Here is a 71268-nt window from a genome sequence, read left to right on the forward strand (position 1 = left end):
TCAGCCTCCTGAGTAGCTGGGATTACAGGTACCCGCCATCATGCCTGGCTAATTTTTATATTTTTAGTAGAGACAGGTTTTCACCAAGTTGGCCAGGCTAGTCTCATACTCCAAACCTTAGGTGATCCACTGGCCTTGGTCTCCCAAAGTGCTGGGATTACAGGCATGAACTACTGTACTCGGCCTATATTATATTTATATGTAATATGTATTTATATATATTTTTAGGTAGAGACAGATCTTATATATATTTAGACCCATATATATATATATATATATATTTTTTTTTTTTTTTTTTTGAGACAGAGTCTCACTCTGTCACCCAGGCTGGAGTGCAGTGGCATAATCTCGGCTCACTGCAACCACCACCTCCCAAGTTCAAGTGGTTCTCCTGGCTCAGCCTCCTGAGTAGCTGGGACTACAGGCACGCACCACCATACCTGGCTAATTTTTGTATTTTTCAGCAGAGACGGGGTTTCAGCATATTGGCCAAGCTAGTCTGGAACCACAGACCTTGTGATTCGCCTGCTTCGGCCTCCCAAAGTGCTGAGATTACAGGCGTGAGATTACGTCCTTTGAGGTTGGAGGATCACCTGAGGTCGGGAGTTCCAGACCAGCCTGACCAACATAGAGAAATCCTGTCTCTACTAAAAATACAAAATTAGGCTGGGTGTGGTGGCTCACGCCTATAATCCTAGCACTTTGGGAGGCCAAGACAGGCTGAGCACAAGGTCAGGAGTTCGAGACCAGCCTGACCGACATGGCGAAACCCAGTTTCTACTAAAAATACAAAAATTAGCTGGGCGTGGTGGCACGTGCCTGTAAACCCAGCTACTCAGAAGGCTGAGGCAGGAGAATTCCTTGAACCTGGGAGGCAGAGGTTGTGGTGAGCTGAGATCGCGCCATTGCATTCCAGCCTGGGCAACAAGAGTGAAACTCTGTCTCAAAAAAAAAAAAGAAAAGAAAAGAAAAAACCAGGAGATCCAACCGGCTTTAATAACACCCATCCTATAGGCCGAGTGTGGTGGCTCACACTTTAATCTCAGCACTTTGGGAGGCCGAAGTGGGTGGATCACCTGAGGTCAGGTGTTTGAGGCCAGCCTGGCCAACATGGTGAAACCCCGTCTCTACTAAAAATACAAAACTTAGCCGGGCATGGTGGCACATGCCTGTAATCCCAGCTACTCTGGAGATTGAGGCAGGAGAATTGCTTGAATCAGGGAGGCAGAGCTTGTAGTAAGCCGAGAATGCGCCATCGCACTCCAGCCTGGGCAACAAGAGTGAGACTCCATCTCAAATAATAATAATCATAATAATTAGCTGGGCATGGTGGTGTGCGCCTGTAATCCCATCTTTTCAAGAGGCTGAGGCACGACAAGAATCACTTGAACCTGGGAGGCAGAGGTTGCAGTGAGCCTAAAGAGTGCCACTGCACTCCAACCTGGGCAATAGATGAGACTCAGTCTCAAAAAAAAAAAAAAAAAAAAAAAAATGCACCCTGTAACAGAAAAAGAAAGAACAAAGAACAAGCAAAGGAGGAAAACAATCACGAAAATATTGAAAGGAAATTTCCCAGACCCGAATGACAACAGTTAACAAATGGAAAGTCCGACCCAGTGACTGAAATGGTCCCAACCTAGAGTACATCATTGAGAAACTTGAGAACAATGGCAACAGATAAGATCCTATAAGCTTCCAGAGAGAAAACACATGGCTTAAGGAAACAGGAAATAGAATGGTTTGGGGTTTCCCAGCAGTTACAAGGGTGGGGCAATGCCTTCAGAAAAATTCTAAAGGAAAAAAGTTTTCACACAAGAATTCTGCTCATAGTCAAACTATTGATCAAGTAGGCGGATAAAATAAGAACATTTTCAGGCAAGTTCTCAAAAAAGTTTTGCCTCCCACACACCACATCCCAGAAAGCTGCTGGAACATATGTTGCTTCAGTAGAAGGAAATAAACCAAAAGAAAGAAGCTACAAGAGGCAGAAATGGGAGATACCACAAAGCCGAAGACAGAAGGGGCCTCCCAGGTCATGCGGACCATTGTATGACCAGCCCGTATCGGAGTAGGGAGACTGTGTGGCCATAAACCCGCACAGGGTCTATAACTGAGTCAATTTCCACTAGTGTGAACAGCCAGGAATAGTTACAAGACAAACCACTTTTGTTAACTGGCTCCCCTGTGATGACAATGCCTGGAGGTGATAATGACGAGAAGTGTATTCTTGGTGCCTATACCTCTCCTTTGTCTTGATTTTGTTTCTGTTTTGAGACAGAATCTTGCTCTGTTGCCCAGACTAGAGTACTGTGGTGCAATCTCTGCTCAGTGCAACCCCTGCCTCCTGGGCTTATACGATTCTCCTGCCTCAGCCTCCCAAGCAGCTGGGATTACAGGCACCTGCCACCACATCCAGCTAATTTTTGTAATTTTAGTAGAGGTGGGGTTTCACCATGTTGGCCAGGCTGGTCTTGAACTCCTGACCTAATGATCCGCCTACCTGAGCCTCCTAAAGTGCTTGGATTACAGGCGTGAGCCACCGTACCTGGCCAATTTTTGTGTTTTTAGTAGAGACTGGGTTTACGCCACATTTGCCAGGCTGGTCTCAAACTCTTGACCTCAGGTGATCTGCCCACCTTAGCCTCCCAAACTGCTGGGAATACAGGTGTGAGCCACCGCGCCTGGCCCTAGCATTTTATTATACAATTTTTTTTTTTTTTGAGATGGAGTCTCCTTGTTGCTCAGGCTGAGGTGCAGTGGAGAGATCACTGCTCACTGCAACCTCCGCCTCCTGGGGTCAAGCAATTCTCCTGCCTCAGCCTCCTGAGTAACTGGGATTACAGGTGTGCACCACTACACCCAGCTAATTTTCTTTTCTTTTCTTTTCTTTTCTTTTCGTTTTTTTTTTTTTTTGTTTTTTTTTTTTCTGAGACGGAGTCTTGCTCTGCCGCCCAGGCTGGAGTGCAGTGGCCGGATCTCAGCTCACTGCAAGCTCCGCCTCCCGGGTTTTACGCCATTCTCCTGCCTCAGCCTCCCGAGTAGCTGGGACTACAGGCGCCCGCCTCGACGCCCGGCTAGTTTTTTGTATTTTTTTTAGTAGAGACGGGGTTTCACCGTATTAGCCAGGATGGTCTCGATCTCCTGACCTCATGATCCGCCCGTCTCGGCCTCCCAAAGTGCTGGGATTACAGGCTTGAGCCACCGCGCCCGGCCTCTTTTCTTTTCTTTTTTTTTTTGAGACAGAGTTTCTCTCTGTTGCCCAGGCTGGAGGGCAGTGGCGCAGTCTCGGCTCACTGCAAGCTCTGCCTCCCAAGTTGCTGCCATTCTCCTGCCTCAGCTTCCCGAGTAGCTGGGACTACAGGCGCCTGCCACCAAGCCCTGCTAATTTTTTTTTTTTTTTTTTTGTATTTTTTAGTAGAGTCGGGGTTTCACCGTGTTAGCCAGGATGGTCTCCATCTCCTGACCTCATGATCCACACGCCTTGTCCTCCCAAAGTGCTGGAATTACAGGCGTGAGGCACCGCGCCTGGCCTTTTCTTTCTTTCTTTTTTTTTTTTTAGAGATGGAGTCTTGCTCTGTCGCCCAGGCTGGAGTGCAGTGGTGCGATATCAGCTCACTGCAACCTCTGCCTCCCGGGTTCAAGCCTCAGTCTCTTGGGTAGCTGGGATTACAGGCACAGGTCACAATGCCTGGCTAATTTTTGTATTTTTAGTAGCAACGGGATTTCACCATGTCAGCCAGGCTGCTCTCGAACTTCTGATCTCAAGTGATCCACCCGCCTCGCCCTTTCAAAGTGCTGGGTTTACAAGCATGAGTCACTGTATCCGGCCTACAAATTTTCAAATACACAGAAAAGTTGAAAGAAATATACAGTGAACAGCCGTATGTCAACCTAAATTCTGCAAAGAACATTTTATTACACTTGTTTTACCACGTATCTATCCGTTTATCCATTCAACAATTCACCTCATTTTAAAATTCAATTCAAAAGAAGTTACAGAGCTGGGCGCGGTGACTCACGCCTGTAATCCCAGCACTTTGGGAGGCCGAGGCAGGTGGATCACGAGGTCAGGAAAGACCACGGTGAAACCCCGTCTCTACTAAAAATACAGAAACTTAGCCGGGCGCGGTGATGGGCGCTTGTAGTCCCAGCTACTCAGGAGGCTGAGGCAGGAGAATGGTGTGAACCCGGGAGGTGGAGCTTGCAGTGAACCAAGATCGCGCCACGGCCCTCCAGTCTGGGCGACAGAGCGAGACTCCGTCTCAAAACAAAAAAACAAAATCAAAAATAAACAAAAAATAAACGATGTTACAGAAATGAGTGCATTTTACCCTTCAACACTTCAGAGCTGAGATCGCACCATGGCACTCCAGCCTGGGCGACAGAGCGAGACTCCGTCTCAAAACGAAACAAAACAAAACCAAAAAAAAAACAACAAAAAACTAAAGAAGTTACAGAAATCAGTGCATTTTACCCTTCAACACTCAGACTGCATTTTGTTTTTCAGAAACTGATGTTTATTTTACGTCAATCTTTTTTTTTTTTTTTTTTTGAGACAGAGTCTCGCTCTGTCACCCAGGCTGGAGTGCAGTGGCATGATCTCGGCTCACTGCAAGCTCCGCCTCCCAGGTTCACGCCATTCTCCTGGCTCAGCCTCCCGAGTAGCTGGGACTACAGGCGTCCGCCACCAAGCCCGGCTAATTTTTTGTATTTTTACTAGAGACAGGGTTTCACCATGTTAGCCAGGATGGTCTCGATCTCCTGACCTTGTGATCCGCCCACCTTGGCCTCCCAAAGTGCTGGATTATAGGCGTGAGCCACCGCGCCCGGCCTATTTTACGTCAATCTTATTTCCACCTTGCTTAAGAGCCCATGCAAGATCAACTTAAGGCCATTCAGTGGTTGCTGCTACCCATTCAGTGGCCTGAGCAGTGGGAGCTGCAGACCAGTCTTCCGTGGCAGGCTGACTGCTCCAGTCTTCAGTAGGGAACTGCGGATAGGCACAGAGGGCACCTGCACACCATCAGACCAGTTGCAACCTCAGGCTGAGTAGCAGTGAATTTAGGAGCTAGAGCAGTCCATTCACCCTGAAATTCCTCTTTGGTCACAGCCTTTTCAGCAGCAGACAACTTTTTATTTTTTTTTTTTAATTTTTATTTTTTTGAGATAGAGTCTCGCTCTGTCGCCCAGGCTGGAGTGCAGTGGCGCGATCTCAGCTCACTGCAACCTCCGCTTCCTGGGTTCAAGAGATCCTCCTGCCTCAGCCTTCCATGTAGCTGGGAGTACAGACATGCACCACCATACTTGGCTAATTTTATTTTGTATTTTTAATAGAGACGGGTTTTTACCATGTTGGCCAGGCTGGTCTCAAACTCCTGAGCTCATGATCCACCCACCTTGGTCTCCCAAAGTGCTGAGATCACAGGCGTGAGCCACGGCTCCTGGCCCAATCTGTTCTTTTTCAACCTCTTCAGGATCTCTATAGAAATAGAGATCACTGGCCGGGCGCGGTGGCTCAAGCCTGTAATCCCAGCACTTTGGGAGGCCGAGACGGGTGGATCACGAGGTCAGGAGATCGAGACCATCCTGGCTAACACGGTGAAACCCCGTCTCTACTAAAAAATACAAAAAAATACAAAAAAAAAAAAAAAACTAGCCAGGCATGGTGGCGGGCGCCTGTAGTCCCAGCTACTCGGGAGGCTGAGGCAGGAGAATGGCGTGAACCCGGGAGGCGGAGCTTGCAGTGAGCTGAAGTGAGCTGAGATCCGGCCACTGCACTCCAGCCCGGGCGGCAGAGCGAGACTCCATCTCAAAAAAAAAAAAAAAAAAAAAAGAAAGAAATAGAGATCACTGGCTGGGCACGGTGGCTCATGCCTGTAATCCCAGCACTTTGGGAGGCCGAGGCGGGCAGATCACGAGGTCAGGAGATCGAGAGCATCCTGGCTAACACGGTGAAACCCCGTCTCTACTAAAAAATACAAAAAACTAGCCGGGCGAGGTGGCGGGCGCCTGTAGTCTATCCCCTCTGTGGGGAGCATGGAAAGGCCAGAATGCATATTATTAATTAACTTTCCATTTTATTTTATTTTTTACTTTTTTTAGATGGTGTCTCGCTCTGTCGCCCAGGCTGGAGTGCAGTGGTGCGATCTTGGCTCACTGCAAGCTCTGCCTCCCGGGTTCACGCCATTCTACTGCCTCAGCCTCCCGAGTAACTGGGACCGCAGGCGCCCGCCACCATGCCTGACTACTTTCTTGTATTTTTGGTAGAGACGGGGTTTTATCATGTTAGCCAGGATGGTCTGGATCTCCTGACCTCGTGATCCGCCTGCCTTGGCATCCCGAAGTGCTGGGATTACAGGCATGAACCACCGCACCCAGCCAATTAAGGTTCAATATTTGTTGATAGTTCCTTCTCTTCTTTTATTTATTTATTTAGAGACAAGGTCTCACTCTATCACCCAGGCTGGAATGCAGTGGCAAGATCTTGGATCACTGCAGTTAACCTCCGGGCTCAAGTGATGGAGTCCCAAATAGCTGGGACTACAGGTGCGTGCCACCACCCTGGCTAATTATTGTAGTATGTTGATATAATTTATCATCTTTCTTTTTATCTTCTTTTTTTTTTTTTTTTTGGAGTCTCACTCTGTCACCCAGGCTGGATTGCAGTGGTGGAATGATCATAGCTCACTGTAGCCTCAACCTCCAGGGCTCAACAGATCCTCCTGCCTCAGCCTCCTGTGTAGCTGGGAACACAGGCATATGCCGTCACACCCAGCTACCTTTTTTGTAGAGACAGGGCCTTGCTATGTTGCCCAGGGTGGTCTCGAACTCTTGGACTCAAGCGATCCTCTGGCCTTGGCCTTCCAAAAAGTACTGGGATTACAGGTGTGAGCCACTGTGCCCACCCTAATTTGCCATCTTAATGAGAAGAATAAAAACCCCAAGGAAGGTTCTGGATCCCTTCAAATACAAGTGTCTGATGGCCCAAAGAAAAGGACTGTTTTCTCTTAATTATGTAAACCTTGCTGACATTTTGCATTGGAAGCGTGGTATAGTGGAAGGCACACTGGGATAGAAGCCCGAGAACTGCCGACTACTGCTGCCAACCTGGCCCCAGCTTAGTCACCAATGGGCTCTGTGACGTTGCTAAGTCATTAAGCCTTTTTTTTCTCATTACTCATCTGTACAATGAGGAGAATGAACTTTGTGTTCTCCGTTCTACCAGTCCACAGGTCCACTAAGTGCCATAAAGATGTGGAGGAACAAGACAGTACATTTTTTTTTTGAGATTGAGTCTCACTGTGTCACCAGGTGGGAATGCAGGGGTGTGATCTCGGCTCACTACAACCTCTGCCCTCGGGTTCAAGTGACTCTCCTGCCTCAGCCTCCCAAGTAGCTGGGATTACAAGCACACACCACCATGCCCAGCTAATTTTTGTATTTTTAGTAGAGATAGGGTTTCATCATGTTGGCCAGGATGGTGTTGATCTCTTGACCTCGTAATCCACCTGCCTCAGCCTCCTAAACTGCTGGGATTACAGGTGTGAGCCACTGTCCCCGGCCTGATTTTTTTTTTAATTTAATTTTTTTTTTTTTTTTTGAGACGGAGTCTCGCTCTGCCGCCCAGGCTGGAGTGCAGTGGCCGGATCTCAGCTCACTGCAAGCTCCGCCTCCTGGGTTTACGCCATTCTCCTGCCTCAGCCTCCCGAGTAGCTGGGACTACAGGCGCCCGCCACCTCGCCCGGCTAGTTTTTTGTATTTTTTAGTAGAGACGGAGTTTCACCGTGTTAGCCAGGATGGTCTCGATCTCCTGACCTCGTGATCCACCCGTCTCGGCCTCCCAAAGTGCTGGGATTACAGGCTTGAGCCACCGCGCCCAGCCATTTTTTTAAAAAATTAAAGTCATTTAACTTAAATGACCTTAAATGATTGTTTAACAATGTGCACATTGTTAAAACATCAGCTAGTACAGAAGAGCTCATACTTTAGACATTAAAATAAAACTTTATTTTTTGTTTGTTTTGTTTTGTTTTTGAGATGGAGTTTCACTCTTGTTGCCCAGGCTGGAGTACAATGGCACAGTCGTGGCTCCCTGCAACCTCTGCCTCCTGGGGTCAAGTGATTCTCCTGCCTCAGCCTCCCAAGTAACTGAGATTACAGGCATTCTGACCTCAGGTGATCCACCCACCTCATCCTCCTAAAGTGCTGGGATTACAGAAGTAAGCCACTACGCCTGGCATTTTTTTTTTTTTTTTTTTTTTTTTTTGAGATAGAGTTTCACTCTTGTCACCCAGGCTAGAGTGCAATGACCCAATCTTGGCTCCCTGCAACCTCTGCTCCCAGGTTCAAGGGATTCTCGTGTCTCAGCCTCCTGAGTAGCTGGGGTTACAGGTGCCTGTCACCATGCCTGGCTAATTTTTGTATTTTCAGTAGAGACAGGGTTTCACCGTGTTGCCCAGGCTGGTCTTGAACTCCCAACCTCAACTGATCCACCAGTCTCTGCCTCCCAAAGTGCTGGGATTATAGGCGTGAGCCCCTCACCCAGCCTGTTATTTTTTTAATTAAAAGTCATTTAATTTTTTTAATTAAAAGTCATTTAGTTTAAATGTCATTTAAACTAAATGACTTTAAACCATTGCTTTAAACAATTTGTTTAAATAATTGTTTTTTTTTTTTTTTTTTTTGAGGCGGAGTCTCGCTTTGTCGCCCGGACTGGAGTGCAGTGGCCGGATCTCAGCTCACTGCAAGCTCTGCCTCCCGGGTTTACGCCATTCTCCTGCCTCAGCTCCCAAGTAGCTGGGACTACAGGCGCCTGCCACCTCGCCCGCTAGTTTTGTATTTTTAGTAGAGACGGGGTTTCACCGTGTTAGCCAGATGGTCTCGATCTCCTGACCTCGTGATCCGCCCGTCTCGGCCTCCCAAAGTGCTGGGATTACAGGCTTGAGCCACCGTGCCCGCCTAAATAATTGTTTAACATAGTGCACATTTTTAAAACCTCAGCTAGCACAGAAGAACTCACACTAAAGACCTCAAAAAAACTTTGGTTTTTTTTTTTTTTTTTTTTTTGAGACAGAGTCTTCCTCTGTAACCCATGCTGGAGTGCAGTGGCGAAATCATAGCTCACTGCAGCCTTGAACCCCTGGGCTCAACCGATTCTCCCACCTCAGCCTCCCAAATAGCTAGAATGACAGGTGTGCACCACTATGTCTGGCTAATAGTTCTATTTCTATTTTTATTTATTTATTTATTTATTTAAATTTATTTATTTTTTTGAGATGGAGTCTTGCTCTGTTACTCAGGCTGGAGTGCAGTGGTGCGATCTCAGCTCACTGCAAGCTCCGCCTCGGCCTCCGGAGTAGCTGGGACTATAGGCACCCGCCACCACGCCTGGCTAATTTTTTGTATTTTTAGTAGAGACGGGGTTTCACCATGTTAGCCAGGATGGTGTTGATCACCTGACCTCGTGACCCACCCATCTTGGCCTCCCAAATTGCTGGGATTACAGGCGTCAGCCACTGCGTCTGGCCTATTTATTTATTTATTTAATTTATTTTTTTGAAATGAAGTCTCGCTCTGTAGCCCAGGCTGGAGTGCAGTGGCACAATCTTGGCTCACTGCAAGCTCTGCCTCCTGGATTCATGCCATTCTCCTGCCTCAGCCTCCCTAGTAGCTGGGACTACAGGCACCTGCCACCACGCCTAGCTAATTTTTTGTATTTTTAGTAGAAACGAGGTTTCACTGTGTTAGCCAGGATGGTCTCAATCTCCTGACCCTCGTGATCCACCTGCCTCCCTCCTCAAGTGCTGAGATTACAGGTGTGAGCCACCGCACCCAGCCTATTTATTTTTTTAGGTAGAGTTTTACTTTTGTTGCCCAAGCTGGAGTGGAATGGCGCTATCTCAGCTCACTGCAACCTCCGCCTCCCAGGTTCAAGCAATTCTCCTGCCTCAGCCTCCCGAGTAGCTGGGATTATAGGCACGCACCACCATGTTTTGTATTTTTAGTAGAAACGGGGTTTCACCATGTTAGCCAGGCCGGTCTTGAACTCCTGACCTCAAGTGATCCACCCGTCTCAACCTCCCAAAATGCTGGGATTACAGGTGTGAGCCACCATGCCCGGCCAATATTTTTATTTTTTGTAGATACAGGGTCTCACTATATTGCCCAGGCTGTACTCAAATTCCTGGCCTCATTGATCCTCCAGTGTTGGCCTCCCAACGTGCTGGCACTACAGGAGTGAGCCACAGAGATTTGCCAATGATTTGGTAATAAATAAAAAATTTTCCAACAGCCCAACACAGTGGCTTACGCCTGTAATCCCAGCACTTTTGGAGGCCAATTCTGGAGGATCACTTGAGGTCAGAAGTTCAAGACCAGCCTGGGCAACATAGCAGGACCTCATCTCTACCCTAAATTAAAAAATTAGCCGTCTGTAGTGGCATGTGCCTATAGTTCCAGCTACTTGGGAGGAGGAAGGATCACTTGAGCCCAGGACGTTGAGGCTGCAGTGAGCTATGATTGCACTACTGCACTCCAGCCTGGGGGACAGAGTGAGACCCTGTCTCAAAAAAAAAAAAAAAAAAAAGCAGAAAAAAAAAACCTTGCTTATATTCTTATTGCTTGATCAATTGTTTCTTTTCTTCTTCTTTTTCCTCACCCTGTCTTATCAGCTGATTGTCTGATCAATTGTACGTATTATCTCTTGTCTTTCGGCTGTGATACATGAGAATTTAGCTCACTGATACCAGCAGTCCCCCGTTGTGGTATATCTCACTGTTTTAGTTCTCCTCTTGGTTACCACTGAAACTTTAAATAACATGCGATTCCTGTCTTATTAGCCCCGTCCACTATTTCCTGGATCCTTTTATGTAAGATGAGGATAACTCCACAGGTCCAGCTGGGCCAGCAGGGTGTGGGCCTGTGCCATCAGACAGGAAGCAACGCAGAGTTCATCAAGTTTGTGCTCTTAGGCCAGGTGCAGTGGCTCATGCCTGTAATCTCAACACTTTTGGAGGCCTAGGTAGGCGGATCGCCTGAGGTCAGGAGTTCAAGGCCAGCCTAGCCAACATGGTGAAACCCCATCTCTACTAAAAATAAAAAATTAGCTGGGTGTGGTGGTGCATGCCTATAATCCTAGCTACTCAAGAGGCTGAGGCAGGAGAATTGCTTGAACTCAGGAGGCGAAAGATGCAATAAGCCAAGATCACGCCACTGCACCCCAACCTGGGCAACAGAGCAAAACTCTGTCTCAAAAAAAAAAAAAAAAAGAAGAAGAAGAAGAATACTAGGTAGCTCACAGAATCAAAGAAAAAACAAAGGAAAGGTTGAGTAACCAGAACTCAGAAAAGAGAGATATTCAGGGTCACTTGGGGACCCTCAAGGATTTTATTTTGGGTGCACTGACATCACCTTCCTCAGGACCATCTTTTAGGTCTAGGCAAAGCTGAAAGCTGTATTTCTTCTGTATTCCTGTACTTGTTAATACAATACATAATGAATATTTCAGGAAAAATACGACTTTCGTTAATAACAATCTGTTAATAATCTGGCCAGGTACAGTGGCTCATGCCTGTAATCCCAGCACTTTGGGAGGCTGAGGCGGGTGGATCACCTGAGGTTAGGAGTTCAAGAACAGCCTGACCAATATGGTGAAACGCTGTCTCTACTAAAAATACAAAAAATTACCTGGGCGTGGTGGTAGTCTCCTGTAATCCCAGCTACTCAGGAGGCCGAGGCAGAAGAATCGCTTGAACCCGGGAGGTGGAGGTTGCAGTGAGCCAAGATCATGACATTGTACTCCAACCTGGGCAACAAGAGTGAAACTCCGTCTCAAAATAATAATAATAATAATAATAATAGTAATAATAATAATAATCTGCCTAGGGGTCCCTGTGCCAGTCCACCCAGGTTTTCATTCCTGATGACTCAAGAGGAGTCTTGGGTGGTTGTATTTGGTCACCTCCCCACCTGCTGGGGAAAAGAGAAGGACCTAGTGACTCACAGTCCACCAAAACCATATGGAATAGGGTAGAGGAAGTCCCCCCAAGAGAATGGGAAGTTGTGGCTGTACAGGCAGAAACAAGAGATATCCACTGTATTTATGAGTACTAGGTTCAGTGCACTTGACAGAGACCCGCAATGGTAATAGTTTAAACAAAATTAAAGTTTGTTTTTTTCTCGCAGGTAAAAATCCAGAGGTAAGTAATCCAGGCTGGTACATAGGTCTTCTCCATGAAGCCTGGTGCCCCAACCGCTTCCTCATGGGCCAAGATGGAGCTCTAGTCAGTACTTCTAAGTCCCAAGCACAGGATGGAGAAACAGAGATAGAAGAGGACAAAGAGGCTGGGCACGGTGGCTTACGCTTATAATCCCAGCACTTTGGGAGGCCGAGGTGGGAGGATCACAAAGTCAGGAGATGGAGACCATCTTGGCCAACATGGTGAAACCCCATCTCTACTAAAAATGTAAGAAATTAGCCAGGCGTAGTGGTGCATGCCTCTAGTCCCAGCTACTTGGGAGGCTGAGGCAGGGGAATCGCTTGAACCTAGGAGACGGAGACTGCAGTCAGCCGAGATCCCGCCACCACACTCCAGCCTGGCAACAGAGTGAGACTCCATCTCAAAAAAAAAAAAGGGGGGGGGGGACAAAGAGAGAGTGCTAAGCGTTTCTTCCAGATGATTCTAGGAAGCCATTGTACTTCATCTTACATCCCATTGGCCAGACATAGTCACATGACCATTCCAAGCTGCAGTGCAGGCTGGGAAACAGAAGCTCTGCTAAAAATTCTACTACCACTAAAGAAGAGAAGAGTGGGTCTTAGAGGACAATGGTCAGGTCCTGCCATATCCACCATGTACATCTGGTGGATCTTTGTCTTACATCCCATTGGCCAGACATAGTCACATGACCATTCCAAGCTGCAGTGCAGGCTGGGAAACAGAAGCTCTGCTAAAAATTCTACTACCAATAAAGAAGAGTGGGTCTTAGAGGACAATGGTCAGTCCTGCCATATCCACCATGTACATCTGGTGGATCTCACGACTCACATGCATATATCTTCCAATTTATTTTTTTTTTTTTTTTTTTTTTTTTTTTTGAGACGGAGTGCTCTGCCGCCCAGGCTGGAGTGCAGTGGCCGGATCTCAGCTCACTGCAAGCTCGCCTCCCGGTTTACGCCATTCTCCTGCCTCAGCCTCCCGAGTAGCTGGACTACAGGCGACTGCCACCTCGCCCGGCTAATTTTTTTTTTGTATTTTTAGTAGTAGAGACGGGGTTTCACCGTGTTAGCCAGGATGGTCTCGATCCCTGCCTCGTGATCCGCCCGTCTCGGCCTCCCAAAGTGCTGGGATTACAGGCTTGAGCCACCGCGCCCGGCCCAATTAATATTTTTAAATGCTCCTACCCACCATAATTCAATCCTTCTAATGTCACACAAAACCAATAACAAACTCCTCCTCAAAAGAGACAACTAGAGTCACACACAGGGACTGTAATAGCCCCAAGTCCAGGATCTCTAGGAAACATCCTTTTTCTCCAATATTTTGCAATCTGTGGACTAAACAGAAGTCTTTTTTTTTTTTTTTTTTTTTTTTTTAATACAGAGTCTTGCTCTGTCACCCAGGCTGGAGTGCAGTGGCTCAATCTCTGCTCACTGCAACCTCTGCCTCCCAGGTTCAAGCAAGTCTCCTTCCTCAGCCTCCTGAGTAGTTGGGATTACGGGCGTGTGCCACCACACTCAGCTAATTGTTTGTATTTTTAGTAGGTTTTACCATGCTGGCCAGGCTTGTCTTGAGCTTCTGACTGCAGGTAATCCACCCACCCCGACCTCCCAAAGTTCTGGAATTACAGTCTTGAGCCATCACTCCTGGCCCCAAATAGAAGTTTAATCAGCACCTGCTCACCCTGTATATGATAATGAGAAAAGAGACAGAAAATCTTCCTACATTTATCTTTAATTTTCATAATTTTTATTACAGATGGGGTCTTGTCATGTTGCCCAGGCCGGTCTCAAACTCCTGATCTCAAGTACCCCTTCCACCTCAGCCTCCCAAAGTACTGGGACTACAGGTATAAGTGACTGCACCCAGTTTAGAAACATTTTTAAATAATAGTATGACCCGGGCCAGGCATGGTGGCTCACGCCTGTAATCCCAGCACTTTGGGAGGCCGAGGCAGGCGGATCACGAGGTTAGGAGATCAAGACCATCCTGGCTAACATGGTGAAACCCTGTCTCTACTAAAAATACAAAAAAATTGGCCAGGCATGGTGGTGGGTGCCTGTAGTTCCAGCTACTCGGGAGACTGAGGCAGGAGAATGGCATGAACCCAGGAGGTGGAGTTTGCAGTAAGCTGAGATTGCATGACTGCACTCCAGCCTGGGTGACAGGGTGAGACTCTGTTTTCAAATGTATACAAAAATGGACAGAATAGTAGTGAATCTCCATGTGTATGTCATCTGATTTAACAATTATCAGTTTATGGGTAATCTTGGGTCATCTATACCCACTCTCCTACATTGTCATTATTTGGAAGTAAGTTCCACATATCATACAGAACATCTGTAAATATTTCAATATGTATTTCTTTTTTGAGATGGAGTCTCGCTTTGTCGCCAGGCTGGAGTGCAGTGGCGCTATCTCTGCTCACTGCAACCTCCGCCTCCCAGGTTCAGGCGATTCTCCTGCCTCAGCCTCCCGAGTAGCTGGGACTACAGGCACGTGCCACCACATCCAGCTAATTTTTGTATTTTTAGTAGAGACAGGGTTTCACCACGTTGGCCAGGATGGTCTCGATCTCCTGACCTCATGATTTGCCAGCCTTGGCCTCCTAAAGTGCGGGGATTACAGGCATGAGCTACCGCACGTGACTTCAGTATGTATTTCTAAAAGAGAAGCTCTTTTTACAAACTTAACTGTAATTCCATTATTGCACCTAAAAAAAAAAAAATTCCAGGCCAAGCGTGAGCGTGGTGGCTCATGCCTGTAATCCCAGCACTCTGGGAGGCCGAGGTGGGCAGATCACGAGGTCAAGAGATTGAGACCATCCTGGACAAATGGTGAAACCCCGTTTCTATTAAAAATACAAAAATCAGCTGGACGTGGTGGTGGGTGCCTGTAATCCCAGCTACTCGGGAGGCTGAGGCAGGAGAACTGCTTGAACCCAGGAGGCAGAGGTTGCAGTGAGCCAAAATCGTGCCACTGCCCTCCAGCCTGGCAACAGAGCAAGACTTCATTTCAAAAAAAATTAGGCTGGGCACGGTGGCTCAAGCCTGTAATCCCAGCACTTGGGGAGGCCGAGACGGGCAGATCACGAGGTCAGGAGATCGAGACCATCCTGGCTAACACGGTGAAACCCCGTCTCTACTAAAAAATACAAAAAAAAAAAAAACAAAAAAAAAAAACTAGCCGGGCGAGGTGGCAGACGCCTGTAGTCCCAGCTACTTGGGATGCTGAGGCAGGAGAATGGCGTGAACCCGGGAGGCGGAGCTTGCCGTGAGCTGAGATCCGGCCACTGCACTCCAGCTGGGCGACACAGCAAGACTCCGTCTCAAAAAAAAAAAAAAAAAAAAAAATTCCATAAAATCATCAAATTCCGGCCGGGCGCGGTGGCTCAAGCCTGTAATCCCAGCACTTTGGGAGGCCGAGACGGGCGGATCACAGGGTCAGGAGATCGAGACCATCCTGGCTAATACGGTGAAACCCCGTCTCTACTAAAAATACAAAAAACTATCCGGGCGAGGTGGCGGCACCTGTAGTCCCAGCTACTCGGGAGGCTGAGGCAGGAGAATGGCGTGAACCCGGGAGGCGGAGCTTGCAGTGAGTTGAGATCTGGCCACTGCACTCAGCCTGGGTGACAGAGCGAGACTCTGTCTCAAAAAAAAAAAAAAAAAATCCAATTCCAATTTTTGCCAATTCCCGCTCTGTTTTTATTCATAATTGACTTTCTTTTGTTTTGTTTTGAGACAGGATCTTGCTCTGTCACCCAGGCTGGAACGCAAACGCACGATCTCAGCTCACTGCAACCTCTGCCTCCGGGGTTCAAGTGATTCTCCTGCCTTAGCCTCTTGAGTAGATAGGATTACAGGTGCCCCCCACCATGCCCAGCTAATTTTTGTATTTTTAGTAGAGACAGGGTTTCACCATGTTGGCCAGGCTTGTCTCAAACTCCTGACCTCAGGTGACCCACCTACCTTGGCCTCCCAAATTGCTAGGATTACAGGCATGAGCCATCGAGCCCAGCCTAATTTTTTTTTCTTTTTGGTAGAGACGGGGTTTTGCCAGGTAGTCTAGGCTGATCTCAAACTCCTGGGGTCAGTTGATCCTCCCACTTCAGCCTCCCAAAGTGCTGGGATTATAGTTGTGAGCCACTACACCCAGTCTACAGTTAACTTTTTTGAAATAAAATCCATATGATGGACCTGGCAGATACATTTCTCAAGCCTTCCTCTCTTTTTCAAATTACATCTCAAGTCTTTTTCAATTCATGGGTTCCCTTCCACTCTTCCTCTTCCTTTTTTTTTTTTTTTTTGAGACAGTCTCACTCTGTCGCCCAGGCTGGAGTGCAGTGGCGCCATCTCGGCTCACTGCAAGCTCCGCCTCCCGGGTTCACACCATTCTCCTGCCTCAGCCTCCAGAGTAGCTGGGATTACAGGCACCTGGCACCATGCCCAGCTAATTTTTGTATTTTTAGTAGAGACGGGGTTTCACCATGTTGGCCAGGCTGGTCTCGAACTGCTGACCTCGTGATCTGCCCACCTCGGCCTCCTAAAGTGCTGGGATTACAGGCGTGAACCACCGTGCCCAACCAGTCCCAGTATTTTGGTTTTTTTTTTTGTTTTTGAGACGGAGTCTCACTCTGTCGCCCAGGCTGGAGTGCAGTGGCCGGATCTCAGCTCACTGCAAGCTCTGCCTCCTGAGTTTACGCCATTCTCCTGCCTCAGCCTCCCGAGTAGCTGGGACTACAGGCACCTGCCACCTCGCCTGGCTAGTTTTTTGTATTTTTTTTTTAGTAGAGATGGGGTTTCACCATGTTAGCCAGGATGGTCTCGATCTCCTGACCTCGTGATCTGCCCTTCTTGGCCTCCCAAATTGCTGGGATTACAGGCTTGAGCCACCGCGCCCGGCCCAGTCCCAGTATTTTGAAAGGCCGAGGTGGAAGGATTACTTGAGCCCAGGAGTTCAGCAACATAGCAAGACCCTAACGTTTGGAGGAACGGAGGCAAGATGGCGCAGTTCCGGGTTCTTCACCGTCAGCTTTCCCGCGCCCGGGAAAGACAGAGGTCGACTGCGCAGGCGCAACCCGACCTCCCACGGAGAAAAACCGGAACCGCCTAGCCAGGCCTACCGCCCGGCCCCAACCCGCCTATGTCCTGCCCACTGCCCGCCCACTCCCAGGCCCAGGACATAAAAGCTGCTCCCAGCAGGCGGGCTGCGTGAACTTCTTCAGCCCCCCACTCCTGTCGGGACTGCTTTAGGAACCTGGCCCAGGAGCCCCAGCCCACCGGCTGACTCCCCCGGCCTCCCCTGCCGGATACTGAGGGACCTCACCCCTCCCCCCACAAAGCTGGCTGACCAAAAAATAAATTTGCAGTTTTGCTCCTAGCCTTGCCTACTCGCTGGTCCTTTAATACTCGCCCTGGTGAGCCTAGAAAACAAATCACCTTCCTGGAAAGCAAATCAGCTTCCTAGAAAGCAAATCACCTAAGTCTTCCAAAATATTTTAAACATTAACCAGGCGTGGTGGTGCGCATCTGTGGTCCCAACTGCTTGGGAGGCTGAGAGGGGAGGATCGCTTGAGCCCAGGAAGTGGAAGTTGCAGTGAGCTGTGATTGTCACTGCACTTCAGCCTGGCTGAAAGAGTGCTACCCTTTCTCAAAAAAAGAAAGAGGGAGGGAGGGAGGAAGGAGAAAGAAAAATGTATTCTTTTTTTTTTTTGAGATGGAGTCTCGCTCTATCTCCCAGGCTGGAGTGCAGTGGCGCTATCTTAGCTCACTGCAAGCTCTGCCTCCTGGGTTCACGCCATTCTGCCTCAGCCTCTGGAATAGCTGGGACTACAGGTGCCCGCCACCACACCTGGCTAATTTTTTTTGTATTTTTAGTAGAGACAGGGTTTCACCATGTTAGTCAGGATGGTCTCGATCTCCTGCTCTTGTGATCTGCCCATCTTGGCCTCCCAAAGTGCTAGGATTACAGGCGTGAGCCACCACACCTGGTGGCTAATTTTTTTTTCTTTTTTTTTTTTTTAGTAGAAACAGAGTTTCATCTTGTTAGCCAGGATGTTCTCGATTTCCTGACCTTGCAATCCGCCTGCCTTGGCCTCCCAAAGTGCTGGGATTACAGGCATGAGCCACCACGTCCAGCCAGAAAAATATATTCTTGTTAACTACTCACTTACCTTGAAGTCCAGCTCCCAGTTCATACAGGTAGAGCAGAATATAATTGTTTCATCCTTTCCTTTTATTTACTGGTTTACAAAAATGCGTGTCTCTCCAAGCATTTTCCAAAGGTTTCCCATGAGATTGTTTTTGTTTTGTGTCATTGAGTACTGCATTGGGTTGAATAGTGTTTTCGAAAAATTCATATCCACCCAGTACCTCAGAATGTGACCTTATTTGGAAATAGAGTCTGCAGAGGTAACTGACTAGGATGAGGTCACTCTGGAGTAGGGAGAGCCCTAAATCCAAGGCTGAGTTTCACAAGAAGAGGAGAGTTGGGGTATGGCAGCTCATGCCTGTAATCTCTTTTTTTTTTTTTTTGAGACCGAGTCTGGCTCTGTCGCCCAGGCTGGAGTGCGGTGGCCGGATCTCAGCTCACTGCAAGCTCCACCTCCCAGGTTTACGCCATTCTCCTGCCTCCGCCTCCCAAGTAGCTGGGACTACAGGCGCCCGCCCCGTCGCCCAGCTAGTTTTTTGTATTCTTTAGCAGAGACGGGGTTTCACCCTATTAGCCAGGATGGTCTCGATCTCCTGACCTTGTGATCCGCCCGTCTTGGCCTCCCAAAGTGCTGGGATTACAGGCTTGAGCCACTGCGCCGGGCCTCATGCCTGTAATCTTAACATCAAGGCAGGAGAATTGCTTGAGGCCAGGAGATTGAGACCAGCCTGGGCAACATGGTGAGACCCCATCTCTACAAAAAATAAAATAAAAAGTTACCTGAGGCCCGGCACAGTGGCTCATGCCTGTAATCCCAGCACTTTGGGAGGTTGAGGCGGGTGGATCACCTGAGATCAGGAGTTCAACACCAGCCTGGCCAACATGGTGAAACCCTGTCTCTACTAATAATACAAAAATTAGCTGGGCGTGGTGGTTCACGCCTGTAATCCCAGCTACTCTGAAGGCTGAGGCAGGAGAATTGCTTGCCAAGGTTGTAGTGAGCCGAGATCACGCTACTGCACTCCAGCCTGGACAACAGAACAAGACCTTGTCTCAAAAATAAATAAATAAAAATAAAAATTAAAAAAACACAATTAGCCAGGTGTGGTAGCATGCACCTGTGGTGTGATCCCAGCCATGCAGGAGGCTGAGGTGGAAGGACTGCTTGAACCTGGGAGGTCAAGGCTGTAGTGAGCTATGATAATACCAAGGTACTCCAGCATAGGCCACAGAGTGAGACCCTGTCTCAAGGAAAAATTTAAAAATAAATAAATAAATAGGGCCGGTCACAGTGGCTCACGCCTGTAATGCCAGCACTTTGGGAGGTGGCATTACCTGAGGTGGGTGGATTACCTGAGGTCAGGAGTTCGAGATCAGTCTGGCCAACATGGTGAAACCCCATCTCTACCAAAAATACAAAATTAGCTGGGCGTGGTGGCAAGCGCCTGTAATCCCAGCTACTCGGGAGGCTGAGGCAGGAGAATCACTTGAACCTGGGAGGTGGAGGTTGCAGTGAGCCGAGATGGCGCCACTGCACTCCAGCCTAGGTGACAGAGCGAGACTCCATCTCAAAAAAAAAAAAAAAAAAAATTAGCTGGACACAGTGGCTCACACCTGTAATCCCAGCACTTTGGGAGGCCCAGGAGGCGGATTACCTGAGGTCAGAAGTTTGAGACCAGCCTAACCAATATGATGAAACCCTGTCTCTAGTAAAAATATAAACATTAGCCGGGCATGGTGGCATGGGCCTGTAATCCCAGCTACTTGGGAGGCTGTGACAGGAGAATCGCTTGAACCCAGGAGAAGGAAGTTGCAGTGAACTGAGATCAGGCCATTGCACTCTAGCTGGGGCAACAAGAGTGAAACTCTGTCTGAAAAAAAAAAAATTACAGTTTTAATGTTTCTTCAAATAGTTCCTCTTTTTGTGTGGTTATATCACTAACTAGATATACAGATTTCATTTGTTTTATTTTGCTTTCAGTTTTTATGTATTTTTTAGAAATTTAGTTTTGTTTTACAACTGTGGAAAATATTTACATGATTCCCAAGTCAAATTCTAAAAATGAAGATATATGCTGGGAAGTATAACTTTTTTTTTTTTTTTTGAGACAGAGTCTTGCTCTGTCACCCAGGCTGGAGTGCAGTGGCAATATCTCAACTCACTGCAACCTCCATCTCCCGGGTTCAAGCAATTCTCGTGCCTCAGCCTCCCAAGTAGCTGGGATTACAGGCGCGTACCACTATGCCTGCCTAATTTTTGTATTTTTAGTCGAGACAGGGTTTTGCCATGTTGGCCAGGCTGGTCTCCATCTCCTCACCCCAAGTGATCTACCCGCCTCATCCTCCCAAAGTGCTGGGATTACAGGCATAAGCCACCGTGCCCGGCCAAACCACTTTAAAATAAATTTATGGTATATCCTGTCATTTACCTTTCATTACTTTTCATTTCAAATAAAAACACATGTGCTTGTGTATATTTGCATATATGTATAGTATATAACATTTATATATGTATATGTGTTTGTGTCCATCTATATATGCATGTGAATATCCTTCAATTTCTTTTTCTTTTTTTTTTTTTTTTTGAGGTGGGGGTCTCACTCTGTCACCCAGGCTGGAGTGCAGTGGCATGATCTTGGCTCATTGCAACCTCCACCTCCTGGGCTCAAGCAATCCTCCCACGTCAGCTTCCCAAACAGCTGGGACTACAGGTGTGTGCCACCACATCTGGCTAATTTTTGTATTTTTTTGTAGAGATGGTATTTCACTGTATTGTCCAGGCTGGTCTCAAACCACCAGGCTCAAGCGATCCTACTGCCTTGGCCTCTCAAAGTGCTGAGATTACAGGTGTGAACCACCATACCTGGTTCCCTCCCTCCCTCCTCTTTCTTTCCTTTCCTTCCCTTCCCTTTCCTTTCCTTTCTTCCCTCCCTCCCTCTCTCCTTCCTCCCTTTCTTTTTTTCTTTTCTCTCTTTTTTGATGGAGTTTCACTCTTGCTGCTCAGGCTGGAGTGCAATGATGCAATCTCAGCCACCACCACCGTGCCTAGCCTAAACTTGCATTCTTTTAAGGATGCAAGGGATCTAACCATGAAAATAGCTACCATTTAGGTCAGGCGTGGTGGCTCACACTTGTAATCCCAGCACTTTGGGAGGTCAAGGCAGGAGGATCACTTGAGCCCAGAAGTTCGAGACCAGCCCAGGCAACCTAGCAAGGCCCTGTCTCTACAAAAACAAAAACAAACAAACAAATCAGCTGGGTGCACTAGTGTGCATCTATAATCTCAGCTACTTGGGAGACTGTGCTGGGAGGATCGCTTGAGCTTAAGAGGTTGAGGCTACAGTGAGTTGAGACCATGCCACTGCACTCCAGCCTAGGCAACAGAGCCAGATCCTGTCTCAAAAAGAAATGAGGCAGGAGAGGCTGGGCATGGAGGCCCACTTCTGTAATCCTAGCACTTTGGGAGGTTGAGGTGGGCAGATCACTTGAGGTCAGGTCAGGAGTTTGATACCAGCATGGCCAACATGGTGAAACCCCATCTCTACTAAAAATACAAAAATTAGCTGGGCGTGGTGGTGGGCGCCTGTAATCCCAGCTACTCAGGAGGCTAAGGCAGGGGAATTGCTTGAACCTGGGAAGCAGAGGTTGTAGTGAGCCTAGATCTCACCACAGCACTCCAGCCTGGGCAACAGAGCCACACTCTTGTCCCCCCCCACCAAAAAAAGAAGGCCGGGCGCAGTGGCTCATGCCTGTAATCCCAACACTTTGGGAGGCTGAAGTGGGCGGATCCCGAGGTCAGGAGATCGAGACCATCCTGGCTAACATGGTGAAACCCTGTTTCTACTAAAAATACAAAAAAATCAGCCGGGCGAGGTGGCGGGTGCCTGTAGTCCCAGCTACTGGGGAGGCTGAGGCAGGAGAATGGCGTGAACCTGGAAGGCGGAGCTTGCAGTGAGCCGAGATTGCGCCACTGCACTCTAGCCTGGGTGACAGAGCGAGACTCTGTCTCAAAAAAAAAAAAACAAAAAACAAAAAACAAGAAAAAGAAAAGAAAGAAAATAGCTACCACCACTTTCTGGGTATCCTCTATCTACCTGGGACTGTGCTAAATGCCGTGTATACCTGATCTCATTTACTTCTCATAAATACACTGCAGAATGCGTGTCCTTATCCTCATTTTACAGAACCAGGTCACAGGGCACCAAGAACTTGCTAAATGTGAAACCAAGAACTTGCTAAATGTGGCTTCTCTGTGCTTTCCTCACCAGATCATGCTGAAAATAAAAAAGGCTTGCCTGGGCTCAGTGGCTAATGCCTATAACCCCAGAACTTTGGGAGGCTGAGGCAGGCAGATCACTTGAGGTCAGGAGTTCGAGACCAGCCTGGCTAACCCATGGTGAAACCTTGTCTCTATTAAAAATACAAAAATTAGTGGGGTGTGGTGGTGCTTGCCTGTAATCTCAGCTACTCAAGAGGCTGAGGCAGAATTGCTTGAACCAAGGAGGCAGAGGTTGCAGTGAGCCGAGATAGCGCCATTGCACTCCAGCTATGGGTGACAGAGCGAGACTCTATCTCAAAAGAAAGAAAGAAAGAAAGAAAAAAAAACTTGACTGTTTCTCTCACCTGAGACACAGTTCTCATAGACAACAGTTCTCTGGAGTGCAATGGCGCGATCTTGGCTCACTCCAGTCTCTGCCTCCTAGGTTCCAATGATTCTCCTGCCTCAGCCTCTTGACTGTAATTACAGTCAGCTGTAATCCCAGCTACTCAGGAGGCTGAATCACTTGAACCCAGGGGTGGAGGTTGCAGTGAGCCGAGATCGTGCCACTGCACTCCAGCCTGGGTGACAGAGCGAGACTCTGTCTCAAAAAAAAAAAATTATTTTTAATAATAATAATTATTGAAGGCCTCGGTCTTTCAAAGTGTTGGGATTATAGGCATGAGCCACTGTGTTTGGCTCACACTGATTTATAATTAGTTCTGTCTGTGTTTGTTTCTCAAGCCATAATGAGGAAAATGTATTCCCAAAGAGGCTCAGTGACACTGGGCTCAGTTGAATGCTAGTTCAGGAACCTAGGCTAATTTCCCAGCCGGCACTGTAGTTTGGAACAATTAACCTGGATATACCTCAAATATTGTTAGCTTTCCCGGGTGTCTCTTTGACCTCTCGCTACATCTCATTACAACAGTCTTCTTACCTTGCCCAGTTTAGCTTTGTGGTAATTTTGCTTGCCATTGTTTACGGCAACCGAATGGCCTGTTAACATAACTCTCTGCCTAGGTAGAAGGATGGCTTGAGGCCAGGGATTCCAGACCAGCCTGGGCAACATAGTGAGAGCCTATCTCGACCAATAATAATAATAATAAATAAATAAAATAAAAATAAAAATAGGCCGGGCGCGGTGGCTCAAGCCTGTAATCCCAGCACTTTGGGAGGCCGAGACGGGTGGATCGCTAGGTCAGGAGATCGAGACCAACCTAGCTAACATGGCGAAACCCCGTCTCTACTAAAAAATACAAAAAACTAGCCGGGCGAGGTGGCGGGCGCCTGTAGTCCAAGCTACTCGGGAGGTTGAGGCAGGAGAATGGCGTAAACCCGGGAGGCGGAGCTTGCAGTGAGCTGAGATCCGGCCACTGCACTCCAGCCTGGGCGACAGAGCGAGACTCCATCTCAAAATAAATAAATTAGCCGAGTATGCGCCAGGCACGGTGGCTCACGCCTGTAAACCCAGCACGTTGGGAGGCTGAGGCGAGTGGATCACCTGAGGTTGGGAGTTCAAGACCAGCCTGACCAACATGGAGAAACACCGTCTCTACTAAAAATACAAAATTAGCCGGGCGTGGTGGCGCATGCCTGTAATCCCAGCTACTCAGCAGGCTGAGGCAGGAGAATTGCTTGAACGCAGTAGGTGGAGGTTGCGGTGAGCCAAGATCGCAACATTGCACTCCAGCCTGGGCAACAAGAATGAAACTTTGTCCCCTGAAAAAAAAAAAAAATTAGCGGAGCATGGTGGCGCATATCTGTAGTCCCAGCTATTCAGAAGGCTGTGGCAGGAGAACAGCTTGAGCCAGGGAGGTTCAGGGTGCTGTGAGCTGTGATCATGCCCCTGCACTCCAGAGTGGGCAACATAGCAAGACCCCTCATCTTGAAAAAAATTTTTTAAATGCCACAATGGCATTTAGAGACAAAAAAATGAGTAACCAGGGAGGATAATATATGCATGTGTGTATGACTCTGGGTGTGTGTGTGTGTGTCTATACGTATACGTATACCTATCTCTATATATATAATCACGTTACCTCAGCCCATCTGGTCTTTCCACATAGTTCAAATAAACAGGACTGACACATTTCCCCCAGTGAAAATCTCTACAAGCCTAAGAATAAATTTAGCTGATCTTCAAGCCTATTTACACATTACCAGATTGATTCTGTGTTTTCTGGCAAATGTTCCATCGAAGACTCTACCCTTTAAAATGTTTAAATTATTTGCCTAAATACTGCATAAAGACATTTTCATTCTACTTTTTATCAAGAGGATAGGTTGAAAAACAATAATTCTGAAGCGTGTGTGCTGCGGTGCTCAAGGATAGCATGCAATGTGCACTGAAAGGAAAAAATAGCTTTCAAAAAAATGAAGTGAGCTTTTTAATGTCAACGATAAATGTGGCAAAATATAATGCTGCTAAAATAAGGGAAACTAAAGGTTTGTGATTTTTGTTTTTGTTTTGTTTTGAGACAGGGTCTCACTCTGTTTTCCAGACTGGAGTGCAGTGGTGTGATCATACCACACTGCATCCTCGAACTCCTGGGCTCAAGCGATCCTCCCACCTCAGCCTCCCAGTAGCTAGGACCACAGGTGTGCACCACCATGCCCGGCTAGTTTTTTTCACTTTTTGTAGAAACAGGATTTTGCTATGTTGCCCAGGCTGGTCTTGAACTCCTGGGCTCAAAGGATAGACCGCCTTGGCCTTCCAGATGCTGGGATTATAGGTGTTGGGCACTGAAACCAGACTATTTTATTTGATTTATTAAAAAAATGCTAATCCCAGTACTTTGGAAGGCCGAGGTGGGCAGATCACCTGAGGTCAGGAGTTTGAGACCAGCCTGGCCAACATGGTGAAACTCCCTCTCTACTAAAAATACAAAAATTAGCCCGGCGTGGTGATGTGCACCTGTAATCCCAGCTACTCGGGAGGCTGAGGCAGGAGAATTGCTTAAACCTGGGAGGCAGAGGTTGCAGTGAGCCAAGATGGCGCCACTGCACTCCATCCTGGGCAATAAGAGCAAAACTGAGTCTTAAAAAAAAAAAATGCTCCTCAGCAGCATTTTAAATTCTGTTAAAAGCTACATAACATAAGATTTAGCACTGTAGGCCAGGCAGGGTGGCTCACGCCTATAATCCCAGCACTTTGGGAGGCAAAGGTGGATAGATCACTTGAAGTCAAGAGTTCGAGACCAGACTGGCCAACATGATGAAATCCCGTCTCTCCTAAAAATACAAAAATGAGCCAGGTGTGGTGCCGCGCACCTGTAATCCCAGCTACTCGGGAGGCTGAGCCTGGGAAATCACTTGAACCCGGAAGGTGGAGGTTGCAGTGAGCCAAGATCGTGCCATTGCACTCCAGCCCGGGCAACAAGAGCGGAACTCCAACTCAAATAAAAAGAAAAAAGATTTAGAACTGCAACCATTTTTATTTTTATTTTTATTTATTTATTTTTTTTGAGACGGAGTCTGGCTCTGTCGCCCAGCCTGGAGTGCAGTGGCCGGATCTCAGCTCACTGCAAGCTCCGGCTCCCGGGTTTACGCCGTTCTCCTGCCTCCGCCTCCCGAGTAGCTGGGACTACAGGCGCCCGCCAACGCGCCCGCCAACTCGCCCGGCTAGTTTTTTGTATTTTTTAGTAGAGACGGGGTTTCGCCGTGTTAGCCAGGATGGTCTCGATCTCCTGACCTCGCGATCCACCCGTCTCGGCCTCCCAAAGTGCTGGGATTACAGGCTTGAGCCACCGCGCCCGGCCAACCATTTTTAAATGTATAGTTCAGCGGCATTAAATACATTCACTTTGTCTGCAACCATTGCTACAGTCCATCGCCTCCCTTTGTCTTCATTTTCAAACTCACCAGTAGGGGGCGGACGGAGACAGCGCATCAGCCTCGACCCCACGCCTCCTCTCCCGCGCATGCGCATCTTGCCTGCAACAAGGTGGCGGGGGGCGTGTCCAGGGGGCGGGGCCTGTGGGCCGCGCAGGCGCGTGGCTGGCTTTGTGACGTCAGGCTGCGCGGCCGGCCTGGGAACAGGCGGCGGCTAGCGGAGGCGCTTCTCCTAGCGTGACGTGCGGTCTCCGCTCCCCTGCGGCCCGCCCGCCCGCCGGTCTAGCCGCCGCCTCCCTCACTCAGTGAACTCGCCAGGCGAGGGCCAGCGGCCGGGGCGACGCGGCGCGGAGAGGGCGGGCGGGCGGGCTGTGGGAGCGCCGGTCTCTATATGGCGGCGGCTCTGTCGGGCCTGGCTGTCCGGCTCTCACGCTCGGCCGCCGCCCGCTCCTATGGAGTCTTCTGCAAGGGGCTGACTCGCACGCTGCTCATCTTCTTCGACCTGGCGTGGCGGCTGCGCATCAACTTCCCCTACCTCTACATCGTGGCTTCCATGATGCTCAACGTCCGCCTGCAGGTGGGTGAGCCGTGCCCGCCCGAACCCCGGCCCTCCCCGAGCGCCCGTCTCGCCAGCGGGATGCAAACCCCACGGCAGCTGCCACTGCCTCGAAGCTGAGTGTATGCCAAGCACCGTGCATTTTCCCGTGCGACCCCACTTTGGGTAGACCCACTGAGATGGTCCTTATCCCCCTTCTGCAAACGCGGCAGTGGGGGTCAGGTTAAGCGACTTGCCTTGGGGAACGTCCAGCAGCTCGGGAGGTGGGGTCCGAGATTGCATGGGCTGGAAGGGTGTTGAAGAGGACCTTTACTAAATGTTGGGTAAATTTTCTAGTTCGAAACTTTGCAAACTCCCCCCCCCCTTTTTTTTTAATTGTGAAGACGGGGGTCTCGGCCGGTCGCGGTGGCTCACGCCTGTAATCCCAGCACTTTGGGAGGCTGAGGCGGGCGGATCACCTTAGGTCGGGAGATAGAGACCAGCCTGACCAACACGGAGAAACCCTGTCTCTACTAAAAATACAAAATTAGCCAGGCGTGGTGGCGCATGCCTGTAATCCCTGCTACTCGGGAGGCTGAGACGGGAGAATCGCTGGAACCCGGGAGGCGGACGTGAGTCGAGAATCGCTCCATTGCGCTCCAGCCTGGGCAGCAAGAGGGAAACTCCGTCTCAAAAAAAAAAAAGGGGGGGTTCTCACTGTGTTGTCCAGGCTGGTCTCGAACTCCTGGCCTCAAGAGATCCTCCCATCTTGGCCTTCCAGTGCTCGGATTATAAGCATGAACCACCACATCTGGCTTGCAAAGACATTTTATGTTATCCTTGAAACTAAAAATGGATTGGAAGTTAACAGTGTTTTGATAAATGTACCTTACTTATTTTGGCCAGAGGTAGAACTGAGGTGTAAGGGTGAAGACTAGGGAAAATAAAATGGGAGAGGTAGAAGCACAAAACTTTTCAGAGACCTGGAACCATTCAGCTGATCCTAGAGTATGCTCACACTGCAGCACCCTGGAGACTGCCTGTGCTATAAAAAATTGATATTTCCTTTTTTTTTTAAATTTATTTCTGAGACAGAGTCTTACTCTTGCTCAGGCTGGAGTGCGGTGGTGCAATCTCGGCTAACTGCAACCTCTGCCTCCGGAGTTCAAGTGATTCTTCTCAGCTTCCTGAGTAGCTGGGACTACAGGTGCCCACCACCACGCTGGGCTAATTTTTGTATTTTTAAATAGAGTTGGGTTTTCACCATGTTGGCCAGGCTGGTCTCAAACTCCTGACCTCAAGTGATCTGCCTGCCTCGACCTCCCAAAGTGCTGGGCTTACAGGCGTGAGCCACTGCGCCCAGCCAAGAGACTGATATTTCTACATCCCTTGAATTTCAGTTGCCTTTTTCTTTCTTTTTTCTTTCCTTTTTTGGTAGAGACAAGGTCTCACTATGTTGCCAAGACTGGTCTCAAACTTCTGGTCTCAAGCGATCCTCCTGCCTTGCCCTCCCAAAGCACTAGGATTACAGTCAGGACCCAGTGAGCCCGGCCTCAGATGACTTTTTCTTTTTTTTTTTTTTTTGAGACGGAGTCTCGCTCTGTCGCCCGGGCTGGAGTGCTGTGGCCGGATCTCAGCTCACTGCAAGCTCCGCCTCCCGGGTTTATGCCATTCTCCTGTCTCAGCCTCCCGAGTAGCTGGGACTACAGGCGCCGCCACGTCGCCTGGCTAGTTTTTTGTAGTTTTTAGTAGAGACGGGGTTTCACCGTGTTAGCCAGGATGGTCTCGATCTCCTGACCTCGTGATCCGCCTGTCTCGGCCTCCCAAAGTGCTGGGATTACAGGCTTGAGCCACCGTGCCCGGCCACTCAGATGACTTTTTCTAGTGGAAGGAAAAGCTGTTGGCCGGGCGCGGTGGCTCAAGCCTGTAATCCCAGCACTTTGGGAGCCGAGACGGGCGGATCACGAGGTCAGGAGATCGAGACCATCCTGGCTAACATGGTGAAACCCCGTCTCTACTAAAAATACAAAAAACTAGCCGGGCGAGGTGGCGGGCGCCTGTAGTCCCAGCTACTCGGGAGGCTGAGGCAGGAGAATGGCGTGAACCCGGGAGGCGGAGCTTGCAGTGAGCCGAGATTGCGCCACTGCACTCCAGTCTGGGCAACAGAGCGAGACTCTGCCTCAAAAAAAAAAAAAAAAAAAGAAAAGCTGTCAACTCGAGAATTCTTTCTCAAAGAAAGGTGGCCAAGTACTGCACCCCTCTTGCATTCCATTTGCATACCTCTGTGATGAAGGAGGGACCCTCCTTTGGGAGGTCACAGTTGGACGGTACTTGGGTTGCTCCCTGGCGTGCAGAATGAACCAGTCTGAGCGGTAGTACCACCCAGTTGTGAGACACTGCAGGTGCCTTCCCTTCCTAATGTTGGTTTGGCTATATCCAAGTATGATCGTCCCGGTAACGGGTCTTCAGGTGTCTGGTGCTTGACAGGTGATGGTAGTTAACATGAAACCTAACACTGGCTGTTGATCAAAATTGAGTGAAGGTGACCGGGCGCAGTGGCTCACTCCTGTAATCCCAACACTTTGGGAGGTCAAGGCGTGTGGGTCGCTTGAGCTCAGGAGTTTGAGACCACCCTGGGCTACATGGTAAAACCCTGTCTTTACTAAAATACAAAAAAATTAGCTGGGCCTGGTGGCCGGGCAATGGCGGCATGAGCCTGTAGTCCCAGCTACTTGGGGTGCTGAGGTGGGAGGATCGCTTGAGTCTGGGAGGCAGAGGTTCCAGTGAGCTGAGTTGTGCCACTGCCCTCCAGCCTGGGTGACAGTGAGATGCTGTCTCAAATAAATAAATAAATAAATGAGTTGAGATGAACTGGCCTCTTTATTTTGAGATCCAAATTGAGGTACTTTCGTGTGAGCAAGGGCTGGTGGCATCCTGAAATGGTACCTGATGAGAGGGGTCAGAACCTCCAGCAAGTGGCTTGAATTGAGTGAAGGGTGCTGCTGGATCAGGTCAGGGGACTGGTAAACCAGAAGGCCTGTGCCCTCCCCGGTTACCACCTTCGGAAATAGGGGCCTAGTGTTTGCTGGATCTAGTCAGCACCAAGAGAAATCAGAAATCAAGATTTTTAGATTGCCAATTCAGATTTTTGAGAAAGAAACTTTGGCTGGGCATGGTGGCTCATGCCTATAATCCCAGTATATTGGGAGGCTGAGGCAGGTGGATCACTTAAGGTCAGGAGTTCAAGACCAGCCTGGACAACACGGCAAAACCCCATCTCTACTAAAAATCCAAAAATTAGGTGAGTGTGATGGTGCACGCCTGTATTGCTAGCTACATGGGAGGCTGAGGCAGGAGAATCACTTGAACCTGGGAGGTAGAGGTTCTAGTGAGCCAAGATCGTGGCACTGCACTCCAGCCTGGGAAACACAGCAAGACTCTGTCGCAAAAAAAAAAAAAATTTTTTTTTTTTTGAGACAGAGTCTCGGTCTGTCGCCTAGACTGGAGTACAGTGGCGCGATCTCAGCTCACTTCAAGCTCCATCTCCTGGATTCATGCCATTCTCCTGCCTCAGCCTCCTGAGTAGCTGGAACTGCAGGCACCCACCACCACGCCCAGCTACTTTTTTGTATTTTTTAGTAGAGACGGGGTTTTACTGTGTCAGCCAGGATGGTCTCGATCTCCTGACCTCGTGATCCGCCCACCTTGGCCTCCCAAAGTGCTGAGATTACAGGTGTGAGGCACTGCGCCCAGCCCAAAAAACAGATTTTAAAAAAATAAACTTCAAGGGCAAAACAAAAAGTGTCTGCAGACCCAAAAAGGGCCCTGTACTCCTCTTTTTGAAACCTATTGTCTAGAGTAACATAATTTGCAGTCACTTGTAAAAATTGCAAAAACTAAGAGAAAACCTTCTACATGATGCTGTTTTGGTGAAAATTGCTTTTTACCATTGAGAAATCTGCCTTTTTCATATATCCACTTCTCTATTTATAACCACCTCTCTAGTCTACCCCAGTGTATCCATTCACCTGGACTATTGAAGTATCTGCCATCTCCACCAAGCAGAGGCAACTTCTTAAAAACGTAAATCAGACTGAGGGCTGGGTGTGGTGGCTCATGCCTATAATCCTAGCACTTTGGGAGACTGAGGTGGGAGGATCGCTTGAGCCCAGGAGTTCCAGACCAGCCTGGGCAACACAGCAAGACCCCAGTCTGTACAAAAACAAATTAGCCAGGTGTGGTGGTGTGTTCCTGTAATCCCAGCTACTCGGGAGGCAGAGGTGGGAGGATCGCTTGAGACAAGGAGGCCGAAGATGCAGTGAGCCTCGATCATGCCACTGCACACCAGCTTGGGCAACAGAGTGAGACTCTGTCTCTAAAATTAAACGACAACAAAAACACACACCCTCCCATAAATCTGATCATGTCATGTGTAAAAGAAAGCTGAACTCTGGCCGGGCGTGGTGGGATGTACGCCTGTAGGTCCCAGCACTTTGGGAGGCTGAGGCAGGCGGATCACCTGAGGTCAAGAGTTTGAGACCAGCCTGGCCAATATGGTGAAACCCCATCTCTACTAAAATACAAAAATTAGCCGGGCATGGTGACGTGTGCCTGTAATCCCAGCTACTTGGGAGGCTGAGGCAGGAGAATTACTTGAACACTGGGAGGTGGAAGTTACAGTGAGCCAAGTTTGTGCCAATGCACTCTAGTCTAGGCAACACAGCGAGACTCCCTCTCCAAAAAAAAAAAAATAGTAATAAGATTAAAAAAAAGAATTCTATGGGCCAGATGCAGTGACTCACCCCTGTAATCCCAGCACTTTGGGAGTCCGAGGTGGGAGGATCGCTTGAACTGAGGAGTTTGAGACCAGCCTGGGCAACGTGGCGAAACTCCGTCTCTACCAAAAAAAAATACAAAAATTAGGTCGGTGTGGTGGTGCAAGCCTATAGTCCCAGCTACTTGGGAGGCTGAGGTGGATCACTTGAGGCTAGAAGGTCGAGGAGGCAGTGAGCTGTAATTGTGCCACTGTCCTCTAGGCTGGGCTGAACAGAGCAAGACTTTGTCTGTAAAAAAAGAAAAAAGTGTGAAGATTGTAGGCTTGGGCTAGACCAAGTGCAGCGAGCAGCCATTTCACATCCTGGGGGTGGGGAGTGGGGTGTCTTTCTTCGTGACCGTGATATTTACCTCTGCTACTTTCAACTCCCCTGCGAGTTTTTTTTTTTTTTTTTTTTTTGAGATGGAGTCTGGCTCTGTCGCCCAGGCTGGAGTGCGGTGGCCAGATCTCAGCTCACTGCAAGCTACGCCTCCCAGGTTTACGCCATTCTCCTGCCTCCACCTCCCAAGTAGCTGGGACTACAGGCGCCCGCCTCGTTGCCCGGCTAGTTTTTTGTATTCTTTAGTAGAGACGGGGTTTCACCGTGTTAGCCAGGATGGTCTCGATCTCCTGACCTTGTGACCTGCCCGTCTCGGCCTCCCAAAGTGCTGGGATTACAGGCTTGAGCCACCGCGCACGGCTCCCCTGCGAGTTTTGGAGTTTTTGTTCATTTGTGAAAAACCACTAACTTACGTGATTTGAAGGTTTAATTTTTGTGGCTTTCTGGTAAAAGGAAGTGCAACAGGAAATAGACTCTGAAGTAAGAAAGGGGATAGCCCCACGCCGCCGCCTTTTTTTTTTTTTTTTCCTTGGAACATGCTTTACTCTCACTTGAGGCCAGGAGCTTGAGAAGCCTGGGCAACATCGTGAGACGCCATCACTACAAAACATTAAAAATTAGCTGGATGTAGTGGTGCACACCTGTAGTCCCAGCTACTTGGGAGCCTGAGGTGGGAGGATCGCCTATTCCTGGGAGTTCAAGGCTGCAGGGAGCTCTGATCGCACCACTGCTCTCCAGCATGGGTGACAGAGTGAGACCAAAAAGAAAAAGCCATATCCATCGTCTTCATTGCAGGAATGTTAGAATCTGTTTCACGAGTAATGAGACATAAAGAACTCCATTTTCCAAATGTATTTATGGGGCCTCTCCCTCCCCAGATCTCTAGTTTGTAGGGCAGTGAGGCGTTTTAAGGAGGTTAATACTTCTTTAGTATGAAAGATGATTAAATGAGAAAATGATGCAGACAGTTGTATACTGAGAATGGTTATGATTTTAAAATACTATTTGCAAGCAAGCCTTAGTCTCCTGGAGTTGTTAGCATCCTTCTTATTCATACAGAATTTGAAATACAAGGCAGTTAAACAGAATCAATACCAAATACTAAATTTAGTAAAAGCAAGATGAAAAATGGTACTGTGAATCTGCTATAATTTAACGAGTCATGCCAACAACTTTTCAGTTATATGGCCTGTGGGAAGAATCAAGTGTTTCTTAGTCCTAGACATATATATGTGTATATAATTATTATTATTATTATTATTTTTTTTTTTTTTTGAGACGGAGTCTGGCTCTGCCGCCCAGGCTGGAGTGCAGTGGCCGGATCTCAGCTCACTGCAAGCTCCGCCTCCCGGGTTCACGCCATTCTCCTGCCTCAGCCTCCCGAGTAGCTGGGACTACAGGCGCCCGCCACCTCGCCCGGCTAATTTTTTTGTATTTTTTAGTAGAGACGGGGTTTCACCGTGTTAGCCAGGATGGTCTCGATCTCCTGACCTCGTGATCCGCCCGTCTCGGCCTCCCAAAGTGCTGGGATTACATAATTATTATTTTTTTTGAGATGGAGTTTCATTCTTGTCGCCCAGGCTGGAGTGCAATGTCATGATTTCAGATCACTGCAACCTCCGCCTCCCAGGTTCAAGTGATTCTCCTGCCTCAGCCTCGTGAGTAGCTAGGATTACAGATGCCTGCCACCATGCCCGGCTAATTTTTGTATTTTTAGTAGGGATGGGGTTTCACCACGTTGATCAGGCTGGTCTCGAACTCCTGACCTCAGGTGATCCACCCACCTCAGCCTCCCAAAGTGCTAGGATTACAGGCATGAGCCACTGCACCTGGCCAATTTTTTTTCTTTTCTTTTTCTTTCTTTTTCTTTTTTTCTTTTCTTTTCTTTTTTTTTTTTTTTTGAGGAAGCATCTTCCTCTGTCATCCAGGCTGGAGTGCAGTGGTGCGATCATAGCTCACTACAGCCTCCAGCTCCCGGACTCAAACAATCCTCCCACTTCAGCCTTCTGAGTAGCTGGGGCAACACGCATGTACCACCGTGCCTGGTTGGTTTTTTCATTTTTTGTCTAGACGGGGTCTCACTATATTGTCCAGGCTGGTCTCAAACTTCTAGCCTCAACTAATCCTCCTGCCTCAGCCTCCCAAAGTGCTGAGATTACAAGTCTGAGCCATCATACCCGGCCCTCCTTAGTCTTTTGTTTTTGTCTTTTATGTCTTTTTATGTTGTACTTTTTGGTTGCTTTCACTTTTTGGCTAATGTGAATAATGTTACTACGAACATTTGCATGTAAGATTTGTGTGGACGTCGGTTTTTATTTCTCTTGGATGCATACTTAGAGCAGAATTGCTGGATCATATGTAACTCTTCTTTAACCATTTCAGAAAGATCACTCTTTTTTTTTGAGACAGAGTCTCGTTCTTTCGCCCAGGCTGGAGTGCAATGGCGCGATCTTGGCTCACTTGGCAACCACCGCCTCCTGACTTCAAGTGATTCTCCTGCCTCAGCCTCCCGAGTAGCTGGGATTATAGGTGCCTGCCACCATGCCCAGCTAAATTTTGTATTTTTAGTAGTGACGGAGTTTTGCCATGTTAGCCGGGCTGGTCTCGAACTCCTGGGCTCAAGTGATCCACCTGCCTCGGCCTGCAAAGTGCTGGGATTACAGGCATAAGCCACCGTGCCTGGCCTGAAGTTCATTTTTATGTAGCCAAAGTTTAACAATCTTTTCTGACATTTGGTTTTTGTCAGCAGTAGAAAGGTCTTCCTAACTCTAATGATAAAACGAATTCACCTGTACTTTATCCTGATCCTCTTATGTCATTTTTTAACTTTCAAATATGATGTAATTTGGAGTTTATCCTGGTATGTGATGGGTGGGATGCAGACTGATCTTTCTGCAAACAGTACTGCAATGAAACACCGTGTGCCTGTGGCATTTTTTGTCTTTTTATGTTGGTTCACTAGAAAGCAAGCTTTAAGGCTGGGTGCAGTGGCTCATGCTTGTAATCCTAACAATTTGGGAAGCCAAGGTGGGAGGATCACTTGAGCCCAGGAGTTTGACACCAGCCTGGACAACATTGTGAGATGCTATTTCTTTTTTCTTTTTCTTTTTCTTTTTTTTTTTTTTTTTGAGATGGAGCCTCTGTCACCCAGGCTGGAATGCAGTGGCAGGATCTTGGCTCACTGCAACCTCTGCCCCCAGGTTCAAGCAATTCTCCTGCCTCAGCCTCCCAAGTAGCTGGGTCTACAGGCGCCCACCACCACGCCCACCTAATTTTTGTATTTTTAGTAGTGACAGGGTTTCACCATATTGACCAGGCTGGTCTCGAACTCCTGACCTCGTGATTCGCCTGCCTCAGCCTCCCAAAGTGTTGGGATTACAGGCGTGAAACACCGCTCCCAGCCTAGACACTGTTTCTATAAGACAGAAAGAGAGAGAGAAGGCGAAAGTAAGAAACAAAGAAAAAGAAAAAAAGAAAGGAAAGAAAATAAAGCTTTAAGAAGACACTGTCTGCTTGGTATACCAACCTAATACCAGCACCTAGAACAGCACCTGGCTTAGGGTCGGGACTTAATGAAGGATTGCTCATTGAACGTGTGGCAGAAAATGTTTTCTTTTTTTAGAAACGGAGTCTCGCTCTGTCGCCCAGGCTGGAGTGCAGTGGCACTGTCTCGGCTCACTGCAAGCTCCGCCTCCAGGGTTCCCACCATTCTCCTGCCTCGGCCTCCCCAGTAGCTGGGAGTACAGGCGCCCACCACCACGCCCGGCTAATTTTTTGTATTTTTAATAGAGACGGGGTTTTGCTGTGTTAGCCAGGATGGTCTCGATCTGCTGACCTTGTGATCCACCCGCCTTGGCCTCCCAAAGTGCTGGGATTACAGACGTGAGCCACTACACCCAGCCAAAAATCTTTAGAATCTTGAATCAGAGGTTTTCAGCACCTGTAATTTTTTTTTTTTTTTTTTGAGATGGAGTCTTGTTCTTGTCGCCCAGGCTGGAGTGCAATGGTGTGATCTCGGCTCACTGCAGCCTCCACTTCCTGGGTTCAAGTGATTCTCCTACCTTAGCCTCCTGAGCAGCTGGGATTACAGGTGCCTACCACCATTCCTGGGTAATGTTTGTATTTTTAGTACAGACAGGGTTTCACCATGTTGGCCAGGCTGGTCTTGAACCCCTGACCTCCGGTGATCCACCCACCTTGGCCTCTGAAAGTGCTGGGATTACAGGTGTGAGCCACCGCACCTGGCCATCAGGTGTGATTCAGATGTGCCAAGTGGCGAGTAGCAGGAACTCAGTGATGTTAGTGTGTTCCTTGTGATCATGCTTCAGCTTAGTTTAGAAGCGATGCGGTCATTCCTGTTTCTCCTCCTCTGGGCTGTGTGGAAATTTGGGGGTTTGTTTCTGCTGCCTCCAGTCTGATCATTTGGGCCATGAGCACAGTGAGTTAAGGTATGCTAGTGTTCACACCTGAGGCGTGTGGAGACAGCCCATCTGGGAGCATGTGTGAGCTCTCCTTGCGTGCAGAAGCCCCTCAAGGCTGACCGTTTCCCTGCTGGTTTTGGCTGCGTCTTCTCCCCTTTGGGACTAGCCTTGCCAGCCCTCTTTCAGAAACATTGGGGCCAAGATATTTTTAGTTTACAAAGCAACAGCACCGTCATGCCCTGGAGGCCGGGAATAGCTCGGGTTAGGGAAGGTGAGGGTAGAGGCACCCACGAGGGCAGCAGCTAAGTGGGTCAGGCCATTGTAGTCCGGCAGGTCAGCTGCCCAGATGGGCAGGGATCTGCGAGGAAGGTGACCGCTCCTGTTGTGATGAGGATCGGGTATACCTGGACAGCCTCGTTTCCCCGGGCACGGCGCCCCTGTGACCTCCCGGGCTTCATGTTCAGCCTTTGTCATCTTTGGCGGGAGGCAGAGGGAGGTATAGGCTGCAGGATTTATCCTCTGAAACCCAGGGCTGCACTTTTTTCTTCCTGAACCTGCTTTCTTGAAGTTCAAAGTAAGACTCCTTCCCTCATTCTGGTGGTCTCCGCTTTGGTAGCTACCTTTGTTGGTAATAACATCATTTACACTGTTTTTTAAATTTTGTAGAATTAACATGGCATGAGGAGGCCAAAAAGAGCTGATTTTGTATACACTTAGGCATACTTTATCTGGTACAATATATCTCTAGCATACTGAGAATAAACTATGAAAAAACCCGTAAACGACTTAAATATGCCTAGAAATTATTTAGAAGTTATTTGTGACCCTCAGAATACAGGTAATATGTGTAACAGTCTAATATCAGAAGAGGTTAGTGGGGACTCTGAGCCAAAATGTTTTTGATAACTTCTTGAAGTCTTTTTGTGACTGGGCACGGTGGTTCACGCCTGTAATCCCAGCACTTTGGGAGGCCGAGGCAGGTGGATCACCTGAGGTCAGGAGTTTGAGAGCATCCTGGCCAAACGAAACCCTGTCTCTACTAAAAATACAAAAATTAGCTGGGCATGACAGCTGGCGCCTGTAGTCCCAGCTACTTGGGAGGGTGAGGCAGGAAAATTGCTTGAACCTGGGAGGTGGAGGTTGCAGTGAGCCAAGATTGCACCACTGCACGCCAGCCTGGGTGACAGGGCAAGACTCTGTCTCAAAATAAATAAATAAACAGATAAATAACCCATTGAAATCTTTTTGATAAGAGAATTAGTTTATTACTGAATACTAAAGTACTAGAAGAACTTTAGGGGACAGTTTATTCTATCATGATTGAATACATGATTACCTTATTAAATGAATGATTTTTTTCATGTTTCTGAGTTATAAAATAAGTGATTATTAACGGTACCTTATACTGCATTAGTTTGCTAAGGAAAATGAAAAAAATAAAAATGATACCTTTTTTTTTTTTTTTGAGACGGAGTCTGGCTCTGTTGCCCAGGCTGGAGTGCAGTGGCACTATCTCAGCTCACTGCAAGCTCTGCCTCCCGGGTTTGTGCCATTCTCCTGCCTCAGCCTCCCGAGTAGCTGGGATTACAGGCACCCGCCGCCTCGCCCAGCTAGTTTTTTTTTTTTGTATTTTTTAGTAGAGATGGGGTTTCACCATGTTAGCCAGGATGGTCTCGATCTCCTGACCTCGTGATCCGCCAGTCTCGGCCTCCGAAAGTGCTGGGATTACAGGCTTGAGCCACCGCGCCCGGCAATGATACCTTATTTAAAGTACCTTAACACAATTCTACAAATGTTTCACCTTTCTGAATAATGCTAAATCCTTGTACAAGGACTTACTAAAAATGGTTAGAAACTAATTTTTCTGAGCGCTGTCCCATATTCTATGACCTGTTTTTCTTGAGAATTAAAATACTGGGTGGGCGCAGTGGCTCCCGCCTGTAATCCCAGCACTTTGGGAGGCTGAAGTGGGCGGATCATCTGAGGTCAAGAGTTAGAGACCAGCTTGGCCAACATGGTGAAACCCCATCTCTACTCAAAATACAAAATGAATGGGCTGGCAAGGCTAGTCCCAAAAGGGAGAAGACACAGCTAAAACCAGCAGGGCCATGGTAGCATACACCTGTAGTCTCAGCTACTTGGGAGGCTGAAACAGGAGAGTCGCTTGAGCGCGGGGAGCAGAGGCTGCAGTGAGCCGAGATTGCGCCACTACACTCCAGCCTGGGCGAGACAGAGTGAGACTCCATCTCAAAAACAAAGAATTAAAATACCTATTTCAATATATATTGAAATATATTTAGGAATTCTTCCATTTAAGCATAATGTTCATTCTTAGCACATTTTCACCAGCAAAATAAATGTAAGATTTGAAAGAATATGGCCAGGGATGGTGGCTCACACCTGTAATTCCAGCATTTTGGGAGGTTGAGGTGGTGGATCGCTTGAGCCCAGGAGTTCAAGACCAGCCTGGGACATGGCAAAACATTGTCTCTACAAAAAATACAAAAAATTAGCTGGGTGTGGTGGCACACACCTGTGGTTCCAGCTACTTGGGAGGCTAAGGTGAGGTGATGGGTCCCAAGCTTGAGGAAGTTGAGGCTGCAGTGAGCCATGATTGTGCCATTGCACTGCAACGTCTTTCTTTTCTTTTCTTGTCTTTTCTTGTCTTTTTTTTCTTTTCTTTTCTTTTCTTCCCTTCTTCCCTCCCTGCCTTCCTTCCTTCCTTCCTTCCTTCCTTCCTTCCGTCCTTTGTTTCTTTCTTTCTTTCTTTCTGACGAAGTCTTGCTCTGTCTCTCAGGCAGTGGTGCCATCTTGGCTCATGGCAGCCTCTGCTTCCTGGGCTCAAGTGATTCTCATGTCTCATGCCTCCTGACTGACTAATAGCTGGGATTATAGGCACATGAAACCATACCCAGCTAATTTTTGTATTTTTAATAGAGATGGGGTTTCACTGTGTTGGCCAGGCTGGTCTCAAACTTCTGACCTCAAGAGATCTGCCCGCCTTGGCCTCCCAAAGTATTGGGATTACAGGTGTGAGCCACCGTGCCTGGCCTGTAGTCTTTTATATGGTTCATATATATACAGTTTTTTCTTTTCTTTTTCGAGTCACAGTCTTGCTCTGTTGTGTAGGCTGGAGTATAGTGGTATGATCACAGCTTACTGCAGCCTTGAGCTCCCAGGCTCAAGCAATCCTCCCCCACCTCAGCCTCTCAAGTAACAGGGACTACAGGTGTGTACCAGCACACTCAGCTAATACTTTAATTTTTTTTTTCTTTTTTGAGACAGAATCTTGCTCTGTCGCCCAGGCTGGAGTGCAGTGGTGCTATCTTGGCTCACTGTAGCCTCTGCCTCCCGGGTTCAAACGATTCTCCTGCCTCACCCTCCCGAGTAGCTGGGACCACAGGCACGCACCACCATGCCCGTTAATTTTGTATTTTTAGTAGAGATGGGGTTTCACCATGTTGGCCAGGTTGATCTCAAACTCCTGTCCTCAAGTGATCCACCTGTCTTGGCCTCCCAAAATGCTGGGATTACAGGTGTGAGCCACTGCTCCCAGCCACTCTTTTAAATTTTTTTTGTAGAGACAGGGTCTTGCTGTGTTGCCCAGGCTGATCTCAAACCCCTGGGCTCAAGCCATCCTTCTGTCTGTGCCTCCTAAAGTTTTGGGATTACAGGTGTGAGCCACTGCACCTGGCCTGGTTCAAATATATTTTAATGAATTATATAGAATAATGGTCACAATTCTATCGGTAAAAATTTTTGAGCATGTCCCACAAGATACATATAAGTATTCATAAAGTATATATTTTGCTTGCTCAGAATATGGCACATATTATAAAACACAGAAAATGTTAAAAGGGAGAAGAAAGAAGAATGAAACAGACCAAGACGTTCTAATATTTTCTCCCATATTAACAATGGCTAGGCCGGGCGCTGTGGCTCATACCTATAGTCCCAACGCTTTGAGAGGCCGAGGCAGGCAGATCACCTGAAGTCAGGAAGTCAAGACCAGGCTGGCCAACATGGCGAAACCCCATCTCTAGTAAAAATACAAAAATTAAAATTAGCCAGGCATAAGCCGGGCGCGGTGGCTCACACCTGTAATCCCAGCACTTTGGGAGGCCGAGGCAGGCGGATCACAAGGTCAGGAGATCGAGACCATAGTGAAACCCCATCTCTACTAAAATACAAAAAATTAGCCGGGCGCGGTGGCGGCCGCCTGTAGTCTCAGCTACTCGGGAGGCTGAGGCAGGAGAATGGCATAAACCCGGGAGGCGGAGCTTGCAGTGAGCTGAGATAGTGCCACTGCACTCCAGCCTGGGCGACAGAGCCAGACTCCGTCTCAAAAAAAAAAAAAAAAAAAAAAAAAATTAGCCAGGCATGGTGGTGGGTGCTTGTAATCCCAGCTACTCAGGAGGTTGAGGCAGGAGAATCGCTTGAACCCAGGAGGCAGAGGATGCAGGGAACCTAGATTGCACCATTGCACTCCAGCTTGGGCAACAAGAGAGAGACTCCATCTCAAAAAAAAAAAAAAAAATTAGTTGGGCATGGTGGTGTGGGTGCCTGTAATCCCAACAACTTGGGAGGCTGATGCAGGAGAATCACTTGAACCCAGGAGGCGGAGGTTGCAGTGAGCTGAGATTGTGCTACTACGGTCCAGCCTGGGTGACAGAGTGAGTCTCCGTCTCAAAAAGTAAAAACCCTGGCCGGGCGCAGTGGTTCACGCCTGTAATCCCACCACTTTGGGAGGCCAAGGTGGGTGGATCACCTGAGTTCGGGAGTTTGAGACTAGGCTGATCAACATGGAGAAACCCCGTTTCTACTAAAAATACAAAATTAGCCAGCCGTGGTGGCGCATGCCTGTAATCCCAGCTACACAGGAGGCTGAAGCAGGAGAATCAATTGAACCCAGAAGGTGGAGTTTGCAGGGAGTCGAGATTGTGCCATTGCACTCCAGCCTGGGCAACAAAGTGAAACTCCATTTCAAACTAACTAACTAACCAACCAGGCTGGTTGTGGTTTCTCACGCCTATAATCCTAGCACTTTGGGAGGCCAAGGCAGGTGGATTGCCTGAGCTTAGGAGTTTGAGACCAGCCTGGGCAACTAGTGGAACCCCATCTCTACCAAAATACAAAAAATTAGCCAGGCGTGGCAGTGTGCACCTGTAGTCCTAGCTACTCGGGAGGCTGAGGCAGGAGAATTATTGAACCTGGGAGGCGAAGGTTGCAGTAAGCTGTGATCCTGCCACCGCACTCCAGTCTGGGTGACAGAGCAAGACTCCATCTCTTAAAAAAAAAAAGAAGTTGCTGGTGGAGTTACCCCATTTTAACAACTCTGGACTAGAAGATTATGTAAAGTTTTTCAGAGTTTCTATAGCTAATTATTTTGTGCAAGAAGCAGATCTGACCACTCTCTTTTGTTTGAGACATTCAACTCAGCTGGCTTCTTCTGGGACACTGAATTTTCCTGATATGCTTGGGGTCTTTCTCCTTGGTGTCTGTGGTGGGCCCGCCCCACCTGGTGTGTCTGTCTTGGTGCTCCTGGCCTTCTGTAGCACTTTCTGTCTTTGTCCCTTGACTTGTTCTACCAGGGCCATCATTTTATATACCTCTCAGAAGCTGGCGACTTCTGGATCTAGGTCCCCAGCTCTGACACCCGTCTTGAGCTAAGACTGTTATGACTCCAACTGCTTGCCAAAGTTGCACAGTCAAACTCTGTATGTCCCAATCTGCACTTAACTTTCCTTTGGACCTGCTGCTGCTCCCATTTCCAGTTAATGACACTTTCATCACCCAGAATTAAAAGTCAGAAGCCTGTGAGTCTTCTCACCTCCGTCTGCATTGAATCAGTCACCAACTTTATTCTTATTTTTAAATATTTATTTATTTATTTTTTTGAGACAGAGTCTCGCTCTGTCACCCAGGCTGGAGTGCAGTGGCGCGATCTCAGGTCACTGCAACCTCTGCCTGTGGGGCTCAAGCTGTTCTCCTGCTTCACCCTCCCAAGTAGCAGGGACTATAGGCATGTGCCACCACGCCCAGCTGATTTTTGTATTTTTAGTAGAGATGAGCTTTTACCATGTTGTTCAGGCTGGTCTTGAACTCCTGACCTCAGGTGATCCACCCATCTAGGCCTCCCAAAGTGCTGGGATTACAGGCATGAGCCACTGCACCCAGCCAGTCAACAACTTTTAAAAAATACTTTAGCAAGGCACGGTGATACACACCTGTAATCCCAGCTACTTGGGAGGCTGACGCAGGAGGATCACTTAAGAGGCCAGGAGTTTGAGACCACTCTGGGCAACATGGGGAGACCCTGTCTCTACAAAAAAAAAAAAAAAAAACACCTGTTCTTCAAGTCACCCACTTGGATCTCTTCGAATTGCACTTTCCTTTCTCACTCTAGAGCTTTGTAATAAACTTCTGTTCCTGCTCTGATTAAAAAAAATTTGCCAGGTGTGGTGGTGCCTGCCTGTAGTCCCAGCGACACAGGAGGCTGAGTTAGGAGGATTGCTTGAGCCCAGAAGTTCAAGGCTGCAGTGAGCTGTGATCATGCCATTGTCCTCCAGCCTGGGTGGCAGAGTGAGACCTTGTCTCAAAAACAACAACAATATGAAACTTCAGTCTGTCCCTGCTTATGATCACAGCCTTTCTTTCTTTTTCCTACTCTATGGAATAGCCTCCTAACTGATGTGTCTATTCTGAACCATTTCCAGTCTGTCCATCACAGTGCAGCCAGAATAATTCATCTGAAATGCAAATCCAACCCTCCTGTCCTTGCTGAAGCTTCCTGGCTAGCTCCCATCACCAGCTCCCTGTGACATGGCCCAGGGCCTCTTTCTCTAAACTCCCTGCTTTCTCTTTCAGCCTCCAATAAAAATTGCATCCTTCATTTTCTCCCCAGTGGTTTTTTTTTTCTAATTTATTTTTTATTTGAGATGGGGTCTTGCTCTGTCACCAGACTGGAGTGCAGTGGTGGGATCTCGGCTCACTGCAACCTCTGCCTCCTGAGTTCACGCAATTCTTTTGCTTCAGCCTCCCTAGTAGCTGGGATTACAGGTGTCTGCCACCACGCCTGGCCAAGTTTTGTATTTTTAGTAGAGACAGGGTTTCACCATGTTGACCAGGCTCGTCTCGAACTCCTGACCTCATGATTCGCCCGTCTTGGCCTCCCAAAGTGCTGAGATTACAGGCATGAGCCACCGTGCCTGGCCAAAATTTACAACAAATCTTAATGCAATTATACGTCCATGTAGCATAAAGAGTCTCCTAGTTCCATAAGATTAGAGAAACAGCAGTTTCCTACCTGCCATTTCTCCATCCGCATCAGCCACTTTCAGCTGTAGCTGATCCTTTCAGTGTTGCTGCTTTTTCATTTTAATTTTTTTTTTTTTGAGACAGGGTCTGACTCCATCGCCCAGGTCAGAGGGCAGTGACTCGATCTCAGCTCACTGCAACCTCTGCCTCCCAGGCTTAAGCGATCCTCCCACATCATCCTCCTGAGAATCTGGGACTATGGCTGCTGCGTTTACAGGCGTGAGCCACCACGCCTGGCTGAGGGTGGTGGTGGTTTTTAAGTGAACACATCATGTATCAAAATTACATTTAATTTGTCACTTAATAAGGAAACTAATATGATGTTATAACCAGTTTAAAAGAAAATTCAGGGAACACTCAAAAGTGAATTTACAGATAGATGCAAAGCTGGCCAATATCCATAGGGCAGCGATCAGTACATTCCACGAGACTCATTTGTCTAATGAAACTAATCAGAGTGTTTTTTTTTTTTTTTTTTTTTTGAGACAGAGTCTCGCTCTGTCGCCCAGGCTGGAGTGCAGTGGCCGGATCTCAGCTCACTGCAAGCTCCGCCTCCCGGGTTTACGCCATTCTCCTGCCTCAGCCTTCCGAGTAGCTGGGACTACAGGCACCCGCCACCTCGCCCGGCTAGTTTTTTTTTGTATTTTTTTAGTAGAGACGGGCTTTCACCATGTTAGCCAGGATAGTCTCGATCTCCTGACCTCGTGATCCGCCCGTCTCGGCCTCCCAAAGTGCTGGGATTACAGGCTTGAGCCACCGCGCCCGGCCAGACTGTTTTCTTTGGACAGGAACTTGTTTGCCTTACTCTTAAGGTTTTTGGCAAATGACAGAGTTGTAAAGCAGCTCAGAGACAATGAAGGTGCTGGTCCCGATAAAATTACATAACCCGAAGGATGCACTGGGTAGCATGCCCAGTCATCGAATTTTTTTGTTCATTTCAAAGCCTTTTTGCAATTTTTTTTTTTTTTTCCTGAGATGGAGTCTCGCTCTCTTGCCCAGGCTGTAGTGCAGTGGCATGATCTCAGCTCACTGCAACTTCCACCTCCTGGGTTCAAGTGATTTTCCCACCTCAGCCTCCTGAGTAGCTGGGATTACAGACGCCTGCCACCACACCCGGCTAATTTCACTTGGCCAACATGGTGAAACCTCATCTCTACTAAAAATACAAAAACCAAGTTACCTGGGTGTGGTGGCAGGCACCTGTAATCCCAGCTACTTGAAAGGCTAAGGCAGGAGAATCACCCAAACCCGAGAGGTGGAGGTTGCAGTGAGCCGAGATTGTGCCGTTGCACTCCAGCCTAGGCAACAAGAGCGAAACACCGTCTCAAAAAAAAAAAAAAGAAAAACTCTATTATTTGCTAATTTGAGGGTGGGGAACTAAGCCCACAAAATGTTCTCTACCAGGCTGGGCGTGGTGGCTCACTCCTGTCATCCCAGTACTTTGGGAGGCCGAGGCAGGTGGATCATGAGGTCAGGAGATCAAGACCATCCCAACTAACTTGGTGAAACCTCATCTCTACTAAAAATACAAAAAATTAGCAGATGTGGTGGTACACGCCTGTCACCCAGTGTGGGCGACAGAGCAAGACTCTGTCTCAAAAAAAACAAAACAAAAACCATAATTATGGCCGGGCGTGGTGGCTCACACTTGTAATCCCAGCACTTTGGGATGCTGAGGCAGGTGGATCACCTGAGGTCAGGAGTTCAAAACCAGCCTTACCAATATGGTGAAACTGTGTGGAGACTGTCCTAAAGATCTTAGTGTTTGTTAGGAAATATTTGGTGAGTGTAGATGCTCTTAAGACCCATATGTCGGCCGGGCGTGGTGGCTCACGCCTGTAATCCAAGCACTTTGGGAGGCTGAGGCAGGCGGATCACCTGAGGTCAGGAGTTTGAGACCAGCCTGGCCAACATGGTGAAACCCCGTCCCTACTAAAAATCTAAAAATCAGCCAGGTGTGGTGTCAAGCGCCTATAATCCCAGCTACTTGGGAGGCTGAGGCGAGAGAATCGCTTGAACCTAGAAGGTGGTGGTTGCAGTGAGCCGAGATCGTGCCACTGCACTCCAGCCTGGGTGACAGAGCAAGACTCCATCTCAAAAAAAAAAAAAAAAAGAAAAAAGACCCATTTGTCTTCATTTTAGAACTTTAATTTGATTCCCTTTCCTAGGTTCATATTGAGATCCATTGAAGGCCCTCCTGGACTGACAAAGGCGTGACCTCAGGCCCAGCGCATCCAAGAATACGAAGCATGAGGGACAGAAGAGGGCCCCTCGGCACCTGCCTGGCACAAGTGCAGCAGGCCGGAGGAGGTGACTCGAACAAACTGTCATACAGCCTTAAGAAAAGAATGCCGACGGAGGGCCTTTGGCCTGCAGATGCACCCTCCTGGATGAATAAGCCTGTGGTTGATGGAAATTCACAGAGTGAGGCATTATCATTGGAAATGAGAAAGGATCCGAGCGGGGCTGGCCTCTGGCTTCACGGTGGCAGCCCAGTGCTTCCATATGTGAAAGAATCAGTAAGAAGAAATCCAGCCTCAGCAGCTACTCGGAGCACAGCTGTGGGTTTGCTCCCTGCTCCAACAGAGTATTTTGCTCAGGTGGCCTGCAGTGGTGTTGAAGCTCTGGAGCGGGACTGGCTCAGAGGAGGGCCCAGGGCCACCGATGGCTACAGAGGACAGTACACCAAAGGAGAGCCTCGGGTGTCACGACTGCTACGCCATCAAAAACTGACAGAAATGGGAAGTTTTCAGGATGACCCACCAAGTGCTCTTCCCAAGGGTCTGGGCTCTGAGTTGGAACCCTCTTGCCTGCACTCCGTCCTGTCTGCAACACTGCACGCGTGTCCCGAAGTGCTCCTGAATGAGACAAAACGAGTTTTCCTTGACCATTTAAAGCCCACGTTTTCAAAGCAAACAATAGAATTCAAGAAAATGCTTAAAAACACCTCGGATGATCTGCAGATAACGCTGGGGTTACTGGCTCTGCAACCTTTTGAATTAGCAAATGCATTATGCCATAGTTAAGGTACAAGCAGAACAATACAAATAGATTAATTTTAAGAGTTGTCTTAGAATGATTTCTTTCACATTAAATCTGGATGCAAACTGTGCAGCCCTTAGGTTCCTGCTGTAGTTTGTACGACCTGGCAGACTTAAAGGAAATTGAGTTTAAATTCAAAGCCAGTTGATGCGGAAGGAAATTTTTTAGCATGTGTTAAATTGTGACATATAAAGAGTTGGGAAACATTTCAGGAGATGATCATAGCCTTTGTAAGTATCAGATTAGAACATACGGATTTACCATGAAATTCTGTCTTCAACACCCATTCTAAAGGGCTACTGTCCCAAATCCTGTGTGTCCCTTCGGCTTGTCGATCACCCAGTGGAAATGGATACTCGTAAAGTCTACACCGCTGTACTTGGCGTTAAATCTTGTTGAATTCGTGGTAAGCTGTTACCATTTCTACATTTTGTAGAATGATTTTGGTCTACAGCAAAATTTGATCTCACTTTTCACACCCCTTTCCTTCCACTTGAAATGCAATGTAGACAGAGGCCCTGTGGTGAAAGTTGCAATATTAAGTTTACCTTTAGAAGATCCCTTCTCAGAACCCTGGCAGTGTTACCTTAAACAAGAATGAGCTCGGGAAAAAAGTAACTCAGTTACAGAGAAGCAAATCGAGTTATTTCCCTCATAAAACGTTTCTCAGACTCTAGGAATTGCAGTATCTTGTAACCTAAAAATTTTCCAGTTGACTCCTTTTGTTGTCTGTTGATGACTTTAATAAAGATCCTTTAAGGGCGTAAGTTTTTAAAGACTCCCAAAGTGAGGCTTAACCATTTTCAGGATTATTGATTGCATATACCAGTTTATGTTGTGTGCTGAATTACTATGCCATGTGCTATTTTAGTGTTTGGGGAAAATGAAAAATAAAATTTGTTCTTTAGCCTAATATGTCTTATTTTATATGTGTGGTCTTGGTTCTTCTTGTATTTTTATTAATGCCGTTGTCGTCCTGATAGTTTTTATTATTTGAGACAGGGTCTTGCTCTGGCACCCAGGCTGGAGTGCAGTGGTGTGATCATAGCTTACTATAACCTTGAACTCCTGGGCTCCAGTGATCCTCCACCTCAGCCACCTACGTCGCTAGGACTACAGTTGCATGCCACTGTGGACATTTTTTTTTTGAGACGGAGTATTGTTCTGTCACCCAGGCTAGAGTGCAGTGGTGCAATCTCAGCTCACTGCAAGCTCCACCCCCTGGGTTCATGCCATTCCCCTGCCTCAGCCTCCCAAGTAGCTGGGACTACAGGCGCTCCCCACCACGCTGGCTGATTTTTTGTATTTTTTAGTAAAGACATGGTTTCACCGTGTTAGCCAGGATGGTCTTGATCTCCTGACTTTGTGATCTGCCCGCCTCGGCCTCCCAAAGTGCTGGGATTACAGGCATGAGCCGCCGTGCCAGGCCTTTTTGTTTGTTTGTTTGTTTTGAGATGGAGTTTCACTCCAGTTGCCCAGGCTGGAGTGGAATGGCGTGATCTCAGCTCACTGCAACCTCCGCCTCCCGGGTTCAAGTGATTCTCCTGCCTCAGCCTCCCGAGTAGCTGGGATTATGGGTGCCTGCCACCATGCCCAGTTAATTTTTGTATTTTCAGTAGAGACAGGGTTTCACCATGTTGGACAGGCTGATCTCAAAATTGATGACCTCAGGTGATCCACCTGCCTAGGCCTCCCAAAGTGCTGGGATTACAGGTGTGAGCCACTGCACCCGACCCCCTAATACTTTTTTTTTTTTCTTTTTTTTAGACATCAAGATAGGTTGCCAGTGCACAAGATTAGAAGCAGAGCTTGAAAAACAAAATATAAAGCTAGACCGGAACTCAACTCTCACTCTGCTCCCAGAAAACAATGAAGTCGTGCCTTGTGATCCTTTGGGTTGGTGCTCAGGGTCCCAAAGAAAAAGTCCTACGAGACAAACCGTCTCCATCTAATCTAAGTGACCCTGCCTTGGTGGAGCAATTAAAACCCTGCTGAATAGCCATGCCCTTTTGGTGTCACTGTGATCTATTGCAAGGTGAGAAGAGGACACTTTTAAGTGTTTTGAAATAGGGAATGTTTTCTTGTCAAGCCCTCCTTTTACTTCCCCGTTTTTTTTTGAGACGGAGTCTTGCTCTGTCACCCAGGCTGGAGTGCAGTGGCGCCATCTCGGCTCACTGCAAGCTCCGCCTCCCGGGTTCACGCCATTCTCCTGGCTTAGCCTCCCGAGTAGCTGGGACTACAGGCGCCCACCACCACGCCCAGCTAATTTTTTTTTTTTTTTTTTGGTATCTTTAGTAGAGATGGGGTTTCACCATGTTAGCCAAGATGGTCTCAATCTCCTGACCTCGTGATCCACCCGCATCAGCCTCTCAAAGGGCTGGGATTACAGGCATGAGCCACTGTCCCTGGCCTTTTCTTTTTTTCTTTTTTGAGACTGAGTTTTGCTCTTGTTTCCCAGGCTGGAGTGCAATGATGCGATCTCGGCTTACTGCAACCTCTGCCTCCCAGGTTCAAGCAATTCTCCTGCCTCAGCCTCCCGAGCAGCTGGGATTACAGGCATGCACCACCATGCCTGGCTAATTTTGTATTTTTAGTAGAGACGGGGTTTCTCCATGTTGACCAGGTTGGTCTCGAACTCTCTACCTCAGGTGATCTGCCCACCTTGGCCTCCCAAAGTGCTGGGATTACAGGCATGAGCCACCTTGCCCGGCCTTCCTTTTTTTAAAAAATGAAGTTTACTCCTTTGGGATTGAACTTTCCATGACCCACCAACTGTTTTATTTCCTTTGTTTTGTAGGTTGCAAGTATATGTATGTTCAGCCAATTGCAAAAAGTACAGAATTCCCTATTAAGCATCCAGTGATATATTAATATTTTTTTTATAGTTTTTTTTTTTTTTTTTTTGGAGAGACAAGTTCTCACTGTGTTGCTTAGGCTGGTCTTGACTCCTGGCCTCAAGCAATCCTCCTGCCTCAGCCCCTATAGTGCTAAGATTACAGGTGTGAGCTGACGTGCTTTCATATTGTGACGTTAAAATATGGTGTGCATGCTGGGGGTGGTGGCTCACACCTGTAGTCCCAGCACTTTAGGAGGCTGAGGTGGGTGGATCAGCTGAGGTTGGGAGTTCGAGACCAGCCTGACCAACATGACAAAACCGTGTCTCTAATAAAAATACAAAAATTAGCCGGGGCGTGGTGGTGGGCGCCTGTAATTCCAGCTACTTGGGACGCTGAGGCAGGATAATCACTTGAACCCGGGAGGCAGAAGTTGCAGTGGGCCAAGATCACGCCATTGCTCTCCAGCCTGGGCAACGAGAGCGAAACTCTGTCTCAAAAAACGAAACAAAACGAAACAAAAAAAAAATCCTTCACTTTACATGCATTTTTCTTTGTTTCTTTTCTTTTTTTTTTTTGATACAGAATCTTGCTCTGTTGCCCAGGCTGGAGTGCACACATGGTATGATCTTGGCTCACTGCAGCCTCTGCCTTTTGGGTTCAAGCAATTATCCTGCCTCAGCCTCCCAAGTAGCTGGGATTACAGGTGTATGCCACCACTCCCAGCTAATTTTTGTATTTTTAGTAGAGATGGGGTTTCACCATGTTGGCCAGGCTGGTCTCGATCTCTTGACCTCATGATCTGTCTGTCTCAGCCTCCCAAAATGCTGGGATTACAGGCATGAGCCACCATGCCTGGCTGAAAAAAATTGTAATACATTTACCTGAACAGTATGTGTGAAGTCAGAGATGGAAACTGCCAGTGAGTGGTAGAAGTTTTGAAACACACCCTGTTCAATGGATAATATATTCAACATAAAAACTCAAAATGAGAAGCCTAAATAAGATTTGATTCTTATTAAATGAGTTTAATGACTGCTCCTACTTGGCTCTCCTTTGTTTCCAGAATGTTCTCTCTCTTTTCTCCAAACATTTTATGTTTATCGAAATTTGATGGCTGGGCTTGGTGCTCATGCCTGTAATTCCAGGACTTTGGGAGAGGAGGACTGCTTGAGTCCAGGAGTTGGAGACCAGCCTGGACAACATAGCGAGAACCCCATTTCTACAAAAAATGTAAAAATTAGCTGGGCATGGTGGCATATGCCAATCGTCCCAGCTACACAGACAGCTGAGGCAGGAGGATCTCTTGAGCCCAGGAGCTTGAGGCTGCAATGAGCTATGATCACACCACTGCACTCCAGCCTGGGTGACAGAGACTCAGTCTCAGGAAACTAAAAAATAATAAAAAATAAAAACCTTCATTAATCAGATAAATTTAAAAAACATCTGACGGATGGGCACAGTGGTGCATGCCTATAATCCCAGGACTTTGGGAAGCTGAGGTGGGTGGATCACCTGAAGTCAGGAGTTTGAGACCAGTGATACCCCATCTCTACTAAAAATGCAAAATTAGCCAGGTGTGGTGGTGCACGCCTGTAATCCCAGCCACTCGGGAGGCTGAGGCATGAGAATTGCTTGAACTGAGGAGGCGGAGGTTGCAGTGAGCTGAGATTGGGCCATTGCACCCCAGCCTGGGCAACAAAAGTGAAACTCTGGGCGCCAGGCATGGTGGGTGGCTCATGCCTGTAATCCCAGCACTTTGGGAGGCCAAGGCAGGTGGATCACCTGAGGTCAGGGATTCGAGACCAGCCCGACCAACATGGTGAAACCCCATCTCTACTAAAAAATACAAAAATTAGCTGGGCATGGTGGCGCATGACTGTAATCCCCGTTACTCAAGAGGCTGAGGCAGGAGAATCGCTTGAACTTGCGAGGCAGAGGTTGCAGTGAGCCGAGATCGCGCCATTGCACTCTAGCCTGGGCAAAAGAGCAAGACTCTGTCTCAAAAAAAAAAAAAAAAAAAAAATCTGACTACTTTCATTTGCCCTTTAAGCCCTACAAACCAGACATTGAGTGCTGTAGTCTGTATGAGAAACATTTGGAAAAGATTTTCAAAGGGGCTTGCTTAGGAATGGTAAACTTCGTAGGATAATTTTTTTTTTTCCTGCAATCAGTAGCCTTGCTTTATCGAGGTATATCAAGACTTTTAACAAAGTGTTTTGGTTGAGTTTGGAGGGCATGTTCCAGGTGGCCTGTTGTGTCTGAGAAGTCTTTGAGTGTGATGCTTTCTTATTTTTATTGCATTTTGTTTTGTTTTATTTTATTTTAGACAGGGTCTGGCTCTGTCACCCAGACTGGAGTGCAGTGGCACGATCTCGGCTCACTGCAAACTCTGCCTCTCGGGTTCATGCAATTCTCATGCCTCAGCCTCCTGAGTAGCTGGGATTATAGGTGCCCCACCATGCCCAGTTAATTTTTGTATTTTTAGTAGAGACAGGGTTTCGCCATGTTGACCAGTCTGATCTCGAATTCCTGACCTCAAGTGATCCGCCTGCCTTGGCCTCCCAAAGTGCTGGGATTAGAGGCATGAGCCGCCTCACCTGAATGTGTATATATATATAGTATTTTTTTGCCCAGGTTGCTGCTGCCTCAGCCTCCTAAAGTGCTGAGATTATAGGCATGAGTGCCACTGCACCTGGCTTGCTTTTAGTTTTTTTTTTTTAAGGCAGTGAACTTAACCTGTTTTCTTTTTCCTCATTTGCCTCCTAAGAGTTCTGATTCTGGGCAGTGCATAACTGACTCACACTTGGAATCCCAGCACTTTGGGAGGCAGAGGCAGGTGGATTACTTGAGGTCAGGAGTTTTAGGCCAGCCTGGGCAACCTAGCAAGACCATCTCTACAAAAACACAAACAATTAGCTGGGTGTGGTGGTGTGCATCTGTAGTTCCGGCTACTCAGGAGATTGAGGGAGGATCACTTGGGCCTGGGAGATTGAGGCTGCAGTGAACTGTGATTGCACCACTGCACTCCTGCCTGGGTGGCAAGGAGAGACCCTATCTCAAAAACACCCCCAAAAACCCCATAAAGAGTTCTGATTCTGGCCGGGCGCGGTGGCTCAAGCCTGTAATCCCAGCACTTTGGGAGGCCGAGACGGGCGGATCACGAGGTCAGGAGATCGAGACCATCCTGGCTAACACGGTGAAACCCTGTCTCTACTAAAAATACAAAAAACTAGCCGGGCGAGGGGGCGGGCGCCTGTAGTCCCAGCTACTCGGGAGGCTGAGGCAGGAGAATGGCGTAAACCCGGGAGGCAGAGCTTGCAGTGAGCTGAGATCCGGCCACTGCACTCCAGCCTGGGCGACAGAGCGAGACTCCGTCTTAACAAAAAAAAAAAAAAGAGTTCTGATTCTGCTCTAAGAAAAAAAAAAAATCAGTAATTTGAAGATTACTAAGTAGGCTCTGTTTTTTTTTGTTTGTTTGTTTTTTTTTTTAGACAGAGTATCTGTCGCCCAGGCTGGAGTGTAGTGGTGCGATCCCAGCTCACTGCAACCTCTGTATCCTGGGTTCAAGCGATTTTCCTGCCTCAGCCTCCTAAGTAGCTGGGACTACAGATGCCCGGCACTGTGCCTGGCTAATTTTTGTATTTTTAGTAGAGACAGGGTTTCACCATGTTGGCCAGGCTGGTCTTGAACTCCTGATCTCAGGTGATCCACCCACCTTAACCTCCCAAAGTGCTGGGATTACAGGTCTGAACCACTGTGCTCGGCCCGCTTATCTTATATTATACTTCGATTTACCAGCACTCCACTGCGGCTTATTTTCAGTGACTTGGAGAAAGATATCTATGCTCCTGGTAAATTGCATAGCTGCCTTTTTTCAGTGGAGGTCTCAGATGCCTGGAAACATCTAGGTCTTTGTAGGACACCTAAGGGGGATTTCTTTTTTTTCTTTTTTTTTTTTTTTTTGAGGAGGAGTCTCGCTCTGTCGCCCAGGCTGGAGTGCAGTGGCGTGATCTCGGCTCACTGCAAGCTTCGCCTCCCGGGTTCCCGCCATTCTCCCGCCTCAGCCTCCGAGTAGCTGGGACTACAGGCGCCCGCCACCTCGCCCGGCTAGTTTTTTGTATTTTTTTTTAATAGAGACGGGGTTTCACCGTGTTAGCCAGAATGGTCTCGATCTCCTGACCTCGTGATCCACCCGCCTCGGCCTCCCAAAGTGCTGGGATTACAGGCTTGAGCCACCGCGCCCAGCCGAAGGGGGATTTCATACCCAGAACATAGGTACAGACTTACAACTCCATGTAGGAAAAGCACGGTTTCTTGGGTTTTCTGTTTGTTTGTTTTGTTTTGTTTTTACACGGAGTCTCGCTCTGTCACCCAGGCTGGAGTGCGGTGGCGCGATCTTGGCTTACTGCAAACTCCGCCTCCCAGGTTCAAGCGATTCTCCTGCCTCAGCCTCCTGAGTAGCTTGGATTACAGGCGCTAGCCACCATGCCCGGCTAATTTTTGTATTTTTAGTAGAGACGGGGTTTCACCTTGTTGGTCAGGCTGGTCTTCAACTCCTGACCTTGTGATCTGCCGGCCTCAGCCTCCCAAAGTGCTGGGATTACAGGCACAAGCCACCGCACCTGGCCCTGTTTCTGTTTTTCAGAAAGGGTCTTGCTCCATTGCCCAGGTTGGAGTGCAGTGGTGCAATCATAGCTCAATGCAGCCTCCACCTCCTGAGTTCAAGTGATCCTCCTACTTCAGCCTCCTGAGTAGCTGGGACTACAGATATGCACCACCACACCCCAGTAACTTTTTAATTTTTTGTAGGAATGGGGTTTCACTCTGTTGCCCAGGCTGGTCTCCAACTCTTGAGCTCAAGCAATCTGCCTGCCTCTCAGCCTCCCAAAGTGCTGGGATTACAGGTGTGAGCCACCACACCTGGCCAGAAAGCACTATTTCTTTTCACACTCCCACCTTCCAAGACTTGATAATGACTCATACTTGTTCAGGAAAACCTATTATGTGAGGGTGAGCTGAGAAAATAAGAGAGTTTGGTTGATTTTATATGCAGGTGCTTTGTTCTGTGTTTAATTCATCTAGAAATTGAGAATGCGGCCGTAGAACAGCGCTTTTTGGCTTTGTGTTGTGGTGCCTTTGGGAAAGTGGGAGGAGTACGTTAAGTCGCAGGCAGGTTCATTGTTAAATAAATGTTCACATTTCCTACTCCATGATGTGAAAGCAAGGTTTGGCAAATACGTGAATTTAAAAATGTTTAAAAATTTGGAATTTCCATTAAAATCAACTTCTGGCTGGGGAGGGTGGCTTATGCCTATAGTCCTAGCATTTTGGGAGACTGAGGCGGGAGGATCGCTTGAGGCCAGGAGTTCGAGACCAGCCAGAGCAACATAGGGAGACCCCCCCCATCTCTTTTAATTATTACTAACTAACTTATTTATTTATTTATGAGACAGAGTTTCACTCTTGTCGCCCAGGCTGGAGTGCAGTGGCATGATCTCAGCTCACTGCAACCTCCGCCTCCTGGGTTCAAGAGATTCTCCTGCCTCAGCCTCCTGAGTAGCTGGGATGACAGGCATGCGCCACCACTCCTAGCTAATTTTTTTGTATTTTTAGTAGAGATGGGTTTCACCATGTTGGCCAGGTTGGTCTTGAACTCCTGATGTCAAGTGATCCTCCCGCCTTGGCCTCTCAAAGTGCTGGGATTACAGGTGTGAGCCAGCGCACCCAGCCTAATAACGCTTATTTTTGAAGCGATATGGGCATATATATATATATATATATTGCGTTTAAGTTGGCAGATAAGGTCATGTGTCATTGGGGGATGCCAGATAATCAGTTTAAGTGGCCTTTATTCTGGGCACATTTTAAGCTACAATGGGAAATTCTCACCTCCCTCTGAAGGTGAAAGGCTGAAGCAAGCCGCACTGCATGGAACGCTGCTGTGGGATAGACTGTGTTTGGTGAATCTCATGGTGATTTCTGTAGCTGCATAATAATTGGGGGGAGTGGGTGAGGTTGGGAAGAAAGTCCCTGGGCTGTGCCCGTGAGGTTCGCGTTGACCACAAGAGGGAGCCATGTGTTCACCCAGGGAGTGTGCTGTTTCGGGATGTTTTTATGGTTATTTTGTTTATACAAATTCTTAAGCAAAAGTTAACATAAAAACGTCACACTTAGTTCAGTATGGGTTGTTAAGGCAAGTGTGTGTAATGTGTCAAACCTTACAACAAGATCGTAACTATTTCCTTTTTTAACTTTAAAATTTTTTGTAGAGATAAGTTCTCACTATGTTGTCCAGACTGGTTCCCCAACTAATAGGCTCAAGCAATCCTTCCACCTTGGCATCCCAAAGTGCTAGGATTACAGGTGTGAGCCACTGTGCCCGACCCAGCTGCAGCTCTTTTTATTTGTTCATTTAATTTATTTTGAGATGGAGTTTTGCTCTTGTTGCCCGGGCTGGAGTGCAATGGCACGACCACGGCTCACTGCAACCTCCGCCTGCCAGGTTCAAGCAAAATTCTCCTGCCTCAGCCTCCTGAGTAGCTGTGATTACAAGCGCCTGCCACCACGCCCAGCTAATTTTTGTATTTTTAGTAGAGACGGGGTTTCACCATGTTGGCTAGGCTGGTCTCAAACTCCTGACCTCAAGTGATCTGCCTGACTCGGCCTCCCAAAGTGCTGGGATTTCAGGCGTGAGCCACTGCACCCGGCCCAGCTGTACCTCTTTATTTCAATACCCACAGGTGGAGCTGGCTGGATGCGGTTGGTCAAGCCTGTAATCCCAGCACTTTGAGAGGCCGAGCCTGGCGGATCACGAGGTCAGGAGATTGAGACCATCCTGGCTAACACAGTGAAACCCCGTCTTTTCTAAAAATACAAAAAAAAAATTAGCGTGGTGGCGGGCACCTGTAGTCCCAGCTACTCGGGAGGCTGAGGCAGGAGAATGGTGTGAACCCGGGAGGCAGAGTGTGCAGTGAGCAGAGATCACGCCACTGTACTCCAGCCTGGGTAACAGGGCAAGACTCCGTCTCAAAATAAATAAAAAAATAAATAAATACCCATAGGTGGTGCTTAAAGTAAGAAGATAAATGTGACAGAAAAGTAAAATGTGTTTTTTTGTTTATTTTTTATTTTGGTGCATGGCTTTCAGTAAGAAACCACATTTTCACACTGCATCAACACGAACAGTAATTTTAGGGCCAGGTGTGGTGGTTCACGCCTGTAATCCCAACACTTTGGGAGGACATGGTGGGAGGACTACTTGAGGCCAGGTGTTCCAGATCAGCCTGGGCAACACAGTGAGACCCCATGTCTACCAGAAAAAAAAAAAGATATAAAATAAGATAAAAATTTAAAAGAGCAGTAGTTTTCCTCAGAGTGGGCTGGTCAGAATTTTCACTTCTGCCAAGGATGTTCATAGGCTCCCTGTGTTGGGAGTTTTTCTGGGCCTTTTCAGGTGGATGGGGCGAGGGCAGGGAAGATCTGTGCTGATTCAGGACGTCCCGTACTGATTCAGGGGCCCACAGCGGGTTCCTCCTCAGCCCGTTCCTTTGCATGAAAGCCTCTTCTTAAAGACCCTTATGGGGAAATCTGTCACACAGAACAAGTCAATTATGGCCGAGCATGGTGGCTCACGCCGGTAATCCCAGCACCTTGGGAGGCCAAGGTGAGAGAACTGCTTGAACCTGGGAGGCTAAGGCTGCAACGAGCCGTGATCATGCCACTGCACTCCAACCCGCAAGGCAGAGCGAGACCCTATCTTTTTTTTTTTTTTTTTTTTGAGGCGGAGTCTCGCTCTGTCGCACGGACTGGAGTGCAGTGGCCGGATCTCATCTCACTGCAAGCTCCGCCTCCCGGGTTTACGCCATTCTCCTGTCTCAGCCTCCCGAGTAGCTGGGACTACAGGCGCCCGCCACCTCGCCCGGCTAGTTTTTGTATTTTTAGTAGAGACGGGGTTTTACCATGTTAGCCAGGATGGTCTTGATCTCCTGACCTCGTGATCCGCCCGTCTCGGCCTCCCAAAGTGCTGGGATTACAGGCTTGAGCCACCGCGCCCGGCCGAGACCCTATCTTAAGAAAAAAAAAAAGTCAATGTTTTTACTATAGAAATCACAACTTTAAATTTCTTTCGTGGCTTGTAGTGGTATGTCCTTAAAATGTAGGAATCTACTAAAAGATTGAGAACTGCTATTGTATTATTCTATAACATCAATGAATGATTGCTCTTTCTTTTCTTTTATTTATTTAATTTTTTTGAGACGGAGTCTCGCTCTGTCGCCCAGGCTGGAGTGCAGTGGAGTGATCTTGGCTCACTGCAACCTCTGCTCCCTGGGTTCATGCGTTTCTCCTGCCTCAGCCTCCCGAGTGGCTGGGATTACAGGCACCTGCCACAACACCCAGCTAAGTTTTTGTATTTTTAGTACAGACAGGGTTTTGCCATGTTGGCCAGGATGGTCTCAATCTCTTGACCTCGTGATCTGCCCACCTCAGCCTCCCAAAGTGCTGGAATAACAGGCGTGAGTCACTGCGCCCGGCTAATTTTTGTATTTTCAGTAGAGATGGGGTTTCACCATGTTGGACAGACTGGTCTTGAACTCCTGACCTCAAGGGATCCTCTGGCATCGGCCTCTCAAAGAGCTGGGATTACAGGCGTGAGCCACTGCTCCTGGCCAGGTATAAGTTTATTATAAAATCATATTTTTTTGTTGTAAAAGCTCCTATCTTTATGCACATAGTTCTCTCCCATATTCACTATTCTTCTAATATATTTTATTAAGGGAGAAACTGACAATAGTCGCATAATTCCTAAGAATATTTCGTCTGCAATCAGGCAACTGATGATCTTAACAGCTAATAGCAGCTATTCATTGAGCTCCCACCTCTAGGTGTGAACAGGTGGTGAAGCTGCTGGATGTAATATTATCTCATCTTCGGAACAGTCCTGAAAAGCAGTCGTTTTCATTTTCCTGCTGAAGACATGGATGTGAGGTCACAGCTCAGAACTGGCAGAGCCGGGAGTTGCTTGCTTGTTTTTGAGACAGGTTCTCACTCTGTCATCCAGATCGGAGTGCAGTGGCACCAACATTGCTTATTGCAGCCTCAAACTCCTGGGCTCAAGTTATCCTCCTGCCTCAGCCTCCTAAGTAGCTGGAACTACAGGTTTGTGCCACTATGCCTGGCTAGTTTTTAATTTTTTTGGTAGAGACGGGAGTGTCTCACCATGTCACCCAGGCTGGTCTCAACCTCTTGGGTGGCCTCAAGTGATCCTCTCACCTTGGCTTCCTAAAGTGCTGGGATTACAGGCATGAACCATCACACTCAGCTTACTGTCTTTTATTATTATTATTATTATTATTTTGAGATGGAGTTTTGCTCTTGTCACCCAGGCTGGAGTGCAGTGGTGTGATCTCGACTCACTGCAACCTCCGCCTCCCGAGTTCAAGTGATTCTCCTGCCTCAGCCTCCCGCGTAACTAGGACTACAGATGTGCACCACCACACCCGGCTAATTTTTGTATTTTCAGTAGAGACGGGGTTTCACCATGTTGGGCAGGATGGTCTCGATCTCCTGACCTCGTGATTCACCTGCCTTGGCCTCCCAAAGTACTGGGATTACAGGCGTGAGCCTCTGCACCCAGCCCCACTGTCTTTTTTTATTATTATTATTATTTATTATTTATTTATTTTTTGAGACGGAGTCTTGCTCTGTTGCCCAGGCTGGCGTGCGGTGGTGCGATCTTGGCTCACTGCAACTTCCACCTCCCGGGTTCAGGCAATTCTCCCGCCTCAGCCTCCCGAGTAGCTGGGATTATGGCATCTGCCACCACGCCTAGCTAATTTTTTGTTTTTTTTAGTAGAGATGGGGTTTTGCCACGTTGGCCAGGCTGGTGTCAAACTCCTGGCCTCAAGTGATCTGCCTGCCTCGGCCTCCCAAAGTGCTGGGATTATAGGCGTGATCCACTACACCCGCACTTATTATTATTTTAGATGTGGGGGTTACATGTGTAGGATTGTTACCTAGATATATTGCATAATGATGAAGTTTTCAATTCTAGTACACTCGTCACCCAAATAATGAACGTTGTACCCAATAGGTAATTTTTCAGCCCTCATTTCCCTTCCACCCTCTCCCCCCTTTTTTTTTTTTTTTGAGACAGAGTCTCGCTCTGTCACCCAGGCTGGAGTGCTGTGGCCGGATCTCAGCTCACTGCAAGCTCCGCCTCCTGGGTTTATGCCATTCTCCTGCCTCAGCCTCCCGAGTAGCTGGGACTACAGGTACCCACCACCTTGCCCGGCTAGTTTTTTGTATTTTTTAGTAGAGACGGGGTTTCACCATGTTAGCCAGGATGGTCTCGATCCCCTGACCTCGTGATCCACCCGTCTCGGCCTCCCAAAGTGCTGGGATTAGAGGCTTGAGCCACTGCGCCCGGCCCACCCTTTCCCCTTTTGGAGACACCAGTGTCTTTTTTTTTTTTTTTTTTTATTGAGATGGAGTTTTCCTCTTGTTACCCAGGTTGGAGTGCAAAGGCGCGATCTCAGCTCATCGCAACCGTGTTAGCCAGGATGGTGTTTTTATTTTTTTAGAAACAGGGTTTTGCCATGGTGCCCAGGTTGGCCACTTAAAATTTTATTGATTGATTGATTGATTGATTGAGACAGGGTCTCACTCTGTCACCCAGACTGGAGTGCAGTGGCGTGATCTCGGCTCGCTGTAATCTCTGCCTCCCAGGCTCAAGCGATTCTCCTGCCTCAGCCGCCCAAGTAACTGGTATCATAGGCACGCACCACAACGCCCAGCTAATTTTTGTATTTTTAGTAGAGATGGGGGGGTATCACCATGTTGGCCTGGCTGGTCTGGAACTCCTGACCTCAAATGATCCATCTTCCTCAGCCTCCCAAAGTGCTGGGATCAGGCGTGAGCCATTGTGCCTGGCTGCTAATTTTTTTTTTTTTTTTTGAGATGTAGTCTTGCTCTCTCGCCCAGGCTGGAGTGCACTGGCACGATCTCAGCTCACTGCAACCTCCGCCTCCCAGGTTCACGTCATTCTCCTGCCTCAGCCTCCCGAGTAGCTGGGACTACAGCCGCCCACCACCACGCTCGGCTAATTTTTTTTTTTTTGGTATATTTAGTAGAGACGAGGTTTCACCGTGGTAGCCAGGATGGTCTTGATCTCTTGATCTCGTGATCTGCCCGCCTTGACCTCCCAAAGTGCTGGGATTACAGGTGTGAGCCACCGTGCCTAGCCACCTGGCTGCTATTTTTTTTTTTTTTTTTGAGACGGAGTCTCGCTCTGTCGCCCAGGCTGGAGTGCAGTGGTACGATCTCGGCTCACTGCAACCTCTGTCTCCTGGGTTCACGCCGTTCTCCTGCCCCAGCCTCCCAAGTAGCTGGAACTACAGGCGCCCGCCACCATGCCTGGCTAATTTTTTGTATTTTTAGTAGAGATGGGGGGGTATCACCATGTTGGCCTGGCTGGTCTGGAACTCCTGACCTCAAATGATCCATCTTCCTCAGCCTCCCAAAGTGCTGGGATCAGGCGTGAGCCATTGTGCCTGGCTGCTAATTTTTTTTTTTTTTTTGAGATGTAGTCTTGCTCTCTCGCCCAGGCTGGAGTGCACTGGCACGATCTCAGCTCACTGCAACCTCCGCCTCCCAGGTTCACGTCATTCTCCTGCCTCAGCCTCCCGAGTAGCTGGGACTACAGCCGCCCACCACCACGCTCGGCTAATTTTTTTTTTTTTTGGTATATTTAGTAGAGACGAGGTTTCACCGTGGTAGCCAGGATGGTCTTGATCTCTTGATCTCGTGATCTGCCCGCCTTGACCTCCCAAAGTGCTGGGATTACAGGTGTGAGCCACCGTGCCTAGCCACCTGGCTGCTATTTTTTTTTTTTTTTTGAGACGGAGTCTCGCTCTGTCGCCCAGGCTGGAGTGCAGTGGTACGATCTCGGCTCACTGCAACCTCTGTCTCCTGGGTTCACGCCGTTCTCCTGCCCCAGCCTCCCAAGTAGCTGGAACTACAGGCGCCCGCCACCATGCCTGGCTAATTTTTTGTATTTTTAGTAGAGATGGGGTTTCACCCTGTTAGCCAGGATGTGGCTGCTAATTTTTAATAAATAAAATTTGAAATTCAGTTCCCCACTTACACCAGTCACATTTCAAGTGCTCTATAGCTGTTTGCAGCCAGTGACTACTGTATTAGTAGCATAAAGAATGTTTCCATCATCACAGAAGGTTCTATTGGACAGCCTCTTAGCCCTTGTAGACATACTTGGGACAACTTTGCCTCTTCAGGAAAATATCTGGCTTTAATACATTAGAGTATGTGATTTTTTTTTTCTTACTTTTAACCACCCTCCATCAATATAAGAGAAGGACACCATTCTCTCAAATTGATGGAAAATAAAGATCGTGAGTCTGCACGTGATTTTCTGTAAGCTTTTGTTCTACAAAAAGGGACTGTCTTTGCCTCTCATTTTTATCTTGTTTACAAGGTATTTCTTAGCTCTCGTTGAGTAAAAGATGTAAGAATTCAGCACAGTGCCAGGTACCTAGTCGGTTTCCCATGAGTGACAACATCACTTTGCCTTGATTTTATATTATTTTGTATATTTTTAAATGTAGGCTGGGGGTGGTGGCTCATACCTGTAATCTTAGCACCATGGGGGGCTGAGGCAGGAGGATTGCTTGAGCCCAGGAGTTCAAAGCTGCAGTGAGCTATGTTTGCACCACTGCACTCCAGCCTGGGTGAGGGAACAAGACCCTGTCTCTAAAATAAATAAATAAATGCTTAATCTTTTGCATTTTAAGTACTTTATTGTGCAATAGCAATTGGTTTCAGTGTCTCATTGTCTCGAACCTTTTGAAAAACTTCTTTTTCGGTCAGGTGCAGTGGCTCACGCCTGTTATCCCAACACTTTGGGAGGCCGGGGCAGGTGGATCACCTGAGGTCAGGAGTTCGAAATCAACCTTGCGAACATGGTAAAACTCTGTCTCTACTAAAAATACAAAAATTAGCACGGCATGGTGGTGGGCGCCTGTAATCCCCGTCGCTTGGGAGGCTGAGGCAGGAGAATTGCTTGAACCCAGGAGGTGGAGGTTGCAATGAGCCGAGATTGCTCCATTGCACTCCAGCCTGGGCAACAAGAGGGAAACTGTTTCAAAAAAAGAAAAAAAGGAAAGATAAGAAAAACTTCACTTTTGCCTGGGCACGGTGGTTCATGCCTGTAATCCCAGCACTTTGGGAAGCTGAGGTGGGAGGACTGCATGAACCGGCGAAGCTCATGCTGTATAGCGAGCCGCGTTCGTGCCACTACACTCCAGCTTGGGTGACAGAGTGAGTCTTGTCTCAAAAAACAAAACAAAACAAAGAAAAACTTCAATTTCTGTTACACTGTAGCCTGAGCGTGTGACTTGCAGGAGAGCGTACTTACCCTTTAGCACACTCCAGAGGAAATACATGCTCAGGTTTAAAGCTTGACCTTGGCTCTGGTAACGGGACAGTTCATTGAACAAGGGGTGATTCATGAGAACATCCTGTACCGCCCCCTCTCCCTCTAGAGCCACTGGGGGCCTCAAAACTTGAGAGCGGAACCCTCGAGGAATGGAGGCAGGTCTTGCAAGCGTCTGTCTCCCTGGAACGGCAGGCTTCCTGAGGAGTCTCTGGGCTCCTTCCAGCTCCAGGCTGGACTTGGCCTCCCCCTTACTGCCTCCAATGTTACCTCTTTTCCCAAAAATAGGATTTGGAACTTATTCCTCAAGTGACATAATGCATCTTACAGTCATGGGCAGGAAATGGCTGTTTTCCTGCCAGGCCTGTGAGGTCCCCTGGAGATGAGCTGGAAAGGGTACTTCTTCCTCGTCCTACTTCACAATAGAACTTCAACGCCTTCATTTTAAGGTGATTTTCTTCCATTTGGAAGCACAGCATGCTCTTCCACACTACGCAGTGAAAGAGGTTAGATTGGCTGGATTTGGATGCTCTTGGGTGTTTTTGCTTTATAAACAAAGCATGCTTGAATATTAATAATGATGCCCTCCAACATGGCGAGACCCTGTCTCCACGGAAAATATAAAAATTAGCCGGATATGGCTGGGCGCGGTGGCTCACGCCTGTAATCCCAGCAATTTGGGAGGCCAAGGCGGGCGGATCATGAGGTCAGGAGATGGAGACCATCCTGGCTAACAGGGTGAAACCCCGTCTCCACTAAAAATAGAAAAAAATTAGCCAGACATGGTGGCGGTGCCTGTAGTCCCAGCTACTCGGGAGGCTGAGGCAGGAGAATTGCTTGAACCAGGGAGTCGGAGGTTGCAGTGAGCCAAAATCGCACCACTGCACTCCAGCCTAGGTGACAGACGAGACCCTGTCTCTAAAAAATAACTAAAATATTATTTATTTATTTTATAACAAAGTAAATTATTATATTTTATATATTACATAAAATAAAATTTATTATATTTTAAAATAAATAAAATAAAATTTATTATTTTATAATAAATACAACAGTATTTTAATAACTAAAATATGTATTAATATATAACATTTATTAAACATATAAAATATTTTTTATTTATTAAAAATAAATAAAATATTATTTATTTTTTAGACAGGGTCTCCATCTGTCACCCAGGCTGGAGTGTAGTGGTGCAATCACAGCTCACTGAAGCCTCAACCTCCCAGGCTCAAGGGATCTTCCTGCCTCAGTCTCCCGAGTATCTGGGACCACAGGCATGCACCAGCACGCCTGGTTTTATTATAAATTCTAGTGTAGGCACAGCTCCGGTTACTTAAGATGACAAACGGGGAAAATCCACATTAATTGAGTTTACTCTTTTTTTTTTTTTTTTTTTTTTTTTTTTTTTTTTTTTTTTTTTTTTTTTTTTTTTTTTTTTTGAGTCAGAGTCTCGCTGTCACCCAGGCTGGAGTGCAGTGGCCGGATCTCAGCTCACTGCAAGCTCCGCCTCCCGGTTTACGCCATTCTCCTGCCTCAGCCTCCCGAGTAGCTGGGACTACAGGCGCCCGCCACCTCGCCCGGCTAGTTTTTGTATTTTTAGTAGAGACGGGGTTTCACTGTGTTAGCCAGGATGGTCTCGATCTCCTGACCTCGTGATCCGCCCGTCTCGGCCTCCCAAAGTGCTGGGATTACAGGCTTGAGCCACCGCGCCCGGCCTGAGTTTACTCTTAAGTGGGTGTATTGAGGGCCGGGCGCAGTGGCTCACGCCAGTAATCCCAGCACTCTGGAAGGCCGAGGAGGTGGGCAGATCATGAGGTTAAGAGATCAAGACCATCCTGGCCAACACGGTGAAACCCCGTCTCTACTAAAAATACAAAAATTAGCCGGGTGTGGTGGTGCGTGCCTGTAATCCCAGCTACTCAGGAGGCTGAGGCAGGAGAATGGTGTGAACCCAGGAGGCAGAGGTTGCAGGGAGCCAAGATGGTGCCACTGCACTCCAGCCTGGCAACAGAGCGAGACTCCATCTCAAAAAAAAAAAAAAAAAAAAAATAGAATTGTCCCCCTCCTCCAGCTGAAAACACTATTGGGGCGAGACTTCCTGACATTGACATCATACATCTTAGCACTTTGCTACCCAAGGCTGTAAAAAGCTCTGTTACACTTTGGCAACGATAGAATAAGTCTCCGCATCAGCTTTGATCCTGGCTCCAGAGCAGACTAAGCCAAGAGCTGAGAATCTGTTGGCTCTGGCTTATTTTGTTTTACTTTATTTATTTTTTTTTGAGGCAGGGTCGATTTTGGCCCACTGCAACTTCTGCCTCCCAGGCTCAAGCAGTTCTCCTACCTCAGCCTCTTGAGTAGCTGGGATTACAGGCACATGGCACCACACCTGGCTAATTTTTGTGTTTTTTGTAGAGACAAGGTTTCATGATGTTGCCCAGGCTGGTCTTGAACTCCTGAGCTCAAGAGACCCTCCTGCCTCAGCCTCCTAAAGTCCTGGGATTACAGGTGTGAGCCACTGCACCCGGCTGGGTCTGGCTTCTTATACTGGGCCTTGCCTCGGTTTTGTTATATGTTTAGAGGTTATTTTTAGCCCTCTGGAACAGTTTTGAGACAAATCGTTTGGGTACTTAGGCAGCATTATTATTTTTTTAACCGATCATGACTATTTTCAACTTGGTAGAAGTTCTAAGGCAGAAACATTTCCTTTTTAAGGCGGTGTTTCTCTGGCAGTCATAAAGACTAATCCAAAAGATTAGCAAAAATAGCCACTTGTTAAATAGCTCAAATCTGTTAAATACAGGAGATACGTTTCTGTTCAGGGAACCTCTTAGGGTGAGAGAAGAAAGGAAGAAAAAGAGAAGACTGCTATGGATGTCTATGAATAGTGAATTCCTTACTGGAACCAAGATTTGTCTTTTTTAACTGGAAAACTTATATTCATTGATGACAAATAGCATATATCTGACCCAAAACTGTGTTGCCCAAAATTTAAGTTAAATTAGGAAATAGTCAGCCGAGGCCGGGCGCGGTGGCTCACGCCTGTAATCCCAGCACTTTGGGAGGCTGAGACGGTCGGATCACGAGGTCATGAGATTGAGGCCATCCTGGCTAACATGGTGAAACCCCATCCACTAACAATACAAAAAAAAAAAAAAATTAGCCGGGCGTGATGGCGGGCGCCTGTAGTCCCAGGTACTGGGGAGGCTGAGGCCAGAAAATGGCATGAACCCAGGAGGCGGAGCTTGCAGTGAACCAAGATCATGCCACTGCACTCCAGCCTGGGTGACAAAGCAAGACTCCGTCTCAAAAAAAAAAAAAAAGAAATAGTCGGCCGGGTGCAGTGGCTCATGCCTGTAATCCCAGCACTTTGGGAGGCAGAGGCAGACAAATCACGAGGTCAGGAGTTTGAGACCAGTCTGGCCAACATGGTGAAACCCCATCTCTACTAAAAATACATTAATTAGCTGAGCGTGGTGGCAGGCGCCTGTAATCCCAGCTACTCAGGAGTCTGAGGCAGGAGAATCGCTTGAACCCGGGAGGCGGAGGTTGCAGTGAGCTGAGATTGCGCCACTGCACTCCAGTCTGGCGACAGGGTGAGACTCCATCTCAAAAAAAAAAAAAAAAAAGGAGAAAAAAAAGAAATAGTCCTCTAACTTGTTTTGAGTCAGCTCTGTACTACATATGCTGGTCGCTTCGTGGGTTTGATTCAGTTCTGCGTCTTTGGGAATAATCTGGCCGCAGGGTTCTCCCCACTGTTTCAGCGGGGCAGTGTCAACCTCCCTCAAGCCCAGCGACCATGGGTCCAGAGTTAGGCTTTGTCTTCAAAGTAAACAGAGTATTTCCTTTTGGGAAGTGCATGAAGCTGCTTTTTTACTTAGAAAATAAACCCACCCTTCAAAACATGCACAATGAAATAAGCCAGGCATAAAAGGACAAATATTGTTTGATTCCACTTATAGGAGGTTCCTCGAAGAGACAACTCTGGAGAGACAATAAGTAGAATGATGGCTGCCAGGGGCTAGGAGATGGGGAGAGGGGAGTGAGTGTTTAGCGGGGACACAGTTTCTGTTTGGGAAGATGAAAAAGTCCTGGAGATGAATGGTGGTGATGATTGCACAACAACATCAATGTGCTGAATGCCACTAAACTGTGCACTTAAAAAGGGTTAAGACGGGCCCGACGCAGGGTCTCATGCCTGTCATCCCAGCACTTTGGGAGGCGTAGGTGGGTGGATCACTTGAGACCAGAAGTTCGAGATCAGCCTGGAGAACATGGTGAAACTCCGTCTGTACTAAACATACAGAAAATTAGCCGGGCGTGTTGACGCGTGCCTGTAATCCCAGCTACTAGAGAGGCTAAGGTGGGAGAATCGCTTGAACCCTGGAGGCAGAGGTTCCAGTGAGCCGAGATCGCGCCACTGCACTCTGGCCTGGGTGGCAGAGTGAAACTCCATCTCAAAAAAAAAAAAAAAAAAAAAAAGACAGAAAAGAAAAGGGGGTTAAGATGGTAAATATTATGTTATGTGTATTTTACCGCAGTGAAAACTATTTACACACATACACTCGATTAGCCAATGTGATGCTTCAGTAGGAGGTCTTGGGAATCATTTAGACTTAGACCAGGGTTTGATGCCCACCCCCACCACTTCCTGCTTATGACCCTGGAAAGGGACTTAACCTTTCTGACCCTCAGCTGCCTTCTTTATAAAATAGTGTTGGCCTGGTGCCGTGGCTCACACCTGTGATCCCAGCACTTTGGGAGGCTGGGGCAGGAGGATGGCTTGAGCCCAGAAGGTCAAGGCTGCAGTGAGCCATGGTTTGAGGTCAAGGCTGTAGTGAGCCGTGATCACACCACTGCACTCCAGCCTGCGTGGCAGGGTGAAGCCCTGCCTCAAAAACAAATACAAAAATATAAATAAATAAATAAATATATTTTAAAAATAAATAAAGGAACTCAAGTGGCATTTTAAGTAGTTGTCAGGTCTCATAGCAGGCCTAAAAGTCACTGTCCACATAAATGCAGTGATCTGGCCGGGTGCAGTGGCTCACGCCTATAATCTTAGCACTTTGGGAGGCTGAGGTGAGAGGATCACTTGAGGTCGGGAGTTCAAGACCAGCCTGGCCAACATGGCAAAACCCTGTCTCTACTGAAAATACAAAATTTAGTCGGGGCATGGTAGCATGTGCCTGTAATCTCAGTTATCCAGGAAACTGAGGCAGGAGAACTGGCCGGACGCAGTGGCTCATGCATGTAATCCCAGCACTTTGGGAGGCCAAAGTGGGCAGATCACGAGGTCAGGAGATGGAGGATATCCTGGCAAACACGGTGAAACCCCGTCTCTACTAAAAATACAAAAAAAAAATTAGCCCGGCGTGGTGGCAGGCACCTGTAGTCCCAGCTACTCGGGAGGCTGATGCAGGAGAATGGCGTGACCCAGGAGGTGGAGCTTGCAGTGAGCCCAGATCACGCCACTGCACTCTAGCCTCGGCGACAGAGCGAGACTGTGTCTCAAAAATAAATAAATAAATTAAATAAATGCAGTGATCTTCTGTAGGCCCATTTATGGTGATCTGGGGCCCTCAGCACCATGGTTAGTACTTTTTTTTCTAGCTAGCAGTCTGGTAAAAATTAATGTTAAAAACTGATTTTTGCAGAGCAGTGTGGCTCAGACCTGGAAATTTGGGAGACCAAGACAGGAGGATCGCTTGAGGTCAGGAGTTCAAGACCAACCTGGGCAACATACAGAGACCACCGCCTCTCATCTCTTCAAAAAAAAAAAAAAAACCCACAGGAGGCTGAGGCAGGAGAATGGGTGTGAACCCGGGAGGCGGAGCTTGCAGTGAGCCGAGATGGCACCACTGCACTCCAGCCTGGGCGACAGAGCGAGACTCCGTCCCAAAAAAACAAAAAACAAAAACAAAAAAACCCAAAACAACAAAACAAAGCTAATTTTCAGCCTCATGGTTGCTAATCTCACATGCTTATATGCCTTTTTTTTTTTTTTTTAAGACAGGGTTTTACTCCTGTTGCCTAGGCTAGAGTGAAATGGTGAGGTCTGGGCTCACTGAAACCTTCACCTCCTAGGTTCAAGTGATCCTCCTGCCTCAGTCTCCCAAAATGCTGGGATTGCAGACGTGAGCCACTGCGCCCGGTCTGTTTTTTTTGTTGTTGTTTTGTTTTGTTTTGAGACAGGGTCTTGCTTTGTCACCCAGACTGGAGTGCAGTGGTACGATCATAGCTCACTGTAACTTGAACGGTGCTCAAGCAATTCTCCTGCCTCAGCCTTCCAAGTACCTGGGACTACAGTTTCATGCCATTATGCCCAGGTAATTACTATTATTTTTTTTTTAGAGACAGGGTCTTGCTCTGTTGCCCAGTCTGGACTTGAACTCCTGAGCTCAAGCAATCCCTCAACCTCAGTCTCCCAAAGTGTTGGGATTGCAGGCATGAGCCACCACATCTGGACAGATTTACCATTTTAAAGTAAACAATTCCAGTGGCATTTACTTTGTGCAAAACTACCTCTATCTAGTTCCAAAACATCACCCCAAAAGGAAACTTGTACCCATTCAACAATTGCTCCCCATTTCACCCACCCCCTAACTGGCAACCACCAATCTATATTATTTTTCTATGGATTTCTTTCCTTTTTATTTTATTTTAATTTTTTTCTGAGTCTGCTTGCTAGGGAATATGGATTTCTTTTATTTTCTTTTGAGATGAGGTCTCACTGCTCCCCAGGTTGGACTGAAGTGGTGCAATCACAGCTCCCTGCAGCCTCAACCTCCTAGGCTCAAGAGATCCTCCTGCCTCGGCCTCTCAAAGTGCTGGGACTACAGGTGTGCACTACTGCACCTAGCTTCTATGGCTTTTCTTATTTTGAATATTTCATATAAATAAAATCATGCAATATGTGACCCTTTTGTATCTGGCTTCTTTCACTTAGCATAACGTGTTTGAAGCTCATCAGTGTTGTAGCATGAATCAGTGCTTCACCCCTTTTCATGGTTGAGTGATATTCCATTGTATGGACATACCATAATGTTTATCCATTCCTCTGTACATGGACATGGGATGTTTCTGGCAGACTAATGGGCCCAATTGGCCCTTGGAACTGATGGAATAATGGCCGATGTAATAACTGAAATGCCCTGACAGCTTACAACATTTTCTTCTTTATGTGCCAGAGCAGTTGTTAAGCATGAAATTAAACGAATAAAAATTAAGTTCGCTGAAGTTCCTAGATATAGCGTTTGTAAATTGTCACCCCTTGGGGACCATTATCCTCGTAGGATTCATTTTTGTATTTGACATTTGGAAGACTTCATGCTCTTTTAACAACAGAAAATTACATAAGGTCATTGTCACTTTTGTCGACTCCCTAGTGTTTTATTCCAAACCACGCAAAATGTTTGTTTTATTTGGAGCGTTCCCTAACTTCAGTTGTATAAACTGTATCAGTAGCTCTCAAACTCAACTGGTCATAAAAATCACTGGAAAAACTTAACAGAAGTACAGATGGCCAAGTGGAATTCCCCAGTCTGCAAAGATGCAGATTCTCCTAGGGTCCCCAGTGCCTATTCAGGCACCCCAGGTGTAGTTTATGGACTGCACTTTGTGAAACAGTGGCATACACAGATGTCTTGAATTATCTAATAAATTTATCAGATTGGGCCAGGCCCAGTGGCTCATGCCTGTAATCCCAGCACTTTGGGAGACCGAGGCAGGAGGATCACTTGAGGTCAGGGGTTCAAGATCAGCCTGGCCAACATGGTGAAACTCTGTCTCTATTAAAAATACAAAAAATTGGCTGGGTGTGGTGCACACGCCTGTAGCCACAGTTACTCGGGTGGCTGAGGCAGTAGAATCGCTTGAACTTGGGAGGCAGAGGTTGCAATGAGTCGAGATCGCACCCCTGCACTCCAGCCTGGGCAACAGAGAGAGACTCTGTCTCAAATAAAATAAAATAAAATAAATTTATCAGATCACACGGTAGAACTTTAATTATTTTATTTATTTATTTGTTTATTTTTGAGGCAGAGTCTAG

General features: G+C 47.6%; 1 protein-coding gene across 1 annotated transcript; it reads left to right on the plus strand.

Annotated features, from left to right (window-relative positions):
• The first annotated feature begins 26632 nt into the window (after positions 1 to 26632).
• FAM220A (family with sequence similarity 220 member A) lies at positions 26633 to 47860 on the plus strand. Its single transcript, XM_033194883.1, has 2 exons — positions 26633 to 27040; positions 46058 to 47860. The coding sequence occupies exon 2, from the start codon at positions 46139 to 46141 to the stop codon at positions 46913 to 46915; it is 777 nt and encodes a 258-aa protein (XP_033050774.1). The 5' UTR covers positions 26633 to 27040; positions 46058 to 46138; the 3' UTR covers positions 46916 to 47860.
• Positions 47861 to 71268: the final 23408 nt, after the last annotated feature.

This window comes from Trachypithecus francoisi, unplaced genomic scaffold (genome assembly GCF_009764315.1).
Source record: "Trachypithecus francoisi isolate TF-2019V2 unplaced genomic scaffold, Tfra_2.0 Lachesis_group4, whole genome shotgun sequence".
NCBI lineage: Eukaryota > Metazoa > Chordata > Mammalia > Primates > Cercopithecidae > Trachypithecus > Trachypithecus francoisi.

Excerpts from the sequence above, each read along its gene's own strand:
- FAM220A (XM_033194883.1), top strand. The coding sequence starts at position 46,139 with ATGAGGGACAGAAGAGGGCCCCTCGGCACCTGCCTGGCACAAGTGCAG.